This window comes from Carcharodon carcharias, chromosome 6 (genome assembly GCF_017639515.1).
Source record: "Carcharodon carcharias isolate sCarCar2 chromosome 6, sCarCar2.pri, whole genome shotgun sequence".
Lineage (NCBI taxonomy): Eukaryota > Metazoa > Chordata > Chondrichthyes > Lamniformes > Lamnidae > Carcharodon > Carcharodon carcharias.
Window position 1 is genome coordinate 17,854,661 of NC_054472.1, and position 72,089 is coordinate 17,926,749.

The 72,089-nt window shown below is 43.5% G+C and overlaps 1 protein-coding gene and 1 non-coding gene across 3 annotated transcripts; both read right to left on the reverse strand.

The window, feature by feature from the left end:
- Positions 1-17,241: 17,241 nt before the first annotated feature.
- trnag-gcc lies at positions 17,242-17,312 on the reverse strand. The gene has a single exon. It is a non-coding gene; the product is annotated as a tRNA-Gly (tRNA).
- A 13,832-nt stretch (positions 17,313-31,144) lies between these two features.
- Positions 31,145-56,092, reverse strand: sqlea (squalene epoxidase a). Of its 2 annotated transcripts, none has more exons than XM_041189030.1 (12): positions 55,950-56,092; positions 55,129-55,642; positions 50,246-50,501; positions 48,301-48,481; positions 47,901-47,997; positions 45,566-45,679; positions 43,842-44,013; positions 43,000-43,095; positions 41,220-41,362; positions 35,559-35,655; positions 34,743-34,830; positions 31,145-32,980 (listed from the first exon to the last, which is right to left on the reverse strand). In XM_041189030.1, the coding sequence occupies exons 2-12, from the start codon at positions 55,402-55,404 to the stop codon at positions 32,788-32,790; spliced, it is 1,713 nt and encodes a 570-aa protein (XP_041044964.1). In that variant the 5' UTR covers positions 55,405-55,642; positions 55,950-56,092; the 3' UTR covers positions 31,145-32,787. The 2 variants fall into 2 exon arrangements, with proteins under 2 accessions (XP_041044964.1, XP_041044963.1); XM_041189029.1 differs by having other exon boundaries at positions 55,828-55,984.
- Positions 56,093-72,089: the final 15,997 nt, after the last annotated feature.

A 72,089-nucleotide genomic window follows, 5' to 3' on the forward strand; every position in this document is an offset into this window, starting at 1 on the left:
GTTGATCAATAACTCAACGCCAAGAAACTGTTCTTGTTTTGAAGCGAGTTTTTTTTTTGTCTCATCAAATTCACAAATGGAAAGAACAGGTTTATATTCAACCCATCTTTCTACAGAACCAACAACGACTCCTCACAGCATCCAATTGTCTTTTGAATGATTCCAGAGAGTTTTGCCTCCACTACTGTTCCTGGAAGTTCATTCCATTAATTATGTGAAGAAATGCTTCTGGGTATCAGTCCTGAACTTGTCATTTACCAATATGAATTATATCCTTTTGTCTTGCATTTGTGGTTTTAACTTGAAATAATGCTCAGGAGAGCTGCCCATATGCCAATATTGTTGGGAACCATCTGTAATTTCTCAGCTGTGATGTGGGTTTTGTTGCTCCCTCCTACCCTCCAATTAAATATCATCACAATTGATCTAGTTACACTGCATTTTTTAATCTAGATTGTTTATGTAGATCTGAAGAAAAAAGGGAACACAGAGTTAAGCCCTCAGCAAATCAACTCCACAAACTAACATCACTCCCCTTACTCCTCATTGCTTCTTGTTCATCAGCCAATTTCTAAAATGGGCACCCACTACACATTCATATGCAAACCATCTGAACAGGTGGGCTCTGTCATCTTTGGTTAGGAGAAGAAATGGTGGCCACTGCTGGCACTCCAAGAGGCCTGACGCAGCAGCAGTAGCAACAATGGAGGCCCCAGAAGAGAGTTGAATGGGGTGGGCTGCTCGAGGCCATTCAGGCAGGTCCTGGCAAGAGGGGAATGGGGCGTCAATGTAGAGGGTAGAGGTGTCTTCCAGCAGGGTTGGTCCTTGTCACTGGGGTAGCACTGCGTGAGGCACAAGAAAGCCCACCCCCTTCCCTGATTCTGCAGGGTAGCCACCAGGGTATACCCTCTTTCTGTGGCTGGTATCCTACCAGATGTGATGAGGCCCTTAATTAGCTACTTAAGAGCCTTAACTGGTCTAGAGGTGGGAAGACTGACTTCACTCTTCCCCGTCCTGACTTAATAGAGAGGTGTTGGAAAGGGGATGGGTTCTCCAACTGGGGCTTTCCCACCTGATTTTACGGGCCATCCTCCACCTCCCAGCTTGCTCCCGGGTTTGTGGAGAAGCAGCAAATTCTGTCCTTTGAATGCACACCATCTCATTTACTCCAGGTGAAGAGTGTTAAGAAAAGCAGGCGCCACCTTCGTACACATTTACCGAGAACTGAATGATGCATTATAGTTTGAGCCTGCAGCTGTTGTGGCAGTATAGCATTAAGACACTAATCCAGTTAGCCTGAATTGAATTTTCCTTGGGAATGTTGTAAATCTTAGCCTGGGGCATGAGAGACTGCACTTAGTAGAAGAAGGCCAATCTATCTACAGGAAATGGAAGACCAATAGGACTCATGAAGGGCTGAAAATCCTTGGCCTGGCTGAACTGGTTTGTGCAGCATATTAGTCACTGGGGGTCTCTGCACCTGACTGGGGTCTCTGCACCTGATGGCATCAAAGTATCCAGGTCAGGAAGGTGGTCAACTGATTTAAGTATCTTCAGTGACTGCAACAATCAATAAAAGTGCTCTTGGACACCAAATTCATGAGGGAAGCTGATAAATGTTTATTGCCTGGACGCCACCTACAGAACTGTGGCTCGTACCTTCAGGTGAACTCCACTTTTGCTAGTTCCACAACCCATATATTGGGTTCATCGAGCACTCAGATTAATGGGTGGTAACTGGGGACAAGAGCACTCCTGACATGAGAAATCCGCCCCTTCAGCCGGCCTTTCTTCAAAGTCGTGTGTCTTATCTGGGAAGGGATAGCCAACAGTTTTGCCTCCTCTTCCCCAATCTCCCCCCTCCAGCCCTGCAGACCCTGTTGTAAACTGACAGCCAGTGGGATCCTAAGCAGATAACAGGCACTGGACATCAGCTGGTCCCATTCGAAGTCCTGTCTCAGCCTGGTCTCTCGTGTAAACCTGCATCCCAGATCCAGCGCTTATTTGAAGATTTCCGACTCAGTGCTGTCAGTTGACCATGGAGCAGCATTCACTGGAGCCAGAGAACATAATAGTTCAGCTTGGCTAAGTGCTTTGGCTGTAAAACAAAACATAGTAGTGGGAGGCCTCTAAAAAGGGAGAAGAGAGGGGAGGGAAATTAAGTACAAAGGAGAAAGTACCTTTCAAAATAACTTTTCTTTTATCTGGCATATAACCCTCATCTCCATTATGACGCTTGGGTCTTTCTATTTCCTTCTTCTTTAATGATTAAGTGTTCAAGTCTCTGCATTTATCCACTGACCAGGAGAGGGGAATGCAACACTGTGGCCTGGGCTCCGTGTTTTAAACAGAGTTTCTTGTGGTCCAGACTGAGCAGCCAGTGCTGTATACTGGCTTTAAGAAGTACAGGACTGGAGAGTTCCAATCTTTTTAAAGCAGGTCTGTCAGCGTCAGAGTTAATTTCACTGAGTTGCTGGGCTGCTGCTTCTGACCTTCGGGCCACTTCATTGGTCCAATTTTCGAAAAGCCCACCATTTTGTTGGTAATGAAAGTTTACTGTGAGTGTGCTTTGTAGGATGAGATTGCCAGAATAGGAGTGCGTAATGAGCTCATAGTGAATCAGTAGCTTGTTTTATCCTGCACATGATTCTCAAGAGTCTTTTCCATTGACTTCAATCTTGTCCTTTTGTCTACTTGCCTATTATCCCACTTATGAGTTGAGGTATTTAAATATCGTGATAAAATTGAGTTGCATAGTAGATTTTGAAAATATATTGTAGTGAGAAGCAGCAATCAGCAGTCTTCAGTCTTGCTGATCAAGAAAACCCATTCAGCCTTTGTCCTCTGGTCTCTTAAAAGTTGTTTTGAAGGTTCCAATGCTTCTCACTGACAGTGAGGATCTATGCTGTTGAATCATCCCATTTGCATGCTCTGGTGTTATTTCATCCGTCCATCTTGTGAGATTACTGAAAGAATAGAATCCAATTATACCCCTTGTATGAAATAATTATATTAAATAATATTCTGCACCCAGGCAGAAGAAAGTTGTCTTTTACTTCTACAGAATGGAAAGATTCTTGTGCAGTTTATATTTCTTGCAAGTATTGAATCTTTCCCCCAAATATGAATTTGCTGTCACTGTGTCCATATGGTACAATGTGCAGAACATGTTAATGAGGGTTGAGGCAGCCACCAAAATCAGTGTTATCATCTACATAATGTTATAAATAACTAATAGAATATTTTCCTGTCAAATTAACAATATTGCACGATGCAAGTAAAATTTGTACTTTCTGGTTTGTTTACTGATCATGATGGGATCACTTATAGGGCGCACAAATTAATACATTATATCACTGCTGCTGTTAATATTATTGACCCATGCTGCATATACATTGGATGATATTTGTAATCAGATGCCAACAATGGGCGTCATCATTTTACTAGGAACTATGTGATTGCTTGGTGAATTGATTGGTGAATCTTGAAAGGGGAAAACTATCATGTATGATTGAGGGGAGGGGTTAAAGTTGGCAGTGGGTGGTGGGGTGGGGGTGGAAGAAGAGGCCCGCAAACAGGAGAAGCACTGGGGCAGATGATTTCTCTGCTTGGCCCTGCATTTATCCCCCTTCTAATTGTTATTTTTTCCACTTTCATGGTTTTCTAATTGCATTAGGGAAAAGGTTTCTCCCTAATCTTAATTTTTTCATGAATTATCTTGGCAAGAAAAATTCTACCCAGTAATGATGAAGCAACAGCAACCTGCATGGTGGGTGAAGAAATGTTCTCACCAAGATGCTTACAATTCCTTCCTGTGCTCAGACTGAGACAGAAGCTTTGGATAACAGTACTGCTTTAAATGGTGTACAATCTGATTGGAGTTATTTATCATATAGCCCTATGAAGACAATGCAAAGAGTGTACTGTCACAAACCCAGCTTTCCTTTTACTCGATTTAGGAAACCATGACTTCCAGTTCACCATTCCAAGCGGGTCACTTTTTTTGAATTTGCATCTACTATAAATCAACCCACATCTCCAATCCACAGCCCCAGTCTCTCCCCAGACCCACACTTCAATCCAGCAGCATCCACTTTCATGGTACTTCCACCTTGCACTCAAGCAGACCCCAAACCAACCTGACCCCACTGTCAGCTAGAAAGCCAGCTGATAAACCGTGTGATCAGCTGATCTTGCTGATAAGTGCTTATTCCACTGGAACAAGCAGAGTTGTGACTTCCAACAGAACAAGCTTCTACTGGCAAAAATACTCCTGTTGAAATGTTGACCTCGCTATCTGATTGGCCAGCATTTCCAAGCTACTGTTGGGTTCTATCAAGAGCAGGATCAGCTATTGAATTGGAGAGAAATTGTGTGTAAAAGGCAACATCTCAAAAGATAAATGTAGATTATTGATTTTCTTCCCCCTCCCCATAATTTCTGGTTGGAAAGTAATGGCTCCTCATAAGGGCTTATATTCACAGGGTACAAAAACTACAGCACCAGCAAATAATACATGTTGTAACAACAGCAGCATCAGCAAACTAGGCACAGGACGTACATATTTATCAAAAGAGACAAGACAGGACACATGTTAGAGCTGTTTTGGCTTTGCTTTCTAGCTTTGCTGGAAATGGGGCGGAGTAGGCTTTGACTGATTAGGTGAATGGTGAGATTCCAGTTGCCAGATGGTGAATCATATTAATTTGCATCTAACAACATGATCTATCGGGAGGGTGTTGTTTGCAGGACTGTTTCACTTAAAGAAGTCTCTGTAGTCTTCAGTAGGTTAACTGTGAGTCTTTATGAACAAATAGAATTATTTACACATGTACAGGCTAGGAGCTATCTCCAAGCTTTGGCCTTTACCAGTCTCTGCTCAACACCACACTGACCCCTGGGTCTGGGTTATGTGTCTTCCTGCATCACTCTGTGGGTGTTACTGTATGCGGTCCCACATTAACCCTATATATGCCAGACCCTTACACTGCATGATAGACATTTAAAATTAGTTCCTGTAGTGTAGCACATGGGGGCGGGGCGGGGGCTGGGTGTGGTCAAAATCAAGTGTGTTCTTCAGGCAAAGTGGAGTTTAAGGGTTGGGAAAATTGGGATGAAGATACAGAGACATAGACTTGTAGTTACATAAATAGGTAGACTATGTATAATCAATTTGCACTGCAAAGTCACACATCCTGTGCTTATTTTTATGTAATACTTTAATTTGATATTATTTGGTATGACATAGCAAGGGATAGGGGGTGGGAACATGGGTAGAGCGGTGGCAAGGAGATAAGTAATTTCCACATCTGGAATTTCCTTGGCTGCACCCCGGGATTTTGTTGGCAACTGCAAGGTGTTTAGAGTCCAGTCTAGGATCCCAATATAATGATATGTCAGGAACTAGAAATAGTTTAAATAAGTTAATTTGTATTTGTGGGTGTTGGAAATGAGTTTTAGCTTTAAGTTTAAGTTTTATTTGCGTTTCTGTATTGGTGTGTTAAGAAAGGGGGAGACTTGAATTCTAGTTTCACTTTAAAAGAGACCTGTATTTTAATGAGGTTTTATGACTCTTGAAGGGAAGTTAAAACAAACGCAAGGTAGAAAAAACTGTGCTGTTGCCTCACAACAGAGGTACAGAGAGAGGGACCCACAGACACAGAGAAAAACAGAGAAGTTGTTTTTCTCATTCAGTTGAAGCCAGGAGAGGCTGGGCACAGCAGAGGCAACTGCAGAGAGAGCCAATTCCCATAAGAACAGGAGATAGTCCCAGAAACCAGGGAGGAGGTCCTAAAGGAAAAAATGTCCCAAGAAGACCCTCCAGTCAAAGGAAGAACAGGATCTGGAAAAGGTCCTGTTTAGTGAAGTTAAGAGTAAGGAACAGAGAAGAAGGGTCCAAGCTTAAAGGGAGAAAGCTGCAGGATGCAGACTAAAAGCAAAATAGTCTTGTGACAAGCCAAAAGATCCAAGGAGACAGCCAAAAGTCTATAACTCTTTACTATGGACCTGTGAAGCAGTGGTGTTCTTTTGGTATGGCTGAGCATTTAAGAGAGTACTTGGAAAGAAAAACTTCATGTGGTTGATCCAGGGGAAAAGGACATCAGAAGGAGAGTTTGAAACTCTGGAGGTGAGCCCTTGTGGAAGGCATCCGAGAGAAAGCGTAATTGGGAAAAAGATTCCAAAGCGGGTTCTTTGAGATTGGAGACTGGAAGCCCTCATGTGAAAGATGGAATTCAGTGAGACCGGTTGGCTCACAGTGAGCAAGGGTCTGGAGGGACAGTTGATGAGGAATCCATATCATCTGTTTATGGTGGCATCAGTCAGTTGGTTTCAGTGTGTGGTGTGCCTGACCATATGTCGCCTATTGGTTTACATGGACTGTGTACTTACTATGAATGTTAGAGTATAAGACAGTTTTTGTAACTTGTGTTATCCTTACAAGCCTGTATATATCTGTAAAGGTGTAGCTGTGGGTGAAGGAGTATTGTAATATAGATCTTTTCTTGTTTAATAAATGTTTCGTTCTTTTGCTAAAAGTTCATCGGCTGACTCCTGTGACTCTGTTCAGTAGCCGCCATCCATGTTCCTAAACAAAACGTAAGAGTTAAGATCTATCAAGCCAGGTTCCACTCTGGGATCTGGCATGCCCAATAGTAACATCAGCTGGGATTCCATCATAACAGATGGAGTCTCTCAGGTGAATCAGCTCCCTAGGCAATGGTATCAAATGTGCCTCCCTTAAAAATGCCCTTATACTCTTGGAACCAGCATAGCAAAGAGTAGCTGGCCATTGTTGTCTTTCCTTTCCCCTCTGCTCTGGCTGGGTACTTGGAATCTGCCTTTACAGTGGCAGCTGGCACTCAACAGCAATACGGATGCAATCTCTTCAAGTCAATCATGGCGGGATTGACTGCAAGCAGATTTTTATGCCACTTGTATTCATAGTGTACAAGTATATTAAGTGTGCATTGAAACAGTGCACCTTCAAATCAATTCTAAGATTACAATTGAATAAACATAAGCATTAATAACATTTGTCATTGCCAACCTCCATTTCCCTACTAACTCTTAAACAAACCCTCGCAGGATTCCAGCAGCTTTGTTGAAATAACTGCTCACTTCACATGGACAAGGGTGTTTAAAGATTTAAACAGTCTTTCTCAATCAGTAGGACAGAGGCATATTTGAAGATGGCGCTCTTGAAATATTGATGCATGCAGTGAGACACAGAAGGCTGACCCTCATTGACACTTCTCTCCTTGGAGAAAATAATTGCTGGAGTGATTGTGATCCTCAATACCCAGACAATCTAGTAGCAAATGAGGAAGAAAATGGCAGAGCTGAGTAAAGGTGCTAATGTTGTTGTAACTAGTGCCATAAATTTCTGTAACACGTTTCTTTTCTTTATTCATTCACGGGATGTTGGCTTTGCTGGCTGGGCCAGTATTTATTGCCCATCCCTAGTTGCCCTTGAGAAGATGGTGCTGAGCTGCCTTTTTGAACTGCTGCTGTCCATGTGGTGTAGGTACACCCACAGTGCTGTTAGGAAGGGAGTTCCAGGATTTTGACCCAGTGATAGTGAAGGAACGGTGATATATTTCCAAGTCAGGATGGTGAGTGACTTGGAGGGGAACTTCCAGGTGGTGGTGTTCCCATCTATCTGCAGTCCCTACCCTTGCCCTCCTAGATGGTAGTGGTCATGGGTTTCGAAGGTGTTGTCTAAGGAGCCTTGGTGAATTCCTGCAGTGCATCTTGTAGATGGTACACACTGCTGCTACTGTGCATTGGTGGTGGAGGGAGTGAATGTTTGTGGATGTGGTGTCAATCAAGCGGTCTGCTTTGTCCTGGACGGTGTCAAGCTTCTTGAGTGTTGGGTGAGCTGCACTTATCTGGGCAAGTGGGGAGTATTCTATCACACTCTTGACTTGTGCCTTGTAGTTGGTGGACTGGCTTTGGGGAGTCAGGTGGTGAGTTACTCATCACACGATTCCTAGCCTCTGACCTGCTCTTGTAGCCACAGTATTTATACGGCTAGTCCAGTTCAGTTTCTGGCCAATGGTAACCCCAAGGATGTTGATAGTGGAGGATTCAGTAATGGTAATGTCATTGAACATCAAGGGACAATGGTTAGATTCTCTCTTGTTGGAGATAGTCATTGCCTGGCACATATGGAATGCGAATGTTACTTGCCGCTCGTCAGCCCAAGCCCAGATATTGTCCAGGTCTTGCTGCATTTGGACATAGACTGCTTCAGTGCTTTCTGTGCCAAATATGCCTGTCACAATTAACAGGAATTACTATGTCACTTAAAGGCTGATATTTGCTGTTGTCGTTTATTTGACATATCAGCAATCCCATGATGTGGATTTCAGTTTGCAGCGATCACTTCTTTTGATTACCATTAATGGCCAACATTCATAATGCACCCGTCATCATAACAGTGTCCAGTATAGGAACATCTTCCAGTTACCGTGTGGCAGCTACTGACCATTTTTGGAACTATTGCAAGCAGCTTTTATCACAATTGAAGTGTTTGACGCTGGCTAAAATCCATTGTTTTGTTAGAATGTAGGATAAACAATAGCAGAACTCCCCCTTGGTTAAAATGTGCAGCCTCCATTGGTGTATTGTCAAAATAGCATGAGTGGAAGTGCTGCTATCACATAAATGGAGACTCATCACAAGACCAAAACTGGAAGCATGTAAGGAATAAATTAGTTTAGTCAGTTCCCTTGTTTCCCCTTTGTTTATTTAGTAGAAGTATTTTTTTTTAAAACCTGGAATGGGTTTCCTAACCAGCATTGTGACATATTCTAGTAACAAAGGTCTTTAAAAGGGGCCCTGGAGGGTGTGTTGCCTACCTTCCAGGATTGTCCAGGGATTGGAGATTAGTCTCCTGGATACTCTACGAGCAACCCAGTAGAAAAATCATGGGCCCTTTTCCTGGGTTTTGAATTTGAATCCCACTTCTAACATTAGCTTTTGCTGCCATGGACTGGTAGGGCTGAATGGCCTGTTTCTGTGCTGTGTAACATATGATTTGGGAAAGTTCAAATGCAAACGGCTGATGTATAATATGTTACATGGCCAGGTTTTCCAGAAGGATTCTAAAAGACTTCTGTTAACAACAAAAAATTAACTGCAAAGCAAAAACAGTTCAATGAAATAATTCACCTTTACGAACTTTATGAAAAACTAATTTAAAAGTGCTCTATGCGAAAAGTGAAAAGCAATCTGACATAACTATGGTGTCCAGTGCAATTTTAAGAAATACTTAAAGACAAATCACAGAATTTGCTCTTGTGTACCAAAGGAATTTAGTCAGTCCCTAAATGGGTGAGGCCCATCACCACAAGGAAGTCTTGTAAAAAAGCATCAGTGGGTGAAAACGATACCTAATTTGCAGGGAGGCTGATTTTCTGGTAGGCAATTTTAGGGTGAATAATAAAGCTGCTTTTGGGAATGGTGGCCTTGTTTCAGTATTAAAATAGTTTTAAAGATTTGCTTCTCCAACTCTTCCTTTATTGGGTTCTTAGGATGTGTGCCTAACCCATAAAACTGGGTGCATGAAACACTTAGGACTGTGTTAAAAGGAGAACATAGATTTTCATTTGTTTACTGATGTCCTCCATTTTTGGGGGTGTTTTTCCTCACCAGGTGTCAGCTGTGGTTCAGTTGGAAGCCTTCCTGCCTCTGAATCATAAGGTTCTGGGCTCAAATCCCACTTCAAGGCTTGAGCACAAAAATGCTTGACACTCAAGCACAGTATTGAGGGAGTGTTGCACTTTTTGAGCTGCTGTCTCATGAGATGTTAACCTGAGGCCCTAACTGCCTGCTTGTGTGAATGTGAATGATCTCATGATAACAGGGGATCTAACCCTGGTATCTTGGCCAATGTGCAAACATCAGGGAACACACAATGTTCAGTATACAATGTTTAATTTGTGACTCCTCAGATACTGAAACAGTCTGTATCCACATGCAGCAGGACCTGCCAATATTCAGGCTTGGGCTGATAAGTGGTAAGTGGCAAGTAACATTCGCACCACACAAGCTCCAGCCAATGGCCTCCTCCAACAAGAGAGAATCTAACTATCTACGCTTGACATTTAGTGACATTACCATGAATCCTCCACTATCAACATCCTTGGGGTTACCATTGACCAGAAACTTAAAATACTGTGGATGCAAGAGCAAGTCAGAGACTGGGAATTCTGAGGCAAGTTACCTCCTGACTCCCCAAGGTCTGTCCACCATCTACAAGGCACAAGTCAGGTATGTGATGTTCTTCAAGGATGTCCTTGCTATAGAGGGAGTGCAGCAAAGGTTTACCAGACTGATTCCTGGGATGGAGGGACTGGCACATAAGGAGAGATTGAGTCGGTTAGGATTATATTCGCTGGAGTTCAGAAGAATGAGGGGGGACCTTAAAGAAACCTATAAAATTCTAACAGGACTAGACAGGGTAGATGCAGGAAGGATGTTCCCAATGGTGGGGGAGTCTAGAACCAGGGGTCACAGTCTGAGGATATTGGGTAGATCATTTAGGACTGAGAAGAGGAGAAATTTCTTCACCCAGAGAGTGGTGAGCCTGTGGAATTCGCTACCACAGAAAGTAGTTGAGGCCAAAACATTGTATTTTTTTGAAGAAGGAGTTATATATAGCTCTTGGGACAAAAGGGATCAAAGGGTATGGGGAGAAAGTGGGAGCAGGCTACGAGCTGGATGATCAGCCATGATCATGATGAATGGCAGAGCAGGCTCAAAGGGCTGAATGGCCTACTCCTGCTCCTATTTTCTATGTTTCTATGTGTTGGAATACTTCCCACTTGCCTGGATGAGTGCAGCTCCAACAACACTCAAGAAGCTCAACACCATCCAGGACAAAGCAACCTGCTTGATTAGCACCCCATCTACAAACATTTACTCCCTCCACCACCGATGCGTAATGGCAGCAGTGTGTATCATCTACAAGACACGGTGCAGAAACTCACCAAGGCTCCCTGGGCAGCACCTTCCAAATCCATGGCCGTTACCATTTAGAAGGACAAGGACAGTAGGTGCATGTCCTTGCACAACCACCTGCAAGTATCCTCCAAGCCATACTTCATCCTGACTTGGAACTATATCTCCATACCTTCACTGTTGCTTTGTCAAAATCCTGGAATGCCTTTCCTAACCGCACTGTGGGTGTACCTGCACCACATGGGCTGCAGCAGTTCAGGAAGGCAGCTCACCACCACCTTCTCAAGGGCAATTAGGCTTGGGCAATAAATGCTGGCCTAACTAATGATACCTATATCCCACAAAAAAGTAAATTAAAAAATAATCACAAAAAACAGATTATCTGGCTATTGTCACATTGCTGTTTGTGCGAGTTTTCTGTGTGCAAATTGGTAGCTGTGTTTATCAAATTAGAACAGTAACTGCTCTTCAAAGGTGTTCATTGGCTGTATTGGGTCTGGTGGTCATGTAAAGTGCTATATAATTGCAAGACTTCCTTTCTTAATACATTTCTTCCTTAATCTGCTTGTTATTGCCAATGGATGTAGCAGCCTGCAAAGAGGTAACAATGGATGGGCATTCCTTCATAGGGTCCAAACACGATGCATTAGAGGAAATTGTGAGCTACCAACAAAAGCAGTGCAATGGCTCCTGAAACATTTAGTCTGCACCCTATTACTACCCAGGAACCCACACTTGGACATGTCAGAGGATGACCTGTATATGCCTTGTCAGTGTCCCAACAATGCCCTCTGCTGCAAGATGGTTTACAGCATTTGAACTGGGGATGATTCCTCCTGTGGAGTCCGCCACAGTACAAATCTACCAAGCCAACCCAGAAGATGTCAGTAATATTCGGCAGTCTGCAATGAGGCATCAACTGTTTTGTTTGCAAGGGGCGACACTTACATTACAAAAGTACACACACAGGCATCAGACTTCATGAAGTCTTGAAGCTAACAGCTTCAGCAACAGGGAAAGGGTTCAGGTGAAGGGAGACTTAGAAATTCAAAGAGAGAGGTCGACATATCAGAACAGTATAGTAACGCTGGTAAAGACAAGCAGGAAGGGACAGAGAATTAATTAAAAATGTACATCAGTGAATAAGGTCATTTGCAGGGGATAGAAGTAAAGAAATGAAATTAAACATTCTTATTGCAGATGCTTCATGCATTTAGATAAAGATAAATGAATTAATGGCACAAATAGAGGTAAACGATTTAGATCTAATCGCCATTACAGAAAAATGGTTACAAGAGGATCAAAACTGGGAAATAAATATTTCAGGGAACACAATATTTCAGAAAGGCAGACAAAATGGCAAAAGAGATGGGATAACTCTTATAGTAAATGATGATATAAGGACATTAATGAGAAAGGACCTGGCCTCTGAAGATCATGAGGTAGAATCAGTATGGGTGGAAATTAGGAATAGCAAGAGTCAGAAAACACTGATAGGAGTAGTTTATAGGCACCCTAACAGTAGTTATACCATTGGGAAGAGGATTAAATAATAAATTACTACAGCCTGTAACAAAGGATGGGTAATAATTGTGGGGAATGTTAATCTTCATATAGGCTGAAACAATCAAATTAGCAAGAATGGTCCAGAAGATGAGTTCATAGAATATTTTCATGACAGCTTCTTGGACCCGTACGTAGTGGAACCAGCTAGGGTTAAAGCTATCTTAGATCTAGTATTGTGAAACGAAGCAGGGTTAATTGGTAATGTCATAGTAAAAGATCCACTGGGAAATAGTGACCGTAATACCATTCAATTCCATGTTAAGTTTGAAAATGCCATGTTCAAATTGCAAACAAAAATCTTAAACTTAAACCAAAGCCAACTGCATAGATATGAGGGGAGAACTGGCTGAGGTTAATTGGGTAAATAGATTAAAAGGTATGGAGGGAAATGAACAGTGGAAAACATTTAAAGGAACAATTCAAAACATTCAACAAAAATACATTCCATTGAAGAACAAAAAAATCAGCAAGGCGGACTCATCCATGGCTCACTCAAGAAGTTAAGGATAGTATTAGATTAAAAGAAGATGCTTACAATGTTGCAAAAACAGTAGCAAATCCAAGAATTGGGAATGTTTTAGAAACAGCAAAGGGCCACCAAAAAGTTGATGAACATCTTGAGAGTAAACGAGTGCAGAATAGTAAAACAGATTGTAACACTTTTTATAATTATATAAAAAGGAAGAGAGTAGCTCAAGTAAATGTTGGTCCCTTGGAAGCAGAGGCATGAGAAATTATCATGAGGAACGAGGAAATGGCTGAGGCTTTGAATAAATATGTTATGCCTGTCTTCACAGTAGAAATAGACGATAACCTAGGGGCTAAAAAGAGTGAGGAAATTGGAGAAATTGGTAAAGTATTGGAGAAACTTTAAGGGACTACGATCTAACAAATCTCCTGGACCCGATGGCCTATGCCCTGGGGTTCTAAAAGAGATTGTTAGCACTTCAACTATCTCTGCAGCTATGATTTTCCAAAATTCCTTAGGTTCAGGAATGATCCCATTAGATTGGAAGTTGGAACTGTTTTGGAAGAAAGGAGGGACAGAGAAAACAGTGAACTACAGGCCAGTTAGCCCAGGATCAGTCATTGGGAAAATGCTGGGATCTATTATCAAGGAAATTTTAACAATACACTTAGAAGAACGTAGTATGATTAGAACACGTCAACATGGTTTACTAAAGGGAAATCCTATTTGACAAATTTATTAGAGCTTTTTGAGGATGTAACTAGTAGGGTAGATAAAAGGGAGCCAGGAGATGTAATATACCTAGATTTCCTAAAGAGATTCAATAAGGTGCTGCACAAAAGGTTAATATGCAAAATAAGGGCTCATGGAGTCGGGGGGTAATATATTAGCATAGATAGAGGATTGGTTAATTGGCAAGAGAATGGGCATAAATGGGAATTTTTTTCAAGTTGGCAGTCAGTGAATAGTGGAGTGCTGCAAGGATCAGCACTGGCCCCTCAGCTATTTACAATCTAGATAAATGACGTTGATGAAGAGACAGAGTAATGTTTCCTAAGTTTGCTGATGATACCAAACTAGGTGGAAAGGTAAGCTGTGGGGAGGACACAGAAACACTGCAGAGATGTAGACAGGTTAGGTGAGTGGGCAACAAGATGCCAGGTGGAGTTTGATACAGGGAGGTGTGAAGTTATTCGCTTTGATCGTAAGAATAAAAAAACTGAATATTTTTTCAAAAGGTGAGAAACTTGTAAGTATCAATGTTCAAACAGAGTTGAGTGTGTTTGTACAAAGAACGCAGAAAGTCAGCATGCAGGTGCAGCAAATGCCATGTTGGCCTTTATTCTTGTACACCAATCCCCTTGCAATAAAGAAGTTGCTACAGTTGCACAAGGTTTTTCATGAGATCGCATCTGGAGTACTGTGCAGTTTTGGTCTCTGCATTTAAGAAAGGGTATATTTGCATTGGAGATGTTACAGCAAAGATTCACTAAATTGGTTACTGGGATGAGGGGGTTGTCCTATGATGAGATGCTAAATAAATTTGGCTTCTATTCCCTGAGGTTAGAAGGATGAGAGGTGATATCAGTGAAGCCAACAAGATTCTGAAGGGGCTTGATAGGGTGGGTGCTGAGAGATTGTTTCCATTTCAACTGATTTCAACTTTCCCAACATTAATTGGGATAGACATAGTGTTAAGGGCTTGGATGGAGTGGATTTCTTGAAATGTGTACAGGAGAACTTTTTAGGTCAATATGTAGAGGGCCCAACAAGGGACGGTGTAGTGCTGGACCTAATTCTGGGGAATGAAGCCGGACAGGTGGCTGAGGTGGTGGTAGGCGAGCATTTTAGCAATAGCGACCACAACATGGTACAGGTTAAGTTTGTTATGGACAAAGAAATCAACAAGTTGCAAAAAAATGTTTTGGATTGGGGGAGGGTGGATTTTAGTAAAATAAGGCAGGATCTGGCCAAGGTAGACTGGGAACAGCTACTTGTGGGGAAATCTACAGAGGGACAGTGGGGGCTGTTCAAAAAGGTAACGGGGAGGGTACAGGCTCAACATGTTCCCTCTAGGGTGATAGGAAGGAGTAACAAGCCCAGAGAACCATAGATGACCAGAGATATTCAGGATCTGATGCGAAGGAAAAAAGAGGCTTTTAGCAGGTACAAAGGGAGCAAATCAGCAGAGGCATTAGTGGAGTACAGGCATTGCAGGATGGAGCTTAAGAAAGCAATTAGGAGAGCATAGAGCGGATATGAGAAAGCTCTGGCTGGTAAAAGTAGGGAAAATCCCAAGATATTCTATAAGTATATCAATGGGAAGAGGATAACCAAGGAAAGAGTAGGGCCCATAAGGGACCAAGGGGGCAATCTATGGGTGGAGCCAGAGGACATCGCTATAGTGTTGAATGAATACTTCACATCCGTCTCCACCCAAGAGAATGAGGATGAAGGTATCAAACTCGAGGAGAGAGACTGCGAGGTTCTTAAGCAAATTGATATAGGGAATGACAAGGTTTTGGAGGTGTTGGCAGGCTTAAAAGTGGACAAATCTCCAGGTCCGGATGATTTGTGTCCCAGACTGGTGATGGAGGCAAGGGGGAGATCGGAGGGGCTTTGACCCGAATTTTTAATTCCTCTCTGGTCAAGGGGGAGGTGCCAGAGGACTGGAGGACAGCTAATGCGGTTCCTCTATTTAAGAAGGGTTGTAGAGATAAGCCAGGGAAACACAGGCCAGTGAGTCTCACATCAGTGGTAGGGTAACTATTGGAGAAAGTTCAGAAGGAGAGTATCTATCGCCACTTGGAGAGGCAAGGTTTGATCAGGGATAGTCAGCATGGCTTTGTCAGAGGGAGGTCATGCCTAACAAATTTGATTGAATTTTTTGAGGAGGTGACCAGGGGTGTAGATGAGTAGTGCAATTGATATAATTAATATGGATTTCAGCAAAGCCTTTGACAAGATCCCACATGGGAACTTATAAAGAAGGCAAAGGCACATGGGATACAGGGTAATTTGATAAGGTGGATTCAAAATTGGCTTAGTTGTAGGAGGCAGAGGGTGGTGACAGAAGGATGCTCTAGTGACTGGAAATACATTTTAAAATAATGGAAATAGGTGGGAAAAGAAAAATCTATTTAAGTTATTGGAAAAAAGGGGGGGGTCAGAAAGGGGTTGGGGATGGAGGAGAGAGTTCATGGTCTAAAATTGTTGAACTCAATATTCAGTCCGGAAGGCTGTAAAGTGCCTAGTCGGAAGATGAGGTACTGTTCCTCCAGTTTCCAACGCAAATTGAGTTCAACAATTTTAGATCATGAACTCTCTCCTCCATCCCTACCCCCTTTCCGATCCCCCCTTTTTTACCAATAATTTATATAGATTTTTCTTTTCCCATCTATTTCCATTATTTTTAAATGTATTTCTTTCTATTGTTTTATCTCTACCTTTTAGCCTATTTCGATCCCTTCCCTTCACCCCACCCCCACTAGGGCTATCTGTACCTTGCTTGTCCTGCTTTCTACCCTTAATTAGCACATTCCTTAAATAATATCACCACCTTCAACACCTCTTTGTCCTTTTGTCTATGACATCTTTTGGCTATCTCCATCTATCACTGGCCCTCTATCCAGCTCTACCTGTTCCCCCCCCCACCCTTAAATCAGCTTATATTTCACCTCTTTTCTATTTTTACTTAGTTCTGTTGAAGAGTCATACGGACTCAAAACGTTAACTGTGTTCCTCTCCGCAAATGCTGCCAGACCTGCTGAGTTTTTCCAGGTGTTTTTATTTTTGTTTCCCCAGATTTTAATTTGTGTTGACACGTGTGCTATAGACCAGGTTCTCCTGTGCATCCAGCCTCTTCAATTTTAGGCCATTGGTACCACCAAGGCGCAGTATTACAGTTCTGCTTGGGATCGTGAAAGCAGGCCTTTTATATTTGCCTGCAAAATGCACCCCTGATACATGTTAAGGATCCACGGCCAAAGGATGCATCAGCGTGCCAAGCATTGTGCTAGCAAGAATTAAATGTAGATGAATATCTTTTATGCATGATCCGAGTCTAAAAAATAAATAAAAAATAAAATAAATAAAATAAAATAAATAAATAAAAAATAAAATAAATAAATAAATAAATAAAAATAAAAAAAATAAATATCATTTCTGTGGCATACAGTGGTGGTTCTAAAAAAATTTACAACAATCCAAAAAATTGTTTTTGCAAGAAAAACGTGTTCAGTTGCATTGGCCGGGAATCGAACCCGGGCCTCCCGCGTGGCAGGCGAGAATTCTACCACTGAACCACCAATGCAAGAGATATGTAGATATTCCCCTTCTTCATCCTTATCCAGAACTTTACAGGAAATTAAGTTACCACCACAAAAGTTCTTAATTCAATATGCTAATTCTTTGAATTTTAACGCAAAACTTCAAAGGAAGCAAATTTTGCTTTTCTCTACAGTGCAGTGCCATATTGGTTTTCGTCTATGTGTTGTTCTAATAAGGGTTGTTGCATGAGCTTCTTCCTATTTATCACAGCAGGAGCTGGACTGCATGCAGCTGTAACCTGAGTCTGCAGGCTTCGTACACCCGTGATGACGTGACAAGCGCTCAGCATCAATCAGCTTGCAAAGCGCACAACAGGAACCCCACTGCATCACCAAACTGATAACAGCAAATGGTTGTTTATATATATATATATATAGAGCCACTGGGCCGTCTTGAAACTGGCCAGACTTATCAGCACATTTCCCCGAGAATAATGGCCTAATGGATAGTCTGCCGTGTGCATATTAACAGTGATTCACAATGCACTAGGGAATGCGTTGATTTTTTTTAAAAAACGCTTTTAGGATTTGAACTGAGCTTCGAGGCAATATGCATCGAAGCAGGCTTTAGAATTACAAATACGTACCTTGGAATTTTTTGTCTGTGGAGTAGAATCCTGAAGGATCTTAAACCCAGAATGCAGAAAAACAGCTGTTAACAGCGGCTAGTTAAAGAAACATGTCTACATGAATTAACATGCTAATAAAGCTAGGGAATAATTAACCATAATATGTATAGCCTAAAAACTTATCTATATAGCTTTCCTATTATAATGCTTAGAAATATACAATTACCTTGATTAAATTTATGTAAGCCTATCGTTCAGTGAGGGCTCTGGCCTCACTGAATGTTTGACCCTGTGAAATTATCAGACAATGGAGTTGAATAATACAAGCCAGGTCCATCCATTGCAAATGCGTCTTATTATGATCCTTGGCCAGACCCTGAGAATTAACTTAAGAGAATCTATTCTTCTCCCCTGTCTCCATCCCTTACTTTGGACAACCTTTTGGGTCCTTTCCAGCAACCCCCCCCCACCCCACCCTGATTTAGGACCTTCTCCCTGTCTCCCAACCATGTCTTGCTCCCTGGGATAATGGCGCTCTATCTCAAGTCATCAGACCTGCCTTTTCGTGCCGTTTTCTCTTTTCCCTTCTGTGCAGGTGCTCAGGGCCAGTCCCTGGCCTGAAGAACGTAAAAAAAAAACCTAAGTGCACATGTGCGGCCATTTCCTGGCCAGAGCATACGCAAGAGGCTCAGGTTTCATCGGGAACCGGAATTCCAGACCTACGGACTAAAGAGCTTCATCACACTCTGGGTCGTAGTACCTCCCCTTTTTGGAGGTGTAAAATCAGAGGCTTTAGCTGACTGCAGCAGTTTCAAGGGGTGAACATCCTCAAAGTTAGTGAAGTGAAACAGAAACGGTCTGAAAAGTTAAGTTCAGAATTATTTCCGTGAGGCCAAGAACAGCAGGAACACTCCTCTGGACACCACAAGAAGACACTGATGCTTCAGGCTCACCCCACTCTGTAATTTTCCCCCTTCCCCCCACTTGAACCCACCTGCCTGCCCACCAGCACAGCTTCCAGACCACCCAATATGGTACCAGCCCAGAGCTGAACAAACTTCCTGTCCAGGAGCAGCATGCAAATAAAACCAGGCCTTCGAAATGGACCAGGCCTCCTGAGGTCTTATCAACACTCAAGGATCACCCCCAAGTCTCCAGGAATTGAAGATTAATCTCCCATACACTGCTACAGATAGATAAATCCATAGACTATAACCTGCCCTCTCCTGATCATCTCTCGATCCCCCAATTGCCACTCATCCCCTGATTGCGGGCCCCTTCCCTGATCTCCGCCCCTCTCCCTATTGCCTCCTATCTCCTGATTGCCACATCTTCTCTCCCTCCTGATCTCTTCCCATCTCTCCTCCCCATCTCCTTTTCTCCTCCACCCTGTCCCCGCAACCCCCCCCCCCCCCGTTCCTGTCATCTCCTTTCTACCTGTCGCCTCGTCCTCTCCCTGTCACTCCACCCCCCTCTCTCTAGGTACCCTCTCTCTCTCTCTCTCTCTCTCCTGTCAGCATTAAACTTGTTTTCACCTTCAGGTCCAGTAACCTTGGATACAGGTTTCATTCTGGTGTGATAAACACTCAGAGTAAATGAGTGGAAATGGAGCATTTGAATCCACCATGCCATTTACATGGTCCCACCATAAAAGGGGCAGAAGCTTGGGATGTCGTATGAACAGGGCAGTGGGAAATCTGGCTGGTGTGAAAATGGCTAGGGATTCAGAATAATGAAGGCTCGGTATTTTTCCCTCGATGTCTCGTCAATTATCTCATCTCCCATCCAAAATTGGGCGCACAATGGCAAATAATCCAGTGCATTCTTTCCATAGATTCCATTTTCAAAGATCCATGATTTAAAGCTTCACCATCTTAAGATGCGTGTTTGGCAAACTTGTTCCCATTTGTAAATGGGTGCAAAATGCAATGAGGCAAATTGTGTCCATACCTGCTGTTGCTTCACCTGCACATAACATCACCTGATAAAAATAACGTAGGATCCTATCTTACATTTTCCTCCCTCAACAAGAAACTTTTTTTTTCCCTTTATTCATTGCGTGTGGGTAACTCTGGCTCAACCTTAAGGTTGGCAAGCAGGCCAGGTTCCTTGGCTCGAATTAGAAAAAGCACGAAACCTCATCCACAGGTGGGATGAGGTTTCATGTAGGTTTTTAAAAAATTTTAATAAAGGTTTTAAAAAAATTACGGACATGTCCCAACTCACATGACGTCATTGTCACATGAGGTGACATGTTAGGGAAATTTTATTTTTCTATTTTTAGGTTTTTAACATTTAGAGCCGATCTCCCTGAGGCTGCAAAATGGCGCCGTGCCCCCCGATCGGGGTCACTGATCAGAAGCACACCTGTGTGTGCCCGCCATTCAATTTCGCCCCCGATGGGGGGAAAATTCAGCCGTATATGTGCACAAACATTCGCCCTATCAGTGACAGGCAAAGGAGACAAAGAAAAAAGGGGGGGGGATAGATTTTGGAAGAAATAGTCTGAAACATAGTGGCATACGCAAGAAAGCAAGGGTGTATTTAACCCTTTCTGACTGGCAGATGTAGGGCAACAAAAACCAAAGAGATTATTTACCCACTCTAGAAGTCACCCAATTGCTGTCAGCTGTCCTAATCTGTGGGCTAACTTGCCTTCCTAAAACAAGAGCAAATTGAGGTCCTATTACATCAATTGCACCTTGATTGTATTTTAACGTGATCTTGCGCAAGGCAAAGCTGTGAAATAGAAAGAGTAGTCCCAAAATGTTAAGTGGAAAACTTCCCTTCGGTGTCCCGAAAGGGAATGATCCCCACTGCCATGACTCAGCCTCTTCACCTCTCCAGATCTCCCCCAGGCAATGATGTATGTGTAATGCTTCCCACATTAGTATATAATAAAGTCTTACTCTTCAGTACAGCACTAAAGTGTCAGCCTGGATTATGCACGCAAATCCCTGGCACGGTGCATGAATTGGGATTTATCTCCCAACTGATCTGAATTAACTGATCGTAGTTGAGATTGGATTGGGACCCATAATTAACCTTCTGATACAGAAACAGAATTACCTGGAAAAACTCAGCAGGTCTGGCAGCATCAGCGGAGAAGAAAAGAGTTGACGTTTCGAGTCCTCATGACCCTTCGACAGAATTTGAGTTTGAGTCCCTTCTGATGTCTGGTGGAATGGGGGTGGGAATTGGAACTGAAGCAACAGCTTGGGTTATTGGTCATGACCGCCATCTAGTGATCGTTGTCAGAAAGTGCACGTGTGTGGAAATTGTGTGAAGACAGGGTCAAACCTAGCTGTGATGCCTGATTCTCATTCTATCACACATTCTCATTCTATCAAGTAGTTTGCCAACACTGAGAGAAAAATTGGATAGCCCCTGAAAATGGGCACAGGGTTGTGCTACCTACTCATTGACATAACTGCAGCATTGTGCCAAGTTGGGGACAGAATTTCCCATTCTCCTTGACAATGACAGCGTGTTCTCTGACAGACCTGCCAATGGACCAAGCATTTCTGTGTGTATACCCATTAGTTTCTTTTTGTATGTCGCCCAGTCCTCTGCAGCAGAACTTGTGTATAAAATTGCCCTTCAGGAAACGAGCATTCACGCTACCCTTTTCCCCTGCCTGGCTGCTGCTCACTCATGCCTGGTGACTCACCACATGCAGATCTCACCTCTGTCATACCCTTTAAAGATTGTGCAGTGCCAGTATTGCAGCCAGTGGCTGCGAGTGTCAGATTGAGTGACTGTGTTTCTTCCTCCTCTGTCTCCTCCCTCAAGGCCTTCAACCTCCCTCATCACTGGCTGGCCAAGCAGCAGCTCTTTGGTGTCTGAGACCATAAAGGCACAAGGGCAGGTTTGGGGTGAGGGAAAAGGGGGAAAGCAACAGGTCCAAGGTTACACCATCTGGATGGGGAACGGCCGTTGTGGCCAATTATTGGTCGCTTAAAGGCCTCAGTTGGGGCAAGGACAGGCTTCCAGTCCGAGGCCCTGCCCGTCCCAGCGTAAAATCGCTGTGTGGTTGGGGCAGGTGGGAACGAGGAAGGAATCCAATCCCTTCAATTTCACACTCCAATGCTGCCTAAAAATCCACTGGTGGACACTAGCTGCCTGAGGGAAATCTCTTAAGGCATGACCTTCCTTTCAAAGACATTTTTAAAATATCCTAACACTTGAAGGCATGCCCACAAGTTCTTCACTAACCTAAGTGGTGCGTTGTTAACTTTTAGCCCCCCTGGAACTCAGATTGTTGGCACCAAAGACAACGCAGAATGAGGAAATGAAACATATCAAATATTCCCCACAACAACCAGGAGAAAAAAAAAGCGTCTGAAAGATGCTGAGTTACTTGAAGAATGAATAATGGATCCAATTACAAAGGAGCCAATCTTCATTCCTCTCAGTACAGACACCTGGGACGGTTTGGAAGGTGGGACTTCCTCCCAAGTGAAATGGCTGCGGGACACTCAGATTTGGTGGGGATGTGTCCCCCGTCGACTCTTCGCATGGCGGGAAGCGAAACATTGCCATCCGAAAAATTTGGGCTATGTTTTTATTCAGGTAGGCCTGGAGCTTGCTGATTCTGGTATGCTCTTCCTCATTGAACTAGTGTTGGTCATCTGGCTTGATGGTAGTGACAGAGTGGGGAATATGTCTAATCGTGAAGTTACAAATGTGGTGATTTAATTCTGCTGCTAATGGCCCACAGTGCCTCATAGATGCCTATTTTTGAGCTTCTACATCTGCTCTGACTCTATCCCACTTAGCACGATGGTTGTGCCACATAACACAATGGAGGGTCTCCAGACTGTGAAGATGAGGCTTTGTCTCTATGAGGACTATGTGTTGTTCACTGTGACCAGTACTGTCATGAATCTGCCACAGGTAGATTATGGGGATAAGGTCAAGCACGTTTTTCCCTCATGTTTGTTCTTTCACCACTTCCCACCAAACCAGTCTGGTCACTATGTTCTTTGGGACTCAGCCAGCTCAGTCAGTCGTGGTGACACTGATGTACACTCAAGGTCCCTGTTTCCATAGTATATTATATGCCTTTGCTTAGTGCTTCTTCCAAGTGGTGTTTGACATGGAGGAGTACTGATTCATCAGCTGAGGATGTTAAAGAAGCAAAGGCAGAGTAATTTGGGGTTAAGGCAAATGAAGGCACTGGCCAGAGGTGGGGAGGAGCTACCGGACTATCATTGTTTTGATCAAGTTTGAGTTAATGACCTGAGGCCTCGAGGGTTCTGAAGTTCTTCCTTCCTGACTGTGTACCACTGTGCTGTGCTGCTCCCCCCAGGAGACACCCAGGGATGGCAGTGAAGAATTTCTGGAACACTGGGTACTAGGTGTTATTCTGAGAGTATGACTATATCAGTGTGTTGCTTGACTAATTTGTGCAACAGCTCTCCCAGGTTTGGCACAAGTGCCTAGATATTTGTGAGGAGGACCTCTCAGAGTGGAATGGACTGCATTTGCCTTTGTCGTTTTCAAATTCAATACCTGGGTCAATGTCAAGCAATCCAGCTGATACTATTGCTCTTGGACTTTTTTGGAGATAATTGTTTGGGCTTGCTAGGCCATTCAGAATGGATCCAGAGTCACATATAGATAAAATTGGGTAAGAATGGCAGGTTTCCTTCCCTAAAGGACACTAGTGAACCAGTTGTGTTTTTACAACAAACTGATAGGAGTCCTTTTTTATTTAAATATGTATTTAATTAACTGAATTCAAATCCACTAAATACCCTGGTAGGATTTGAACTCATTTCTCCTGATGACAATTCCAGTTCTACTAGATTCATAAATCCTGTAGCATAACCACTATACCACCATGCCTGAGATTAAGGCAATGGGATCATATCCCAGTGAATTAAAGGAGGTTACAGCTGGCACTTTTAAATGAGAAATATTGAAACAGTTTTTGTTCAAACTACAACGACACAGAAGTGGGAGCTCTGGACAACCCATCAACAGTTTTCAAGTCATCAATGAATGTTTGGGAAGTGGCTGCTGGCACTGATCTGGACTGGAGATTGTTGGAACCCAGGATCTGAGGCCTTGAGTTCAGATGGCATCTGCAAAATAGGAATGGAAAATCAATCACTTTGTAATGCATGACCTTATCGGGACCGGAGTGATCTCCTGGACTAGTTTTCAATCACTTAGGAGGGTCAAAGAGGAATTTCCCAGGAAATGTTTTCTACAAAATTGAATTTGGATTTTAAGCTGTTTTTTCACCTTCCCCCAGGGGATAACACAGTCACAGTTGGACTGGAGAAGACAACATATTTTGCTGAACAAGGCTTTGCAATTGTGTGGGACAGCCTGGATAGACCAGAGGATCTTTTTCTGTCTGTCATTTTTTATATGTTCTTATGTTTTATTTCAATAAATAAAATGTGACTTAAATCTGAGAAGTTTCACACCTGGAAATAAATGTGGAAGGAATATTAAGTCAGTGTGTGTGGTCTGATTTGTGTACAGATCCCCGGGAGGAGCAGATAGGGGAAGGGCTGAATTCTCTAATCGGAGATTGTCACTGGGCTCCTGGTTCACTGACTGGGTGAATTCCCTGAGCCACACACCACAGAGGGCCCAGATACAAGGCATAGCCTGCACATAGTCTTTACTTGCACATCATTTTGTACATTTCTGTCCGACCCATCAAGCTTGTCCCATCCAGCAGGCAGCATCAATGTGCACAACACTGTCCCACCACCTAGGAATATTATCTCTTGGAACATGGCCATTTCAGGGATACTCTTGGCAATTTCTCCCCTACTCCCTGAGGCTCCAGAAGGGCCACAGGACAATTTGAACCTAATCTCTAACTCTCTGTCCTCTCAGGAAATGGTCGAATTTTCATTTAAGGGATTATAGCGACTCCACATTTACCACATGTTGCCTCCATTTCTTCCAGAACATGCTGACTCTGTGGCAAGTCGTATCACCTTGTATCTATCAGTATGGCTGTTGGAACTCAGATAACCTGGTGGTGAATAACAGAACACTGAAGTCAAATCTTTATTCATTTATCAGCTTTTATTTGCTGATTACACACCAAGAGCAACAGCACACTTTCAGCCTACTCCTGTATATAACCTTTTGAGTATATCAATAAAAATAAAACTAAACAAGTTGATAACCTCTTAAAGGGCACTGTAACAAAAACGCATAATTTTAAAGGTACCGTTTTGAATTAAATTTTGAATTAGAATTGTATGTTAGTTTGTTCTTTCTAAAACATGGAATGACAATGGTGAGGTGTTCAGTGAAATACGACACTCTTCCAGTGTTTATTCCCAATGTTGTCATTCATTTAGTAGTTGCATTCAGAGTGGAGGAGGGTGAATTTCTGTGGACTTTCCCTGATCTCCCACTGCAACTTGGCTGAATGATTGGCTGAAACCCTTGAAAACCTCGAGGGAGAACCTCGAAAGAAACAACTAGCACTGGTTAATGCTGGAACTGGGAACGAGGCTGATGCAGTGTGTTTTGTCCTCTGAATTGTTTGGAGGCCATTAGCCACACTATTCCTGATTTAGGGAAGGGGGAAGATGGAAAAGTGGGTAGGATTCCTGCTACTGATTGCATTACAGTGCTCTCTAGTGGAAGTGCACATGTGTAGCAAGTGAGACAGAGAGGGGCTTTTGGCTATTATACCTTCTATTCTCAGAGGTCACATGTGAATGATAGCCTCATGGATGAGGTATGGGAAGACACTTGCTGTGTTTGGAACATCAATACAATAAGGGGATTAGTGCCTTCCGGAAAGAGAAGAGAAAAATGAAAGTAACTGTACAAAGTTCAAACTTCAGCATTCAGTCCAGTTCATTGAATCATAGAAAATAGGAACAGGAATAGGTCATTCAGTCCTTTGAGCCTGCTGCACCATTCAATATGATCATGACTGATTCTCTGTATTAACACTGTACTCCTGCTCATTCCCCATACCCCTTGATGCTTTTAGAATCCGAAAATCTGTTTCTTTCTTAAATATATTGTGACTTGGCCTCCACAGCCTTCTGTGGTAGAGAATTCACCACCCTCTGAGTGAAGAAGTTTCTCCTCATCCCAGTCCTAAATGGCCTACCCCATATCCTGAGACTGTGACCCCTTGTTCTAGACCTCCCCAGCCAGAGGAAATATCATCCCTGAATCCAGTCTATCCACCCCTGTCAGAATTTTATATGTTTTAATAAGATCCCCTCTCATTCTCCTAAACTCCAGTGAGTACAAGTCTAGTTGGCTCAATCTCTCCTCATACAACAACCCCGCCATCTCAGGAATCAATTTGGTGAGCCTTTGTTGCACTCCCTCTATAGCAAGTATATCCTTTCTTAGGTAAAGAGACTAAAACTGCACATAATACTCCTGGTCTCACCAAAGCCCTGTACAGCTGCAGTAAGACATCCTTGCTCCTGTACTCAAGTCCTCTCGCAATGAAGGCCAACATACCATTTGCCTTCTTAACTGTTTGCTGTATCTGTATGCTTGCTTTCAGTGATTGGTGTACAAGGACACCCAGTTCTCTTTGTACATCAACATTTCCCAATCTATCACCATTTAAATAATACTCTGCCATTTTGTTTTTCCTACCAAAGTGGATAACTTCACACTTATCCATGTTATACTCCAACTGTCATGTATTTGCCCACTCACTCAACCTGTCTAAATCACCTTGAAGCCTCTTAAAACCCTCCTCATCGCTCACATTCTCACCAAGTTTCATGTCATCAGCAAACTTGGAAATACTACATTTGGTTCCCTCATCCACATCATTGACATATATTGTGAATAGCTGGGGCCCAAGCACAGATCCCTGCAGTACCCCACTAGTCACCGCCTGCCACTCCAGAAAAGACCCATTTATTCCTACTCTCTGTTTCCTGTTTGCTAACCAATTCTCAATCTATGCCAATATTTTATCCCCAATGTCATGTGCTTTAACTTTACACACTAACCTCTTATGTGGAATTTTATCAAAAGCTTTCTGAAAATCCAAATACACCACTTCCACTGGTTCTCCCTTATCTATTCTGCTAGTTATATCCTCGAAAACTCCAGTAGGTTTGTCAAACATGATTTCCCTTTCATAATGTCTAATCCCATTAATATTTTCTAAGTGTCCTGTTATCACATCCTTTATAATAGACTCTAGTATTTTCCCTGCTACTGATGTTAGGCTAACCGGTGTGTAATTCGCTGTTTTCTCCCTCCCTCCTTTTTGAAATGGTGGGGTTACATTTGCCGCCCTCCAATCTGCCAGGACTGTTCCAGAATCTACAGAATTTTGGAAGAGGACAACCAATGCATTCACCATCTCCACAGCCACCTCCTTTAGTACCCTAGAATGTAGATTATCGGGCCCTGGGGATTTATCGACTTGCAGTCCCATTAACTGGTCCAGCATTATTGTTTTAAGTAATCCTAATTTCCTTCGATTCCTCCTTCTCACTAGACCCTTGGATCCCTAGTATTTCTGGGAATTTATTTGTGTCTTCCTCTGTGAAGACAGAGCTAAAGTAGTTGTTTAATTGCTCTACTATTTCCTTGTTCTCTGTTAAAAATTCTCCATCCCGTTTCAGACTGTAAGGGGCCTACATTTGAAAAGCCCGGCCTGATGCTATGTGTGATGTGGGGGAGGGCACATATCAAGACAGGACAGGAAAAATTGCACCATTACCAGCACCATTCACACAGCCAGACGAAATGGCAGTTCATAATTTCCTGTACAACTAAAACCAAACATAGACAGGTATCACTGTGGGGGGAAGCACACCTCCTGACTGTATATAAGTGAAGTTAACTTTATCACCACACTGTTATTTAAAAATATGTCCTAGGATGAGATAAGGGAAAAAAAGCTTGATGGGCTGCAATCATTAACAAAAAAAAAAGTGAAGGGCCCCTTTATGAGGCTGCTGGTTAAAACAGCAGAGCATTAGTGTATAATAAGGTCCTGGGTTCAATCCTTGGTAGGTGTTGACTGATCTCAAGGGGGATGGGGTTAGAGCATGGGAATAGGTGGGGAGAACCAGAGGCTCTGGTTTGCTATCACTATCCAGTAAACCTTATTGGAAACGCATGTATATCGGTGGCTGGTGGGGACAGAGTGAGATCTGTTCTGATGCTGCTCATTGTTCGTCTGGCCTACCCACTTCCTGGCTGTCATATGAAGAGTGGTCCTTTGGTAGTTTACAGAACACCAGCAAAGGGTTAATCACCTGGTGTTCCCCGATGGTTCACCCAGTATCCTGGCACAAGGATGGTGGGCGAAAGTAAAATGCCTTTTATGCCGTTCCTCTTGGGCTCCCTGTGGAATTACACTTAAGCAGCGATGGGAGGCTGAAACCCCCACCCGCCTGTGGAATCTCTTCTCCTAATGCCTTCGGGGAAGGAGAAATGGTGAGCGGGAGTTAAAAGCTGGTGGAACAAGGGAAAAACAATGGTAGTCAGCCATACACAGCTTTTCAACAGTGTATCACGAGTATAATCACAGCTGTTAAATTGTGTTAGAAACACATCCACATCTGTTATGTAAATGGGAGAGGTTGCACCTTCAGCTTAGTCAGGCGTTGTGAATGTTCTTGGCATCTATTTTTACACCAAGCAGGAATTTTTTTTCTAGATCTAAAAACAGAAGAAAAGTAAATTACAATAATTTTTTTGATTTCAATTCTCCTTGCAGGCTTTTGTAAGCAGAGTAGTTCATTGTGTGGCTCTGAACCAGTGAAATTTATGTTGGCCCTGAAATCCCAGTGGGGCTTTCCCAGACCTCCTGCTGCAATTCTGTCAGGAGACTGGTAGAAATGCAGCTTCTCTCGCATCCCCCCACCCCCCACACCCCACCCCCCAGTGAAATGCTGAAAATGGAAGTTCAGGGACCTACACAGTGTGTGGCATTTGCCTCCTGGGTTACATTCATTTCCTGTTGTTACTGTCAGGAAGCCAGCCACCATAATCAGGGTATTCGGATCTGATCGAACAAGCCGCCAGCCTTCCGTTACAGGTGTTCGGCGGTCTGGACTATTTTGGAGGAGCTCTGCATGATAGCCATGTCAGGAGAGTCTCCAGGCTTGTAGGATGGTCTGCTGCAAACTCCATAACTTCACCCTGCAAAGGGGCCAACTCTTGGATTCAGCTGCCAAGGGGGAAATTCAGGGAAAGGACAATGAGGGTGGTCAGGAAGAGCAAAGCAAACAATCTTAACCGACTGTAAGAGTCTTCAAAGCATACATCTCCCTGGGTCTTATTTTACCGTCACTACAAAAGATTTTGGTCATTAATTTTCAGCATGTGGCTGGGTGGTGTTTGTCAAGGCTGGCATTTATTGCCCATCCCAATTGCCTTTGCGAAGGTGGCGGTGGGCCTTCTTCTTGAACTGCTGCAGTCTGTATGGTGAGGGTGCTGTTAAATAGGGGTTCCAAAATTTTGACTGAGTGACAAAGAATCAACGGCATGTCAATGATTTTTTATTTATAAATTTCATAAACATTTTTAAAACCGTCATCCCACCCGTGGATGAGGTTTCATGTGTTTTCAGAAGCCCGCCTGGGCTCCCAGCCTGCCCGCCAACCTTAAGGTTGGACGGGCAGATCCACTGATTACTTCAATTACTTTATTAATGGCCTTAAGTGGCCGTTGACAGGTCGATGGGCGTGCAGCCGACTTGGTTCTGCACCCGCCGACCTGAAAAGGTAAATGATGCGGAGTGACATCGGGACACCCGACCGACATCACCCTGCGTCGTTTTACGCGTTGGCGAGTGGGCCCTGTCCCCGCTCGCTGACCTAAAAATTCACCCCATGAGGCTATTTTCTTAAATGTCTGCCATTGTTCATCAACCATCTTTTCTGCTAAACTCCCTTCCCAGTCCATTCCAGCCAACTCTGGCCTCATTCCTTCGTAATTACCCTTATTTAAGTTTAGCACAGTTGTTTCTGACCCAAGTTTCTCACTTTCATACTGAATGCTAAATTCTTCCAAGTTATGGTCACTGTTTCCTAGGGGATCTTTTACTCTGAGATGGACCTGATAATGCTGGGGCTCCTCCCTGAAGATCATTGCAAGGGAATTCTTGTCGGGAATGCTCAGAAGTCCCATCCACCCTCTGGAGGTCATGTTTGTGGAAAAGAGACAAAGGAAGAGGGCTGCTGTCAACTATTTGGCTTCCTTCCCAATAACCCAATGTACTGCATACTAGAAAAATATATGCTTTTGATACTTGTGAATGGTGAATTGGTTCCAGACCAGGGTTATGGCCTGTGACATTCCAGTAGATTGTTGCATGAAGACTTTGAATTCACATTCTTAAAAAGGAGACATTCCAGCCAATCATGGTGGATTTATATTAATGCAACAACACATCTTTGCATCTTAAATTTCTTCCATCTAGCAGGAACCTGGGTTGCACCAAACTCATGTTCGCATCTAATGTCTTTATATAAATGCTTAACTCCAGAAACTCCAGCAGGGTCAGGTTCTCTCTACACAGGTGGTTTGTGATTCCTGCTCAGTTCTAGGAAGAGGAAGGTATTCAGACCCTCTGAGTTTACAGATCCATTGGGCTTGATTTTCTATTTGGGATCAGGAATCCAACACCTACATAATTTCCAGGTCCCAATGTCCAGCGCCCAATTAGTACCAGCAAGAATTACCAGAAGATGTGAGCTGCCTGCAGAGTACCAGGAGCAAAGGCAGATGGAAGCCATGATGGGGCTTGCTGCCATCCTGCAGAAGAGAGGAAGCAGCACATCAGAGGGCCAGGAGACTCGTTGTGCACAAAAGTGGCTAAATGAGAGGTAATCCGTATGATCCAGAGCGAGATTCCCCAGGCCCCAAAATTTCTCAGCTTAAGAAAAGGACCTTTAACTTCTGCTCGTTTTGAATCCGACAGCTGTGTACTAATGCATACCAGGCTGTTCAGGGTTGGCGATTTACAAATTATAGATCATCTTGTCCTCCCTGGCCCACTTTCAAGCTCCTTGAAATTTTAAAAAGGCCCTCAATTGGAGCCCAGGGAATTTCCCCGTCCAACGCCCCCACAATCCCTTTGAAAATTGTGTCATGTTCCAGAGTTGGCGGGGTGCAGTGCCAACCTCTGGCAATGCAATTTTCAAATCACATCCACAACAGGATCAAAAATGTGATAACTCATGTAAGATACGGAATGCACCTGGGAAGTGCAAAGACAGAAGAGACACATTTTCAGTACAACCTTGGACAAATTATAAACCTTTTAATAAAGTGTTGAATATTAATATAGAACATTCAGGGATTCAATGATAGAATAACTAAAGATAATGAACAAATATAGCTGGGAAAATTCATTACTGATTTTACAATTGTACATTATATACACTTTTAATATAGTACACAAATTTCAGATGCAAACATACGATCAAGAGGGTGTGATTAAAGGAAGATATGTGGCCCGTTTGGCACAAATTCAGTTTTGTTTAGTTAAACCAGGAATGAAAGAATATAATTAAAAACCAAAACTAAATGTATTGAATCCTGCCGACTGGGAAATGCACCAAGTTTGTTTAACCAGCTCTCGATATGGCTGCAGTATTTTGTAAATTTGGATACAAGTAACACCAAGTGGTTACAAATCAGTACTGCAAATAATTTTCCACTCAAAAATATATGTACATAAAATTAAGAAAAATATAGGCACATGGGCAATCATTTTATAGAGGGAACTTGGAAAGCCACCAAACCACTAAAGATTTTGGTCCTCTTCTCCCCTTATATTAGATCACTGCTAGTTTCTGCCTTGTTAGCTTCTTGCTTCAGCCCTGTGGCAGTAACAGTTTGTCACTGTTGACCTAATTTTGTTCCTTGCTGCTGGAACCCATTTCCATTGGTTTTATGGTCCCGTTGGAGACCAATCACTGTAATCTGAAGAGCCATGCTGAGCAAACTAGTTGTGAACTAGTGAAACTCACCTACAATATTAAGATCGAATGGCATCGGCAAATCAAATTCTGGCTCCTGTGTGTGGGGAACACCAGTGATGCACCATTAATGTGGCCTTACTCTTGTCCCTCTTTTCAAAAAAAAAAATTACTAGTCTACGTTGTCTCCAAGAAATGACCTGTTTCAGAGATAAATGGTTTAATGATGTTGGAATGTTTTTGCAGTAATGAAATCATCAGGAAAATCCAAATCTGAGTTATAATAAATAACATGTTACTTAAATGCAGTCAGGTAAATAATAATCGAATCTCCCATTCACTTTAACAGAGAAAAGCGGGCTTTTAAAAGAATGCTGTGGTTGAATTTCCGCAGAAGTTCTTTAATCACAGGGTCATTGCGACTCTTCCACCCAAGTCGCAGTGAACGATTAGGAGAACCCCTGTGGAAACGCACCCATGAAATGTTGAAGGCAACAGTGGGAATGAATTGACTATAAATGCCTCTGCTTCTCCCTGCCACCCACTTGGGGAGCAATTTTGGTTTAGGAACACGCCTTTTTCAAATGTTTTAGATAGAAGTTTGAGTTTGAACAATTAGAACGAACAACAAAAGTGCTCCATTAACAGCAATGTGACAAGCCCATTGCCACAAGCCATAATCAACACTGTTTAAAACGTGTGTCCAATTTGCACTGCATGACACAAGCCATTTTACATGTACACCATTAAAATGTGCTTGTTAAGTATGTTGCAGTTACATAGTTGGAGCACAAGTCTACAAGTGTGAGATTGATAAATGGTCATTCTGCTACTCAATTGGCCATAGGACGGGTCTTGACTCTTTCAACAACAGTATCCAATTTTTAGACACAACAATGAGGTAAATAGTCCAACTATTGCAAAGGCTCGGTGTGATTTTCTGATCTTGCTCATCTTTATCATTTTCACGTTATTCAGTAAACAAGATATTTAATTTCAGAATAAATGAGAGGAAAAATAACTGAGCATGCCCGATAGACAATGACACTACCATTCACCAAGGCCCGTGGTTTCATATACCATGGTTCTGTCTTGAACGAGAAATAGATCGCGTAGAGTGCCACAGCAAAGAAGTGCCCAATCAGAGTCATTGGTTCAGGAGAAAGTCTAACAGAAAGAAAGGCAGCAATTAGTCACAGGTAAGCATTGTAACTGGTAATGTTGCAAGTGTCTCTCCCAGCAAGGAGTGGAGGTTTCAGTATTGTCCCTATAGTGTTACAATATTCTGAGTCACAGTTCCAACTCACGATGCTTCATGTCTGGTAAAATTACCCTTATTTGTTAAATGCATTCATAGCATCCATACTAATAACTAATTACATAATCTTGGAGATGAAAGTGATGTACATTAGTATTTCTTTTTATCTTCTCCAATCTGTGTCTGACATCTGTCTTTAATCCTAATGATAATCTTACTAGTTGGTCTCATGGAGCCCCAGCATGCAGGTTCATGTTAAGGTGATGCAGTTTTGATTCCCCCAGTGTTCTGTGAAGACACTAAATGGAGACCAGGTAGCTCCTCATGGGAGACAGTAAAAGTCATCACCTTTTCACTCCTGGACTGGGTTGCTCATCTGCTGACTCAGTGGTGTGAGGTGCATAGGGAATGGGGGAATTAAAAGCTTTACTAATTCAGAATAATTTCTACCTTCAGGTTTCACTTCTTCTCTGAAGCTGGAGTTCCACAGGGGCCAGGGGTGGCCAGTACCATGGCCACTGGGTTTGAGATTAGATAGTGATCTTCACCAGGTTATTCAACTGGTTGGCGCAGAGTGGGTGGGGGAAGGGCCGCAGTGGCGCAGGGAGAGAAGGTCACAGGTGAGCCTAAACCAGCACCGATAACTCAACAATGCAGCAGGAGTGACTGAATACTAAAGAGCTGCAGGGACCCTGGCAGATTTTATTCCTCTGCTACCTTGCAAACACTGAAGCCAACTGTAGTGCTCACATTTCTACAACCTGTTCTAGAGAATGGTAATCCCTCAATACCTCTGAACGCAGAATTCCTGAAGCTAGATGAGGTAATTTCCGCTATTGATACCAACAGTTTTGCTTGGTTAAACATATATGAAATTGAGGGAAGAATTAATGCCCCCCACCTTCCCCCCCAGCCCGAGATGAAGGGAGGTGCCCCGCCCCCCCCACCACCCCACCCCCGGAGGTGAGTGTGGAGGTGGTGGTGGGGGGGGGGTTGCTGGGGTCAGAGAGGGAGTGCCTCTCTGTGAGAGGATGCGGGGTATCCAATCATCAGCAGGCAGGGGGACTCGCCTGCCAGTAAACCCCGTTGGATTTGTCCACCGGCTTCAGGAGGCTGGGGGTGTCCCTCATTCAGAAGCACTCGGTGCCCGATCGAGAGACCTGGCATTGGAAAAGTGGGGGGGGTACCGCAGAAAGCAGCCCCCTCTCGACTCCCTCTGCCCCACCTTTGGCGCCCCCTCTCACTCCATTTACCTGTCTCCAGAGGATCCAATGCTGATCCTCTTGGTGGGCCCCCAAGTGCAGTACCAGCAGCGGTCACCGCTCCCAGCGGCCCTGCCGGTACTGCAGAGCTGCCAGCCTCTGATTGGTCAGAAGCTCTTGGGGCAGTGCAGCGAGTTAATGTCACCAGTGAAGTCGGGAGCCCTCATGGCTGGGTTCCCACTGCCAATTAGGGGCATCTTTCTGTTGGAGCTTTGGGGCTCCCAGGGATCCGGTCAGCGGGTCCGCCGCTAGATTTAGTTGCAGGTGACAGGCCCACAGCCGACCACATTAAATCCCACCCTGCCTTAGAATAACGGTGACCTTTCAGCATTTCTCCATTCACGGTTAAGAGAAAGCTGTCTCCACAGATTTTTCCAGACGGCAGATAATTGGCAGCATTCAGGCTTACACAGATAACAGCCCCACTGGTCCCGTCATGCATTGTCCACCCAGTTTGAAGTAATGAAAGCAGGCCTTCCGGAGTTGATGCAGGGAATCTGGAATTAAATGGAAAATAATGAAAATTTTTGTTTATATCATTAATGTGCAGTATTTTGTATACAAGTATTGAGCCCAATCGCTATTAGAAAAATAAAATAGACTTCTAAACATAATGTGATATTATTAGTGTGACCAAACTAAATTCTTGATGAATTCAATAAAAGTGCAATGCCTTAATTTCTGTCTTAATTCTGGTTTCAATTTAAAATTAGAAGGCATATGGGGTTAACAACAACAACTTGTATTTATATTGCACCTTTCATGTAATAAAATGCCCCAAGGGGCTTCACTGGAGCATTACAAAACAAACATTGACATCAAGCTGCATACGATGATATTAAGGCAGCTGGGCCAATGTTTGGTCAAAGAAGGTTTTGAGAAGGGTCTGAAAGGAGGAAAGAGAGGCAGAGAAATGGAGAGGTTTAGGGTGAAGGAATTCCAGAGCTCGAGGCCTAGGCAGCTTAAAGCACAGCCACAAGTGGTGGAGCAATTAAAATCGAGGATGCTCAAGAAGCCAGAATTAGAGGAGTGTCAAGATTCAGATGGTGGATATTACAGATATAGGGATGGGGAAGGCCATGGAGGGATTTGAAAACGAGGATGAGAATTGTAAAAGCGAGGCCACATAACACAGTACGGCACTGAAAACTCAAACCCGATGATGACCTGTTGGGAGAATGCGCACGTTTGAGAGAGTGTCCTGCTCCCAGGATTCTGAGCTTACCATCTGTCGGAGCAAATAGTTCATACAGAGCTTGAGCCAGGACATTCACCACAAAGGAATGGGACTTCTTCCTTGTCCAGTGAAATTTCTTCTTAGCCTGCAGAAAGTCACAACAGATTGCATAAAATTTGGTCCCAAACTGCTTTCCCGAAGTATGCGCTCATTATAAACTTGGTGTCCAAGGGTTGCACACTCAATGTACTTGTTAATTGTATGTTTAGGCATGTATGTCATGATGGATATATCATACACAATATGTATGAACAGTTGTCTTCATTACATTAGAACAGTGACTACACTGGCCATAACGAGCTTTAGGATGTCCAGTGGTCGTGAAAGGTGCTACATAAATGCAAATCTCTCTTTTCTTCAGTGAGTAGGTTTTTCCATGATTACATCCAGTTTTGAAAAATGTCACTCGTTTTAATGAAAATAGCACCGACAATAGCACAAAAAAGGGGAAAGAAGGGACACTTTGAGCCACAAATACCCAAATCCAAAAAATTCACATCCTAATTTTCAGCCGTGTGTTTTCAGATTAGCAATGCCTTGTGTTGTTTGGTTTGCATGGTTCAGATTAGCAATGCCTTGTGTTGTTTGGTTTGCATGGTTCAGATTAGCAATGCCTTGTGTTGTTTGGTTTGCATGGTTTTTTTTAAAACCTTGAAACGTACTGATCAAGTTACCTTTTCAATATAGGGGTGGGATGTAATGCATTCTGCCATGGAATAATGGACCATGGGGTATCCATCTGTGATCCCCCCTTGGGCTAGGTTGTCTGGTGCTAGTGAGAGATGCCAAGTGCATTCTCAAACAAGGAAATATGCAGGATGAGTCACCCAGGCAACTCTGAGCCGGCCAAGCAATTTCGGCTGGCAGCGTGGAGACTCAGGCTGGGATTTTCGAGTGGGACCCGTCGCGGGCGGGACAGAAAATTTGACCACCCAGAAAAACGTCCATCGATTTTCGGCAGGAACGGCAGGACTGGAAGATCCCAGCCTCAGAAACAGGTAGGACTTTAAACTAATTAGTCGGGGGAAGAGGGTTCAATTGAAGGAAAGTTTAAAAAAAATCAAAAAGAAATGAGAGAGCAGGAGGTGCAGGGTAGTGAAGAGGCGAACGGTTATCAAAGTGTGACAGGAAGGGACAGAAAAGTGCAGCAGAAATCAGAACTGGAATGAGCAATAATGGTAAAAAGTCGAAGCTTAAAGCTCTTTATCTGAATGCACACAGCATTTTTAACAAGATAGATGAGTTGTCAGTGAAAATAGAAATAAATGAATATGACTTGATAGCTATTACAGAGATGTGGTTGCAGGGTGACCAAGACTGGGAACTCAACATTCAAGGATATTCGACGTTCCAAACAAAAGTAGGAAAAACGAAAAGGAGGTGAGGTAGCTTTGTTAATAAATGAAGGTATCAATGTAGTGGTGAGTAGTGATATAAGTGCAATAGATTATAATTGGAATCAGTTTGGGTGGAAATAAGGAATAACAAGGGGAAGAAGTCACAGGTGGGAGTTGTCTATAGGCCACTGAAGAGTTGCCTCACTGCAGAGCAAAGTATAAATTGGGAAATAATGGAGCATGTAAGAAGGGGGCTACAATTGTCTTGGGTGATTTTAATCTGCATATTGACTGGACAAATCAGATTGGCAGGGGTAACATGGAAGACGAATTTGTAAAGTGCATCAGGGACTGCTTAGAGCAATATGTTGCAGAACCTACCCGGGAACAGGCTATATTAGATCTAGTAATGTGTATGAGGTGGGATTAATAAGAGATATCGTAGTTAAGGATCCTCTAGTGGGTAGCGATCACAACATGGTAGAACTTCAAATTCAGTCTGAGGTCAAGCAACTAAGGTCTCAAACAGTGTTCTCAACTTAAATAAGGGCAATTACAGAGGTATGAAGAAAGAGTTGTCTAAAGCGGACTGGGAAAATAGGCTAAGGGGAGGTCAGTGGATGAGCAGAGCAGACATTTAAGCAGATATTTTATAACACTCAGCAAAACTTTATCCCAGTCAAAGATGAGTAGGATGAACCATCCGTGGTTAACAAAGGTAGTCAAGGAGAGGATCCATTCAAAAACTAAGGCATACAAAGTAGTGAAAACAAGTGGCAGGCCAGAGGATTGGGAGTTTTTTTTTTTAGGAACCAGCAGCGGATGACTAAAAAAGCCAATAAAGAGGGAGAAAATAGATTACAAAAGTAAATTGGCAAGAAATATAAAAATAAACAGCAAGAGCTTCTACAGGTATGAAAAAGGATTTTTTTTTGGCTAAAATGAGCATGGGACCCTTGGAGGACATGACTGAAGAATTGATAACGAGGAACAGGGATATGGCAGATAATTTAAACCAATATTTTGCATCGGTCTTCACAGTGGAGGACGCTATAAACATCCCAAAGATATCAGATAAGCAAGGAGCTAATGGGAGGTAAGATCTTGTAACAGTCTCTATCATGAGGGACAAAGCATTTGACAAACTAATGGGACAAAAGACAGACAAGTCACCAGGACCTGATGGCCTGCACCCAAGGGTTTTAAAGGTAACAGTTGCAGAGATAGTGGAGGCTTTGGTTGAAATATTCCAGAACTCACTGGATTCTGGGAGGGTCCCAGTGGATTGGAAAGTCGCTAATGTGACACCCCTGTTCAAGAAGGGAGGGAGACAAAAGGCAGGAAACTATAGGCCAGTCAGCCTAACATCGGTCCTTGGGAAAATGTTACAGTCCATTATTAAAGGAAGAAATAGCAGGACATTTAGAAAAGCTTAACGCAATCAAACAAAGTCAACTTGGTTTTGTGAAAGGGAAATCATGTTTGACGAATTTGCTAGAGTTCTTTGAGGATATAACCGGTAGAGTTGATAAAAGGGATGTAGTGAATTTGGATTTCCAAAAGGTATTCGATAAGGTGCCACATAGAAGGTTATTACACAAGATAGGAGCTCACTGTACTGGCGGAATATATTAGCATGGATTGAGGATTGGTTAACACAGAAGACAGAGAGTCGGGATTAATGGGTATTTTTCAGGTTGGAAATATGTAACTAGTGGAGTGCCACAAGGATCAGTCTTAGGGTCTCAATTATTTACTATCTATATTGATGAGTTGGAGGAGGGTGCAGAGTGTAATGTATCCAAGTTTGCTGATGATACAAAAATAGGTGAGAGGGCATGTTGTGATGAGGACATAAGGAATGTGCAAGGGGATATAGACAGGTTGAGTGAGTGGGCTAAAACTTGGCAGATGGAGCTTAATGTAGGAAAATGTGGGATCATGCACTTTGGTAGGAAGAATCAAAAGGCAGACTATTATTTAAATGAAGAGAGACTCCAAAAAAGTGCAACACAGAGGGATCTTGGTGTTCTTGTGCATGAAACACAAAAAATTAGCATGCAGGTGCAGCAAGTAATTAAGATGACAAATAGAATTTTGGCCTGTATTGCTAGGGGGTTGGAGTTTAAAAATAGGAAAGTCTTGTTACAACTGTACAGGGTGTTGGAGTTCTGAGTACAGTTTCAGTCCCCATGTTTAAGAAAGGATATACGGACATTGGAGGCAGTTCAAAAGAGATTCACTAGGCTGATTCCTGGGATGAAGGGGTTGACCTATCAAGAATGGCAAAACATAGGCCTTTATTCATTAGAGTTTAGAAGAATGAGGGGTCTTCTTATTGAAATGTACAAGATTCTGAGGGGGCTTAACAGGGTAAATGTTGAGAAGATGTTTCCACCAGTGCGGAAATCTTGAACTAGGGAACGTAGTTACAGAATAAAGGTACACTAATTTAAAACTGAGATGCGAAGGAATTTCTTCTCTGAGAGTGTAGGGAATGTCTGGAATTCTCCAACCCAGAGAGTTGTGGAGACTAGATCACAAAGTATTTAAAGAGGAGGTAGATAGATTTTTGAAATAATCAGGGAGTTGAGGGCTATGAGGAGCTGGCACGAAAAAGAGGAGTTGAGGCCTGGGGCAGTTCACTCATGATCTTATTGAATGGCGGGGCAGACTTGAGGGGCTGAATGGCCTACTCCTGCCCCTATTTCTTATGTTCTTATGCACTCATTTACTGACCCTCAAGGTGATCCAAGAAGAAAACAAAGTAAATTAACAATTAAAATAGCTTTTGTAGTTTGCCAACCGTAGTCATAGAAAATATAATCTGGTCTCTTGTTTACTGAATATACCTTTTGTCATGTTTCAAAGTGTTAAAAGCCTGACACATTGTGAAACAGCTAATCTAAACATGCTGTAAAAAAATCTAAATGCAATAGCTCAGAAATACCGATTGCAAAAAAAAAAAATCAATGTGTGGTCTTTGTTTTAGACCTCAACAATATTCCAGTGGTTTTCATGTTTCAAACCATACGTTTTTGCTTTTATGTTATAATATCTCAGTTTGGCATTGTGGCGTCAAGAGTCCTTGGAATTCTCCTGACCCATTTGGGCTTCAGGTTGGCTGGAGATCAGCTTGAAAACACTCAAAACGCTTGCTGCTTTGAAACTCACTGAAACATTGGAAGATAGGGCAGTGCTGTCAACACAGCGCCTTGATTAGCTGACAATCAGAGATCGCTATTCCTCTTTGGGACAGTAAGAGATAGTTTGGAAATGAGGCAGCTTATTGGAGTTGAAAATCATTACTGCACGCATAGCTGCTGGTTGTGACTGTGAGTCACCAGTAAAATTGGACATTCTGATTACACAAGTACAGTCACATGGCTAAGCTGGAAATCCAACCTCAGTGGTGAATTTCCTGCCATAATTTTGGTTGGGGGCTGGGCGGGTAGGGGCAGTGGGTAAGTGGAAGCAAACACTGACAAAATGGCATAGATGGGCTTTTTCTAGCTGGGGTTCTGCCAGTGTCCCACCAGAGTCACAGCAGATCAGAAGAACCCCCCTGGGAAAATTCATGGGTGGAATTTTCCGCTGGGCGTGCGCCCGACACGCGCAGGCGTAAAATAGCGCTCGATGATGTTGAGTGAGCGTCCCAACCTCATCGCGCACTCACGTGATATTTTGGTCGGCGGCACCGCTAAACTCTGGAGCACGCTCACTGACAATTAAAGAGGGCTATTAAGCCCATTAACGGCGCAATTAAATGGGGTTTTTCGCTGCCCGTCCAATGTTACGGTGGGTGGGCAGGCAAATTGGGCAGGCAGCTTTTGCATTTTTCAGGGAACCTCATTCAAGGGCAGGATGAGGTTTCTGCTCTTAAATTTAAAAAAAAACGTTTGCAACAGAATTTTCATATTGTGTGTGTTCAGGTGACTGTTTCTGATGAGTGAGCGTCTTTTTCCGGGTTTTAAAATCTGTTTTTACTGGATTTGAATTCTTCAGCTCCCTGGGTCAGCTCTCTGCCTTCAGGGAGCTTTCCGTGAGCACTGGTCTGCACCTGCGCTGACCTCAGCCCTCCTCCTAGCGCCACCTCGGCAGCGCTGAGCATTTCAGCGCGCCTTTCACGCTGGCTGGCTGTTAATCGGCCAACCGGTGTGAAATCGCAGTCGGGGTGGGGGGGTGCCGGTTGCGGGCAGCGGGCTGTTTCTTGGCCGCTCCCGGGCCCGCTGACCGCACCAGCCCGCCGACCTCAAAATTCTGGCCCACGTCTCAACTTCCTGAACTGTGTGTTATAGATAACATGTCTCACCTTTAGCACTGCTTCATTATCATGGAGGTCCGGAATTTCGCACAGGAGACTTTTCCATATCCTTACATCGTTCAGTACAACGCTCATCCCGCCCCCTGTGAGAGGGTGACGCATGTTATACGCATCACCCAAAAGGAGCACACCTGGATAAAAGATGCAACAAGCTGTATTGTAGCGAGCTTAAAAGTCACTGAAATGTGTCTTGTTTATTCCCCCCACTGGTCATTATGCTAGAATACCTGGAGGCAGGTCACACTACCAGGATGTTGCCTGGGCTGGAGAGTTTTAGTTATGAGGAGATGTTGGGTGGACTGGGGTTATTTTTCCCTGGAGCAGAGGAGATTGAGGCAGGATATGATTGAGGTGTATAAAATTATGAGGGGCATAGATAGGGTTGACAGGAAGGAACTTTTCCCCTTGGCGGAGGGATCAATAACCAGGGGGCATAGATTTAAAGTAAGGGGCAGGAGGTTTAGAGGGGATGTGAGGAAGGATTTTTTTCACCCAGAAGGTGGTAGGAATCTGGATTCACTGCCTGAAAGGGTGGTAGAGGCAGAAACCCTCATAACATTTAAGAAGTATTTGGTTGTATGCCATGGCATTGCAAGTGCACAAGGCTATGGGCCTAGTGCTGGAAAATGGGATTAAGATAGTGAGGTAATTGTTTGACTGACGCAGACTCGATGGGCCAAAGGGCCTTTTTCTGGGCTGTAGACCTCTATGATTCTATTTCCATAGTCAAATGCAGGTTTCATTAACTTTGCTTAAGCAAGTGATGGTTAGCTCTGTATCCTGTACATCAAATGGTGAGTTTTGCAGCAACCTTTTAAGAGAGCAAGGAGAGGGATTTCCAGTGAAACCTAAGATCCTGAGAGATGTCTCCATGGACTGACACTGTCCATCCCCCAACCCCTCCCCACACAACTGGAATTTAAAGGTCCGGTTTAAATGAGGTTCTCCCTGTAGTCCAGGGAACCCTGGATGAAAATCAAACTCACAACAATTTCTAACCCAACGATTTCACAGCCTTTATGTCTGTTGTGAGTGCCTGGTGGGAATATTTATGATAACGTTGCTTAGCAGATGTCACCATTTGGTAAGGGTGCCTTTGCTTTCAGTGCTGTTATGACATGAAACATATTTAATGATAATCTGCAGAAAATAAATATTGCTAAATATTAGATTGAAATTGTACCTATTTTTTCGAAGCGATCAAAGTGACTGAAAAACTCCTGACTGCTTTTATATTGAATGGCGATTTGATGAACAAGGTTATCACTGAGACACAAAAACATTTTTTTTAAATATAAAATTGTGCTTGGAGCAACACCTTTGTGATACAGTTTAAGGCTTTTGCTTTGCAAATATGGCTGCTGAAAAAATATTGGGGTAGACTGCATCTTAACTACTTAAGGTCACCTTATTCAAGAATATCTTAAATACTTAACATCTGCACAGAGCATAGAGAAAAACAGGACAGAGAAAATTACACACAACTTAACAGAGGATACCCGAGTTTACTTCAGTTTAAATGAAGAAAAGCAAAACTAGGTGACATCTGTTAGGGATTGGTGTGATCCTCCCAGTCCAATCTTCTTCCTACACTGCCCTATGCTCAAGCCACGATTAATGCCCGGCTGGTAAAGATAAAAATCTACCTCAATGATTCAAGATTAAGACAAAAGTGTCCTATTTGGGTTTAAATAAATTTATAAATTCTATGGATGCATACATGACACGCCAAACAGAATGTTAATTGGTCTAAGTTGCACTTATTTACCTGGTTTATTCACTGGTGATGGTGGGAGGAAACTTGCCGGCATAGTGCGTAGGCGGTCGTTCTGGACTGCAAGTAGGAATGGTTCTTTTATGTGCTCTGTTGAAAAGACATTTGCATCTACTTTTAGTGAAGATAGAGCCCACATTACAAGTAATTTCAGGAATTTCAGCTAAACTCCCGTTTCACTCGTATTCATTGGCCTGTTACTTCGATCATGGCTATTAGTACACCAGCATGGATTCACTGCAACAGAAGCATTGGTAAATTAAGATAAAACATAACCACACTATCAAGTACATAGTACTGTTTATATGTAAGGTTTTGAGGAAAGTTTAATGAAATTTGAAGCTGGCTTATTGGGGTAATTTTCTGACATTGCACGTTGAGGGCCTTATCCACTTGGAGCACACTTTCCTTTCCAACAGTGACAATAATTCAAAAGCACTTCGTCGGCTGTGAAAAACGTTGCAATGTCCAGAGGTTGTGTAAGGGGCTATATAAATGCAGACTCCTTCTCTGTATCAAGAATTTGGATGCATGCTCTCCATAATTTTCTATGCATTCACTTTATGGAGGAGGTATAATTGTGTGGAGGGCATGCTAACTTCCTGCTAAGCGCTCCCAATGGTCAAGTTTGCTGTTAAACGTGAGAATTTGGAAGAATTCCCCTATTCTGCTTTGATAGCCCCAGGATATCCTGGTGGTGATAGAGGCCTGGGATGGAGTCATCAATTCACACCCTCAGTCACGGGTAACGTAAGGCCTAAGGAGGCCTGGAGAACCGGGGGGGGGAAAAATCAAAAGATTCAAACTCTCAGAAGGAAAAAGACATGCATTTGTACCTGGAAGCTGTGGATAGATTTTTTCGATCATGAAGTCTTTAAGATGTCTTGGCATTTCCCCTCTGATGTCCACTAATACTCGTGTTTCATTAGATGAAATTTGATAGATAAGAATAGGACTAGGGTTCGTAAGAACAAGTTCTGCATGGTTCGGTTTGAATTGTGGAGAGTCCTACAATCACAAACAGAGACATCAAATAGCAGTTATTTCTATTTTAGCATTATTTTCCCTTGAAATTAGTTCTTTTTTTAAAAGAGTACCATTGATAGTGGAATTGAATGTTTTATTTCATCATCTGTACCTTTTAAGAAAATTAAACAGCTGCAAGGGGTTATCATTGACTTTAATACATGAGCCTCCTTAAAGTTGAGTGCAGCTATTAGAAAATAACATACCAAACACTATTTATTCCAACAACAATTTTGTTGTCAATAGGCAAGCACAGTCAATTGAATACAGCCATTCAAGATTCTAAACGTTAGTTAAGTATCTCTTGTTTAAATTAAGTCCTAACGACATTGTTGCAGGTAATTCCCACCAGCAATATGTGGGGTGTGATTTCACACCAGGAGAGGTATAGCAACGAACTTGGTACTTTGGTTTCTCTACGTTAGCAGATTGAATAACCCAGTACCTGCCACGATCTAATTTGCAATCAATGTTGTTTCAAAAAAACTAAATGATCTTCAGAGGAATAAAAAATGCAGTGTGAGATTTCTTGGATCCCTTTGCCATCGGGATACAGCAGGGTGGGTCCTGTGGCTGCAGATCCTTCAGCCTGTTGGAGATGAAGGATAGAGGGTTTTTTTTCTTTACCATCTGGGCGGAATGCCACAAGAAAATCTGATGAGCAAGGTCCTGTCTCTTTGGCATAACTTGCCTGATTTTCCATCCATTGAAATGAATAGAAGGGGCCTTCTGCGTGAAGCATTCAAAGCTCTATGCCAGATTATCAGTTCTACACTCCAGTGATGCCACACATAAGGCCATGCAGCAAGATAAAAATCTCACCCGCGGTCATTTTACTGTTTGAGACAGGTGGCCCATGTCCAAGGAGATGCAACAGAGATAACCACCCGGGTATCCGGCAGAAAATGGGGGGGGGGGGGTGGCGCGACACCTTGTCATTCCAATTTGGGAAGCCAGAGGCCCTTGTCAGGCTGACGGTCATTATTATTTTCTATTTGCCCAAGGGAAACTACAGCCTGCATGTGGAGGTGGCTGATTCCTTTTCTGCACTGCAAGGCCCAGCGCTGAACCCATGTCTGCACCCAGCTGGATTGAAAGATGATGGAACTCCAAGGGAAGCCAGAAAATACACCTTGCCTTGACCTCAAAGCCAGCTGCCGGAAGTGATGGGCAGGCAGAAAACTCACCCACCCCAGTAACTGGTCAGAATTTGAGATGTGATGTTCCTGGTCAGAAACTTGGAGGATTAGACAAAATATTGCTGGCTAGTTATGTTAAAAGTGTGAATCTTCCAAAGGGATGAAGAGTCAAAGCTACAGGCTTTGCCTTTAATGGATGATTGGAGAAATGGCTTCTTACATATAATTTCTCCAGTTTGCACTGATCTTCCACTGAACCTAGGGAGGACACTGAGGAGCAATTTTACAGCAGTTCTTTTACTAAACTATAAATAATTCAAGCTAGATTATTTTTTAGTTTGGATGTCAGGGTATGCAAAAAAAATACACTACAATGTATGTTTGAATAGGCTTACCTTCATAATGCACCCAACAAAATGTGATGAAACATCGACTTTGCTCTTCACCAAGCTTTTCCTGAACTTAGAGAAGTGCCCATCAGCTACCACAGTCAGTGGGCAATGGAGTTCCTGCGATTAAAAATATACTTTAGGTTGGTTATGTTTCAATGTGTGAAGCTACTAACAGAGTGAGATACCATGTTTCAGGTCTACAGCCTTACTATACTTTTTGCACCACACTGATGCTCTGTGCAAATCCAGGACCCTTCAGGAATCAAATCTGAGGTCTTCCTGGCTTGAATGAATGAGTCTCACAAGATGCGCTTCATTCAGTCATTAAAATATAGGGGGAGCTCGTTTCCACATTTTGAACTAGCCAGATGTCTATATATATATATATATATATATATATATATTGTATCAGTTGCAGGAAAGTTAAAATCAGATAGATGGAAATGCTTAATTGCATTCCAGACTGCTTGAGGTAATTTCTTGATTGACATTCCAAAGACATTTGATCAGCATCAAAGGTTTTTTCTTGAAATTAAATGTCTCAATCTATCAATCAGGGATTTAACTCAGCACATATTTTATACACCATTAACAACTCAGAATACTACTTTCAGTGAAAGGCCATCAGACAGAAAGGGTAACTCTGTTTCTGCCTCCACAGATGCTCAGCTCATTGATTACATTTCAATATAATAATTACCACTTAAGGTAGATTCAAAACCAATTCAGAACAAACTGACTAACTGGGCAGAATTTTAACTTAAAAAAGGGTGGGGTTGCATTGGGTCAGGGGTTAAAGCTGGAAAATCTGTTTCTGGACCCAAATTCACCCATTTCCAGTTCTAACTGAGGCTGCAAGTTGGGTGAACAACTAACCCAATCCAAGGAGGAGGGTTGGAATGTTAAAAATGATAATGAGGCTGCGAGCCTCATTGTCATGCAGATTTTAAACTTTTAAAAGCTATTGGTTGGGTTTCCCCCGAGTGTTGAGGAACCTGGCAGCTTCAAGGTGAGGGCTTGGTGGATTCGGAAATTAAGTGGCTTCCCACCCACTACTTGGATCCAGGTGCTCGCTTGAGGATCCTTCATGATCACCCGCCCTCCAATGACCTTCTCTCCGAGGTCTCCTGCCAGGCTGTGATCCCTCCACCACCAGGCCATGTTTCCAAACATCACCAAGCCCCAATACCCCAATCGCCAGACCCCAATCCCGCCCATCATCAGGACTCAATCCCCCTACCATCGCCAGGCCCTGATCCCTCCACCCGCACCTCCAAAGCCTTCGATTCCCCCCCAACCCAGGCCCCAATTTCACCATTTTTGCACCCACCTGCACACACCAACCTGAAGCAGCCAATTTCTCACACTCCTGTCCTCAATAACCACCGAGGCCACCTAACCACCCTCTCCCATCACACCCACCAACCCCTTCTGTCTCAGGCATCTGATCTCCCCAGCATCACTAGACGCTGACCTTCCCTTCCAGTTCAGCGGCCCTCCCCACTGACCGCCCTAGTCAAACACCCCTCACCCCGAATAGCCCACAGTCAACACTCCCCCCCCCCCCCCCCCCCCCCCCCCCACCATCCCCGGCACAGACATACCTACTACTGTGGCCGTCAGTGACTAACTCCCTGACTGTGGAGGCCCAGCCTTCAGTCAATCAGGTTGGGCCACTGGGTGGGGAAGCCATCGCTGAAGTCAGAAGCTCCACAGCATGTTGGGGAATCCTGTGGGTCAATTAAGTAAACTTATGCCCACTGAGTCTGCGGATCTGGTCTATTTGAGGTAGAAATTTATTTTCAGGCTCAGCTCTAGCACTGCCCAAGGCCAGTCCAAAATTGGCCCTCATTACGATTTTGTGCAGCAGTTGCCAGTGCCTGTTTTGCCTCCACAGGTGCAAGCAACCAGGGGGGTAGGGCAGGGTGGTGGGACTTGTGACAACTTCAGCGTAAAGAGAGCACCTCTGCTCCTTCTGGCTCCAGAGGACGTAGCTTTCACTGGCAACCAAAGCAACTTGATCAGGCCTGATTTCAACCAATTGGCAATATTTCTTAAAATGAGATTCATGAATTTAGCATTATCCTGAACATGTGCGCAGATTGGACATGAGCAATTGCATCACTAAATTTGTCAGCACTGCGCCCAATATGGCGCCCAAAAAAAACGCACGGATGCAATGCACACCACTTTCTACTCCATTGAATTAGCATTCTTCTCTAGAACTGTAAAAACAAATGTGACTCCTGTGTTTAGCACTTCTGCCCACTACTTATCGTACACATCCAGGCTGCAGGCTTAACTGTGCAGGGTCGCTTCAGATGAATAGCTTACAAACCTTTATATCTCCACTTTCCTTTTCTTTGTACTGAACTCCTGTAACTTCACCATCTTCTTCCAGTAAGTGTAACACTGTTCCTTCGATGAATCTTACACTAGAACAAGAATGGAGAAATCAGCTTATTCTTCTGCTTTAATCAAGCTTCACCAAGATAAATTAGAATCATTATATTCCTACATTAAGTCGAGTAAAATTTTGAAGTTGCTACAGATCAACTTCAGGATTTCTCAGTTACTGCTTAATATTGTATCCAGTCATGGGTGTTGTAATGGCAAGCTCAAAGCTCAGCTTATAAAGTGTGTATGTTTTTTTTTAAAAAAACTGGTTGTCTTAATGATCAACAGAACAAAATTTGTGGACATTCTATACGAATGATGGGTAGACAAGGAACACTTACTTGGGTTCTGCCCTGGCTGCATTTCTGAGACCCATGATGAAACGTCCATGGTGAAACGCTGTCCCATATTGCACTTGACTGTTTTCATCCAGAGGATAAGGGATTTCCACCTCTGTCTTACTTTCCATGTCATGTATGACGTAACCATTTATGATGTGGGCATCAAGACCTTCAACCGTACCTTGTCGAGGAGAAAGTGGATCAATGTACAGAAGGTGTAGATCGTTAGAAGGGAGAATGGCTAGGATAATTACAAAACTTAAAACTTTTGTATAGGTAAGCTGAAGAAACCATTTACTTTTCTACAGGAGAGAGGAGAATTGAGAAGCAGCATGATTCAAGTTATTAAAATGGTACAGTCACAAGAGACAACATAGGTTTTTTTGGTTAAAGTTGCACTTTTGGAACTGGAGGACATAGATTCAAGATGGTCATGTCTCAAGGGAGGTTAGATCTTTTGTACATTTGTGTGTGACATCAACTGTGGCAGGCAATGAATTGAAGGTACAAGGTACTGATTCAGGCATTGGTTAGTTAATGGAACATTCGCCAAAGTTATTCATCATATAACAAGAGTAGATGGAATCTGTTGTTTTTTGATTTTTCAATCACCTTTCTCCGGAGTACTGGATTTGAGTTAGATCGAATCTGTGACAGTGTAGGGGAGCCCGGTGTAATGATAGGGGGTATGGGCTGACTGGATTTCTTTATGCATGCTTTAAGTTCTTATATTTCAACATCTTTGTATTTTCTGAATATATTTACATTTTTAAAAATTGCTTTATGTTATTTCAAGTGAAAATACCAAGAGATTGTAGGATAGCAATTCACTGAGCCCACATTTTTATTTAGTTGCCCTGTCCTTCAGAGTCTAACTACTTTATCTTTTTGTATAAATATTAAAGCCCCAGATCGCTGTGGGAGGGAGGACAGGTGTTGACTTAAGTGCTAAGGTGCACCCACTCAGGAGCTCTGACGCAGTCACTGCCAAAGTTTGTGGTGGGCTTCCCTGACAATGGCCCCCACCCACACCATCAGGGGTACTTCTAGGGTGTGCACTAGCCACTAGCTGTGGTAGTGAGGGTAAAGAGTCATGTAAGAGTTTTCAGGAGGGTGGGGGGAGGCAGTTGCGGGTGGTGGATCTCTATTCCAGAGCTAGAAAAAGACGGAAACGCAGAGCAGATTAATCAGCATCTAAGAAAAAGATGGGTTGTTTTGTTTCTAACGTGTTGCAAGAATTAATGTTAACCATCCCCGACACCACCCCCCTACCAACATGCTGATCAACCCACTCTGCACTTCCAGCATTTTATTTAACTTAAAATTTTATTAGCATCTCAAATGTGTTGACTTTAAAAGAGGCAAAGAACATTGTGTTCAAAGCATTATTCTTTTGAGGGTGAAATGGTAAACGGTCTATGAGTTTGGTTTTATTTTATTTGTTCATTCACTGGATGCATGCATCATTGCCAAGGCCAGCATTCATTGCCCATTCCTAACTGCCCTCGAGAAGATAGTGTTAAGACACCTGCTTGAACCATTGTAGCAGTCTTTGATACAACTAATTGGCTTACTGGGCCATTTCAGAGGGGACTTAATGGTCAACCACATAGCTGTGGGTTTGGAGACACAAATAGACCATACAGGTGAAGGGCATCAAGTTTCCTTCCCTCAACACCATGAATGAACTATTTTTACAATAATCTAGTAGGTTCATGGACACCAATACAGATGCTGGCTTTTTTATTCCAGATCTATTTAGTTGATGAATTGAAATTCCCCAACAACTGAGATAAGATTTGAACTCATGTTTCTGGATTATCAGTCTAAACCTCTGGATTAGTCATTCACCAGCATGACCACTTTGCTACCACACCCGGGATTTCATTACTGATTACCATTCCACGTTAATATGACATTAGTCCCGAGTGCCTTTTTTTTGTACCTTCAAGACCAAGTTCTTTCAATGCACGATATCCCCCGGGCTGTAACAACTCTCCGACAATTCTGTCAGGTTCCTTCAAGTCTCTCTCGATCACTGTCACGTTCCTTCCATCCCTTGCAAGGACTGCAGCCATCGCGGAGCCAAGGACCCCAGAGCCCACAATGATGATCTCTGGATCGGATTGCGAAGAAATCCTGGTGCTGAAAGAGTTCTCTGTCTGAGCAGATTCTGAGAAACTGATCGTCCGTTTCTTGGGCTATACCAAGATAGAAGGAAAAATAAATCTTCAATCTGGTGTACTGTTCTTGAAATTCCTGAGTTTTTTTTTTGCTGTACATTTAGCTGTAAGCTTGGTGGAAACCCCAGAGAAATGGCATAAAGGCTGATAACGGCCAGTTACCCCATTTCTTTTGGAATTTCGCCAAAGTTAGGGCAGGAATCTAGGAGAAACCTCGTGAAGTATTTCACAACTGCTCCATTCACAGAAATTGCAACAATAACTTGCATTTATATAGTGCCTTTAACAAAGTGTTATGATCCCAGCTGATGTTACTACTAGACAAGCCAAAGCCCAGGATGGAACCCGGCTTGATAGATCCTAACTTCTATTTTTTTTATTTAGATACATGTGACTCTGAACAGAGTCACAGGAGTCAGCTGATGAACTTTTAACAAAAGAATAAAACATTTATTAAACAAGAGAAGATTAACTATATTACAATACTCCTTCACCCACAACGATGCCTTTACAGATATATACAGATTTGTAAGAATAACACAAGTTACAAAAGCTATCTTGTGCTCTAATGTTCACAATAAGTATGCAGTCCATGTAAACCAATAGGCAACCTGTGGTCAGACACACCACACTCTGAAACCAATTGACAGATGCTATGGATCTCTCATCAATGTCCCTCAGACACTTGTCACACAGTGAGCCAACCAGTCTCACTGAACTCCATCTTTCACATGAGGGTTTCCAATCTCCACTCTCCAAGAGCCTGCTCTGGAATCTTCTCCCAAACGATGCTTTCTCTCAGACACCTTCTGCTAGGGTCCACCTCCATGATTTCGAACTCTCCTTCCGATGTTCCTCTCCCTTGGATCGCTATGTGCATTCAAGCTTTCTTCCACGCACTCTGACTCAGTCGACAACAGTGCATCACTGCTTCGCATCCCCATAGTAAAGAGCTACAAACATTCAGCTGTCTCCTTGGACCTTCCGACTTCTCAAACATCTATATTGCTTTAAATCTGCGTCCTGCAGCTCTTGTCTCTTTACGCTTGAAGCCTTCTTCTCTCTTCCACAGAACAGGACCTTTTCCAGACCCCTGTACTTCCTTTGACTGGAAGGTCATCTTGAGACCCCTTCTTTCTGTCTCACTCCTTGGCCTTGGGACCTTCCAGTTCTTTTAGGAAATCTATTGTCTCTGCAGTTCTCTCTCCCAGTATCCAGCCTCTCTGGAATCCTGGCTTCAACTTCAATTAGGGACTTGCTATCTGTCTCTCTGCTGTCCAGGTCTCTCTGGCAGCTGCTTCCAACTGAAATCAAACAACCGTTTTTTACTTCTCTGTCTCCCTCGCTGGACCCCTGTTGCTAGGCAGCAGCACAGTTTTTTTCTCTACCTTGTTTGCTTTACACCCTTCAAGAGTTGTAAAAACCTCATTACAATGCAGGCACCTTTTAAAGTGAAGTTGAAACTCAACTTTTCCTTTCCTTAGCACACAAAAGCAGAAATGCAAATCAAACCTAACTTAAAGATATACCTTATTTTTAACACACCCAAATACACATATAAGTTACTTAAGCTATCTCTACGTCCTAACAATAGTGAAATATCCCATGAAGTAAAATGTTACTGATGCCTTCTCCAATACCATTGCTATCAAAGTTATGGCCAAAATTTGAGACTATCCATGTGGGGAATTATAAGTTATGCCTATCGCTTTGTACTACAGTGCATTGGTAAAACAATCTACTATCCCATCACTCAATGTTGTCCCTTATACACTGTTTCCTACAACAATGGTATTGTATCTAGTTATAGCTATATTTCTTAAGTTTATATGGAGCATTTTCCACTCTTTGGTAGATGCCAGTGTCCAGGTCAGATTGCAGTGGGGATCAAAAACTTACTGGCCTTTCTGCAACCCTATGCACTGCTACTTCAACTGGCTATTCCATTCTAATTATTTTTGATACCTTTAAAAAATAAATGGGGCTCCGCCAACAATTCAATTTATAAATACACTGCACGGTGTTGAACTGAAATCTAAGGAGCAGGAAGATTCCAGACTCAAACTACAGTCTGCGCTGAATTAACTGAGCTCAAGTGAACTGAAACTAGGGAAAGGCAAAATCTATACTTATTGTTCCTCATCACTATCCGGTGACTCCTGATAGTGAGTGCAAGTGTACATAAATCACTTGAGGATAGGATGCGGTTCAACTGTGATTTCTCGCCATAATTAAATAAGCTGGGTCTCATTTTCTTGACCCACATCCTAATGAATGGCTGCCTGGGCAAGATCTGGTAGAAAGGGCTGACATTTGTGGTGTCAGCCATAGCCAGTGGTCTCTGCGCCAGAAGATTATGGGTTCATTCTCCACCCCAGCAACTTTAGTGCAAAAAAAAATCTAGGCTGATACTTCAGTACAGTACTGGGGAAGTGCTGCACTGTCAGAGGTGCCTGCCGTCTTTTGGATGATACGTTAAACCAAAGCCTTATGTGCTCTCTCAGGTGGATGTAAGAGATCCCATGGCACAATTCTGAAGAAGAGCAGGGGAAGTTCTCCCGGGTGTCTATACCAATAATTATCCCTCAACCAACATCACTAAAGCAGTTAACAGTATCCAGTTTAATGTTGTGCCATTTGCAGAAACTTGCTGTGCGCAAATTGGTCACCATGTTTCCTATAACAGTAGCTACACTTCAAAAGTACTTCATTGGCTGTGCGGAATTCTGACGTTTGGAAAGATAGTACATAAAAATAAATCTTTATGTGTTTTTTATCCAGTGCTAGTGAACAACTTGAGAAGAGGAAGAGAGAAATTTAAGAGAGAGGACAAAAAAAATTCAGTATTTAATGTTGACAACTTTCAACAAATATTTAAAATATTCGTTAGATTTCAGAGGTGACAGCATAAAAGCTGGGGCTGAAGGAGCTTGGGTTAAACTCTGCATTGCAGCCTATCGATTTCACACATGTAAGCTGGAATATGAACAGAAATATATTGTTGCATACCATGCTGCTGATTCCCATCACCATGCAAGAAGCATTCAGGCCTGTGCTACACTCCATTTTGTGTATATTGAAATGTGAATTAAGATGTGCAGTTGTCACATTCCACATCACACTGTGATCTTTTCATTCCCATGAGCTGTGCACAGCATAAAATGACAAAATGCTTCAGTGATGTTCATCACCCTCATAATGGATTCTAATGGACAGATCTCAGTCCACACGAGCATTATCTAAACTTTATCCCCTTCCAGATAGATCGTTCATTTGCCCATTATTTTAAGGCTTCACCACCATGTTTTTGAGCACAGTCAAAATCCTTGTTAGCAGTTTCCAATTAGGAAAAGCTAGTGTCAGGTTCCATTTCCTCCACCTCACCAGCGATGACCAGATCTTTCTGCTGATAGAATCACAAAATAGCAAAATAGAAACAGCATAGAATGAAGCCATTCAGCCCATTCTCTCCTTGCTGGCTGTCTTCCAGAGCAGCTCGCCTAGTCACTCTCTCCCTCCCCTTTTTCTCTGCAAATTTATTCTCTTCAGATAATCAAGAACTCTCACTCTAAAATATTTCACCTGTTTCAAAACCTTTTTTTAAAAAAAATCTTCTCCAAACCCAGCTCTTTAACCAACCTTTCTGACAATTCAAATAATTACTTCCTTCTTTCTCCCCATTTCCCCTCATTTATTTATTTGTAAAGCACTTTGGGGCATATTTTAGTTTAAAAAGTTACATAAATGCAAGTTGTGTTACAAAATGGATTAAACAATATGTCATAATTCAGTGTAAACATGAAATTAAATATATACAATATTGCATATAAAAATGTGTTCATGTTTATCTCAGCACCACTGCATGCCCTTATTCTACACTGAACTGTCAATGTATAAATTATTTCAGTTACTAATCAACTGCTGCCTCTGACTGACAATTAATAATTAACAAGGCAGCAGTAAATTTAGATATTATGTTTGAGTCTGTGTTTGTTACCAGTTTTATTATGGATTAAGAAAATCAGGATTCTGGTTATTATAAGAAAATCTTATGCCAAGTCTAATTTAAGCATTTGTATCTTTAGCCAGATCAACGCAAAACGTTTCAGAATATCTAGATAAATAATCTAAGCCTCATTTCCCACTTGCTATGATAATGGGTGGGGAACACGATTTTTTTCTAATGATGATTTTATATTTCAAACGGTATTCTATTTTTAAACTGTTCATCGAATTTTGCCAATCCACTACCATTCTTTCAAGTCATTTTGGTCTTCAAAGATCACACCAGAGAGTGGACACCAAAATTAATTTCCCAACTATTGGAAACGCATTCACGTAGAACCAGAGAGTGGACACCAGAATTAATTTCCCAACTATTGGAAAAGCATTCACGTAGAACCAATCTGTCAATTTTACAATTATTGTGAGAAATTTGGTTTCAAAACAAGATTAAAATGTTTTACTGGACCGACGTATTGTACAGTAATTTGTTATTAAATTAAAAGCTGCAATAGTTTTAGTCGAAGTTTTACAACGTATTTAGTAGTGTTCGATACATCGTGACACAACCACATTAATAATGATGTGTCCCTCTCACTCTCTCTCTCCTTGTAATAACGACCACTGGTCATTCTGCGCCTACCTTGCCTTGCTCAGTATTGCTGGAGTCTGTGGGCCCACTGAAGAGAGAGCTTGCCAGGGGCAGGGCTGAGAGGAGCTGGGAGATGAACCCGAGGTTTGAAGGTTGCTTTCTGCCGTTGCCATGCCCGTATCTGTATCGATAGGACAGGATCAACCCTAGGGAGAAAAATATCAGGAATGCCCCGAGCACCTCCTTGTTAGCGTAGCTCACGCTCAGTAAATCATCGCATTTCTTATAGACATAAGTAAAAGTCGCAATTCCCAGGAAAGTCCACATTTTATTTAGAACAGGTTCGCCCCCTCAAATTTAACTGAACTTCAGCAAATGTTCCAGAAAAGTCCAAACGGTATTTTTCTCAAAGCCAGCCTACAACATAAACATAGAATTAAATTACGTTTTGACTAATTTTTTGGTACATTCCCTCGCTCAGGTCTTCCAAAAGAAATGTTCACTTTGATTTTTCTCTCAGATAGCCTGTAAATTGATCTTCTCTCAGCTTATCCTCGACTGATCACTGTGGAAGGAAAAGAGAAACATAATCCAAAATAGACAGAGAAATGCAATTCTCTCACAGCTCAACAATAATATAAATACAAAAATATACCTGAACTTCCAAGTCAGTTAACAATCTCTCACGTATAATTTATTATAAAACTACCCTTCTTTAAAATAAAAATCCTCTCCATTTTCAATAATTACCTTTTTAAAAAATGTAATTTAAGCTGCCTGCTGGTGATTGAAATGGTACAGGCCATTTGGCCCATTGTTCCCGTGACTTCAGGATGAATATTTTAAAGCAGAAGTCATTTGCAGTAACCTACTTTTATGTTCGCTGTATTGTATTTTATGTCTTTCCCCGAGCGAGGAAGGCAAGTTTGCCGATGCTGCACCGACTGATTCAGGAATGAGTCTTGGTCCCTCTCCCACTAGATCAGCTGGAGCCGGCTAGGGATGTAACAAGATGTGAATGAAGTAGCGGAGCGATTGCCCCCGCCCCCCTCGCCCCGGACCAATCAGGGGCCCGGCGTGCGGGTGAGCAGAGCTCACGCTATCAGGAGGTTGGCCAATAGGAGGCGGCGAGCGGGAGACGGGCTTCTCCCGTCTCCTAGCACGATGTGATGTCACAAAGAGGGAGCGGCAACATCACCCCCAGCAGCACCCCCCAGCAACAGCAGCAGCATCCTCAGCTTCAACTAGCTTCCCAGTTGCATTGTGAGAGAACCTGCTTCCAATATACAATCACGCACGAATTAATTAGGAGCAGGGATATAAGTCATTCTGCCCTTTCGAGTTGAACAGTAACTGAGATCATTTCTACATTGACAGTTCAGTAAGAGCAAACCAATTGTGCCACATGAACACATTAATTTTATGCAATATTGTACGCTGTGCCATTCAATAGGGTCAGGGCTGATCTGATTATGACCTTAACTCCATTTTCCTGCCTACCTCCACCCCTCCCATAAACCTTGACTCCCTCATCGATCAAAAGTCTGTCTAACGCAGCCTTGAATATATTCATCACCCACCCTCCACAGCTCTCTGGGGAACAGAATTCCACAGGCTCAACCATTCTCTTAGAGAAAAAATATTCTCTTTAGCTCAGTCTTAAATGAGAGACTTCCAAATTTTAAGCTGTGTCCCCCTATTTCTAGACTCCCCCACAAGGGAAACATCCTTTCAGCATCCACCCTTGTCAAGCCCTCTCAGGAGCTTATATGTTCATGAATTGTCCCGCCTCTCTATGTTACAAAACTCTCTACCGTGAAAATAGCAACAGGCATGTACATGACACTTTAGGATTGTGTTCCCTGTTTTCTCATTTATAACCCACCCACCCGCCAAGTATTGTGAGGGAGTTATTGTAGAGGCCAATGTGTCATCCACTCCTTCCTACATTGTTTGCAATGTGTGCGTGCCACACTCCTGCACCCAATGTGTGACATTCTCTCCTCCACACTTAGAAGAAAGATTTTATGCTGGAGGTGGGGTTTCTGACCCTCTTTGGTGTAAATATTGGGGGGTAAGCCTGCCCCGCTTTGTCAACTTGCCCCACAGCTATTTAATGGCCATTGGCCATTAATCAGCTTGAGCTGAGCCAGGCTGGCAGGCCCCGGCCAGGGGACTGAAGAGCCAGTGTAGACAAGGAGGGGTGGGAGGAGAAACAAGGGAGTGGTAAGACCTTGGGGAGCCTCCAATGGGCACAGGGGACCCCCCTCTGCCTATCATCAGCCTAAGCAGTGAAAACAGCCAGGCTGCACATTTGGTGCCCGCCTCCCCATGCTGGGATTTTACCCACGGCAGCAGAAGAAGGCCCTTAAAGTGGTGGCGAGGGCTGGCAGATAGACATTAGGAACAGTGCCCAAGGCATGCACCCAATTTTATGCCCCCCACCTGCTAAACCACTCTTAGGTGGCCGTAAAATCCCCGCCAATGTCTTTCATCCTGTCCTCTGCACCCAATGTGACACCCTCCACTCTGCACCTAGTGGGTGCCACAATCCCCTCTGCACCCACTGTGTGCTGCAATCATCTCTGCACCCAGTGTCTGCTACCCAGTCCTGTGCACCCAATGTGTCCCAATGTCTTCTATGCACCCAATGTGTGACACCCTCCTCTCTGCACCTGATGCCCCTGCCACTGACTGTTCTCCTGACATTGCTGTACATTTAACAGTTGCTGTATGGTGTCCCAGGGTCTGAGAGACCCAAGACCAGAGCTGCTGGATCAAGAGAATAAGTGGTTTTTATAGCCCTTCTTATGGGCCAGACAGAACAAGAGTGCTCCCCCAACCTTGGCTCTTCAAGGAAGCCTTTAGCCTATCTCCCATATCCCCCCACACACCCCCTACCTGCCAATAGCATCTTCTCTCCCCACTGCCGCAATTACAGACTTCCCCTCCCCCAAGCACCGATATCTACCCCATATCATAATTGGTGTTGGAGCACCCCCTTACCCCAGCCAGCATTGATGTCTAACCTCTCCTCCAATACTGCCTCTCACCTTGGACATCACCAAGGGTCACAAGCTGCCACCTGTTGCCACTGATTTCCCCCCCCAGGCATCTGGCCTGCCTTCCAATTTGTCCAGTTGTCCAGTGGGAAATGGAAGTGTAAAAATTCTAACAAGGTCCTGCCTTTGGATTCAGCTGGACCTCCACATCCTTGGCCTCACGTGTCTCCTGGTCATTCTCATGCTCTCCCTGGCCCTCTGTGCCTGCCATAAATATTGGGGTTATCAAGTGTAGAGTGTATGGTGGCACAGGCAACAACAACAACTTGCATTTATATATCACCTTTAAATTTGTAACATATCCTCATGTGCTTCAAAGAAGCATCATTAAACAGAATTTGATACTGAACCACTTAAGTTGATATTATAACAAATGACCAAAAGCTTCAACAAAGAAGCAGGTTTTAAGGAGAAGGGGTGAAAGAGAGGTAGAGAGACTTAGGAAGGGAATTCCAGAGCTTAGGCTTTGGCAGCCAAAGGCTTGGCCACCAGTGGTACAGTGATGAAAATTGGGATGCACAAGAAGCTAAAATTGGAGGCAGTTCAGAGGAGGTTTTCTAGATTGATACCTGGAATGAGCGGGTTGTCTTATGAGGAAAGGTTGGGCAGACTGGGCTTGTTTCCACTGGAGTTTAGAAGACTGAGGGGTGACTTGACTCAAGTATATAAAGCCCTGAATGGTCTTGAAAATGTGGATGTGGAAAGGATGTTTCCCCTTGTGGGTGAGTCCAGAACAAGGGGGCACTGTTTTAAAATTAGGAGTTGCCCTTTTAGGACAGGGATGAGAAGAATTTTTTCTCTCAGCAGATTGTGCGACTTTGGAACTCTCTGCCTAAGAAGGTGGGGAGGGCGGGGTCTCTGAATATTTTTAAGGCAGAGGTAGATTGATTCTGGTTAGGCAAGTGAATCAAAGGTTATTGGGGGGTAGATGGGAATGTGGAATTCAAAACACAAGCAGATCAACCATGGTATTATTGAAAGGCGGAGCAGGCTTGAGGGGCCAAAAGGCCTACTCCTGTTTCTATCTCTTATGTTTCTAATATTCTCAGAGAGTTGTGGAACTGGAGGAGGTTACAAAGATAGAGAAGGACCAGGCCATGGAGAGATTTGAAAGCAAGGATGAGAAATTTAAAATCAACGTGTTCCTTAACCTGGAGCCAATGTAGGTCAATGAGCACAGGCTGAAGGGTGAATAGGAGTTGGTGTGAATGAGGACATGGGCTGCAGAGTTTTAGATGACCTCAAGTTTACAGAGGGTAGAATGTGGGAGACCAGATTGGAATCATCAAATTTAGAGGTAACAAAGTAATGGATGAGGATTTCAATAGCAGAAGAGCTGAGGCAGGACAGATTTGGGTGAAATTACAGAGGTAGAAATAGTGGTGTTAGCACACACATGTGGCCAGAAGCTCATCTCAGGATCAAATACAACACCAATGTTGCAAACAGCCTGGTTAACATCAGAATAGTTTTCAGGGAGTGAGTTGGAGTTGGTGGTTAGAGAACGGAGCTTGTACTGGGGACAGAAAACAATGATTCTGGTCTTCCCAATATTTAACTGCAGGAAAACTCTGCTCATCCAGTTTTGGATGTTGGACAAACAGTACGACTATCTAGAGACAGCTGAGGAGTTAAGAGAAGTGATGGTGAGTTATAGAGTTTTGTATCATCAGTGTACATGTGAAAAATGACCAAAAATTTGGGCCGGGATTTTCCGGCCCCACCAGTGGCGAGCATCGCCTTAGGTGGGACGGGAAAATTTGGAGAGTGGCCGAAAGTCAATCCTGCCTGCAACAATGCCTGCTGCTGGCGGGAATGGAAAATCCCGGCCTTGATCGAAGCCATTGATTTCAAGGAGTGACGTAGAAGAAGAGAAGGAGATGGAGAGGTTTAGGGAAAGAATTCCAAAACTTAGAGCCCAGGCAGCTGAAGGCACAGCTGCCAGTGGTGAAGTAATTAAAATTGGGCATGTGTCAATCGGAGGCCAGAATTGGATGGGTGCAGGGATGTTGGCTTGGCCATGGGTGGATTTGGAAATAAGGTTGAGAATTTTAAAATTGAACCATTTTCAAATACAACAATAACCAACAGCAAAATATAAGCTTAATTAGCTAAGCCTAATTCTCTTATTTGTAGGCCTGTGCAATCAGTCTCTGTACATCTAGAGGCCTGTTGGAAAATTCACTTTGTAGTTTCACTTACCTTTGCTTGCTTGCTTAGGTTGGAAGTTGTGCTCAGGACATTTGGACACTGGGAAGCCCACAAAATCACATTTAAAAAATTTTAACTGATGCAATCTACTTATTTTCCTGAATGAAATACAGACAGGCAGACCTCCCAAAAACAAATCGAACACTTGAAAATACATGCTGGATTAGGGAACACCAAGATATCATTCAATTGGCTTGACATGCTCCAAATTCAGTTGTGAAGGTTGCAGATGCTGTTTAATCTCTTTCATCTCTCTTTTTCTAGTAAACCCTTCAAAAATTCTTGAGAAGACTCAGGAAGTTCGCGATTTCTTCTACTCTCAGTCCACCCCTCTCCACGTAGGATCAAATATACTGGTAAGAATTCATGACAGAGGGGGTTTATGTGTGGGAGTAAGGGATTTTTACTTTCATCTTCACAAGTGGGCTGACTGAATAATTCACAAGGCACAGACGGTGAGATATGGTTAGCATTACAAATTTCCCCCTGTCCTCTGACTTCCCTTTCTCTTCAATCTCTTATCGAGTTACACATGTTTATGTCGGTTATGTTGATACACATTCTCTTAAATGATGCAAATGAGACAGAAGGGAACTATGAATATATTTAGAATAACATAGTGCATATGTTAATAATTGGTCTTGACATGGAAATATAATTAATACAACTAAAATAACATGGAGGGGTAATATTTCCTAAACCAGTTCCAATTTTATACATAAATACAAATATATAGGAAATATTTAGAGTAATTGGGGTTGTTGCACTACAAATACGTAAAATAAAGTGACGAACAGTACTATAAACTGCTCAAACCACGGAATTACACATGGCAGAAACAATGGCCCTTATCCGAAGTTTGTGACAAGCTGGGAGTGGGTGTTTGATGGTGCATGGGAAAATTGGAAGTATGTTCTGTGCATCTGTTAGTGGCTTTTGAACTCAATCACTTCATTATTATTTTATTTACAGGTTTCCTGTCCAATCAGCATTAGTGGACATGATGAAAATCCACATGATGCGATCCGGGGACAATCCAAAGAAGCAAGTGGAAGGAGTTTGGAGTTGGGAAGAAGAAGCAAGTGTCAGAATGGAGGCCAGGAAAGCAAACGCTGCACCACATTTTACTACTGCCTCCCTGGATATGCTACAGGGACCTGTGTGAAGTAGAAGAGAGATACTGTTCCCTAGCATGAGAGGACAAAGCCTGCAGTGGAGACCATGAAGGCCTGCTTGGAGGTTTTGGAGGAGGTCAGTGCCAGGAGTGTGGTGCCACCATCCTGGATTCAGTGTAGGAAGATGTTTAATGATCCAATTAGATGAGAAAGTGTGAGAACAATGATACATTCATCTACATCCTGATGTGTGCATCACCCCACCCATTCACTCTGATTTGTCAAACCTACGTCATCACTCCTCACAACCAATTACCTTGAAGACACACCCATCCCTTTCAATCGAGGCACTTCTTCACTTCTCCATCTTCCATCCACTACTCCCACTTATCCTTATGTGAGAATGGATTTTTTTTAATACCTTTGGAGAATATTGTGTTATTCTGTGAAGAAGGCTGTGTTCTGTGTGTGTGGAAATGATTTAATTAAGCTGCGGGAAGGTTATTAGAAAACAGAATCTCTGGGGGGTTTGAGGCATGACAGGATTGAGGCTTGCGCATTTGTAATAAGATCATATGGGGGGGGGGTTGAGGTACAAATGAATAGGTTGGATCTAACATTAGCATTTTTAGATAATTTGAGAGTTCATTTGAATATCAAAGGGAAGTCAGGGATATCAAAAAAACATGATTGCATCTTGCAGGAGTTCCACAGGTAAACAGAAGAGGGTACATCACATTTTATTGGTCCAAAAGCAGAGACAAAATAGAAACATGAAAGATTTTATGTTTGGAAAGATTTGAGTTTCAAAGAAGTGTGAGAACAATGGAACCTGAGATGAAAGGGGGGGGGGGGAAAGGTATTTTAGAGTTACTGTGGAAAGCTTAAGGAGCTGAAGTTGATAGCTGTTAGCTATAGCTGTGGAGCTGTTATCTCTAGGCTGGGAGAAGATACAGTTTGAATCAACCATCCAGTCAATCCAGAAAAATCTTTGGCCGCAAAAAGTAGTCTCGTTCTGAAGTCTTGGACTTCCACAGCAGGGTGGGAGAGAGTTTAAATGGTCACATGGCATACCTTTATTAAAGCTACAACAGTTTGCCTTGGGTAATATTACTGGAGTTTTATAGTTAAAAATCTAAAAGGGAGTGTTGCCTGGAAGGTGTTTGCTTGTGGGCTTGACCAAGTAGGGAGTAATTTGGGGGAATGTTTTGTAAGACTAATTGTAACTGTGCAACTCTAATCTTGTGTGCTTAAGTTTTCTTTTATTCTTGTTAATAAAACTTTTACTTAAATTTTTTAAATCTCAAAAGTGTTACTGGATTGCTTGCTGTTGAGATCAACATATTTTCTTCTTGTTTTCAAAATATAAAAAAATGGAATGGCCTGTTAGCCAAGTTTCCCTTTGGGATTTGGTTGGCACAGCAATTAACATCTCCTGTGATCATAACATTCATCCTTATGCAATGTCATGCTTCTCCATCATAGTTATGCTCCTCAAATGCACTCTTTCCTTTTAATGGACACATGCTATTACAGTCACTCATTGCTCTGTCCTTTCCTTCCTTGCAGAAAAGAACACAGAACACCTTGGAGAGGCAGAGAGCTGGAGGGGGCCCTTCATAGATCACAAGGCTCACAACCGCAGAGGAGGAAACACTGGGGGAAAGTGGAGTTTCAGAATCCCTGGCCATTTGATATGGGGAGACAATAAACTCCCGGCTACTTGGTGACACTGTTAAATTAAAGGCACCCACATGTCTAATCGCACTAGGTCATGTTGACTTGGTTTCAAAAACATATCTGGTTGTGTATGCCAATCATATTGTACTCTTGGACTTCCGTGGTCGGGTTTCTGATGGGTGTCACAAGCTAAGTTTGCAGTAAATATCCCTTGTCACCTAGCAGTCACCCCTTAAGTCTGCTTCTGGGCCCAAAAAGATCAGGGATCTTGGGAATGTTGCAGAACAAAACCACCGTGGCAGCAACCCAACCTGGGAATCTTGCCAAAACCTACATTCAGATATTTTTGTGGTTGCACACCAACTGCACATTGATAGAATGTAAGCCCTTGCTGTTGGCAAATGCTCCTGGTTATTCTGGGATGTCTGCATTGTCATCTACATGCCATTGGTGGTGCCCTGCGCCTGAGGGAAACCAGCCAGAACTGCAAAACCGAGTGCCTGCTCATTCTGACTGACATCGGCATAGTTGACATAATTGTCGACTCTCACAAACAACCTGCCAGCGCATGTCTTACGCATTTGTGGCTTCCGTGGTCAGGTTTCTGATGGGTGTCACAAGCTAAGTTTGCAGTAAATATCCCTTATGCAAGACTGGGAGATCCTGGAAATGCCTGCAGCAGAGCCCTGGAAGGATCCTGAGGCAAAAACATTGAGGCACATAGTGGCTTTGGCAGTGACCGGTTGAGCATGGCTACCAGGTGCAGGAGGCAGCACATCTTCTTCTCGGAGGCTGTGGATGTCTGGCGCCATCTGATGTGACATCCTGAGAGTCCTGGGACATTGGTGTTCAGACATGTCAAGGAAACTGAGCCTTTGCTTGTAAGCCCTGTTTTTCATAAGCTGCTCTGCTGATCCCCACTCTCCTGTGCATCTACAGGTCTGTGACCAGCAGGCTGCTGATGCTACTGCTCCTGCTATTGCTGGTCACCATGGTCCTCTTCTGAAATCCAATCTAAGGCAGCTTATGCCACATACATCCAGGTATGATAGAGCAAGCCTCCAAAGTGTAGAAATTGATCTCTTAGTGAAAGTACTGTGAACAAACCCTTTCCCACTGCAACTAAGAAAGCAGCTATGAGTACTGAGAATTTATGAGCATATTTGCATGAGATTGATTCAGTCCCCTCAATTGCCTCCTTGTACTCGCCTAGGATTCACCAGCGGGTTTCAGGAAGTCCAGGAAACCAATGTTAGACTGAAAATTGTGTTGAAATATAATTTTCACAGAATCACACAGTGCAGAAGAGGCCCTTCGGCCCATCGAGTCTGCACCGACATGTGAGAAACACCTGACCTACCCACCTAATCACATTTACCAGCACTTGGCCCATAGCCTGGAATGTTATGACGTGCCAAGTGCTCATCCAGGTACTTTTTAAAAGATGTGAGGCAACCCACCTCCATCACCCTCCCAGGCAGTGCATTCCAGACCGTCACTGCCCTCTGGGTAAAAAAGTTTTTCCTCACATCCCCCCTAAACCTCCTGCCCCCTCACCTTGAACTTATGTCCTCTTGTGACTGACCCTTCAACTAAGGGGAACAGCTGCTCCCAATCCACCCTGTCCATGCCCCTCATAATCTTGTACACCTCGATCAGGTCACATTTAATTGAACAATCAATGTATGTTAATTGGAAATCCTGAGGGGATTGCACACATGCAGCCTAATGCACTGGAGTGAAATGTGAAATTGGATTGGAGAGAACTTCCCTTAGCCCTTTCAATTTCACCCACTCCCAAACACATCGCTCTGCAGATTAAAATTCAGCACAATGTCTTTTCAAAAAATATTATCCATGGCACAATGAAGGAAACTACTCACTGGGGTCTTGCTGTTGTTCATTCTCCTGAAGGGCTTTTTTTTTCTATTCGGTCATGGGATGTGGGTGTCATTGGTATGGCCAACATTTATTGCCCATCCCTAGTTGCCCTTGAGAAGGTGGTGGTGAGCTGACAACTTCAACCGCTGCAGTCCCTGTGTAGGTATACCCACAGTGCTGGAAGGGGGGGAGTTTTAGGATTTTGACCCACTGACAGTGAAGGAACGGCGATATATTTCCAAGACAGGATGGTAAGTGTCTTGGAGGGGAACTTCCAGATGGCGGTGTCTCCATCTATTTGCTGCCCTTGTCCTTCTAGATGGTAGCAGTCGTGGGTTTGGAAGGTGCTGTCCAAGGAGTCCTGGTGAGTTCCTGCAGTGTATCTTGTAGATGGTACACTATCGTTGGTGATGGAGGGAGTGAATGTTTGTGGATGTGGTGCCAATCAAGCGGGCTGCTTTGTTCTGGATGGCGTAGGTTATTAATGTGGGAACATGGTCTGACTCATTTGTTCAAACTTCAACTTACTCTCATACTGCTTGGGACTTTCAAATCAAATGACTTTATTATTTTTAATCACAGTTTTTGCTTTCTTGAAGTGTTCTAAAGGAAAACATTTTCTGGATCAATGTCAATTTTTCTTCAGAAAACACCCAGTATTTGCATAATGTGTATTACTTTTTGCACTGATGTCACAAAGTGATTATCAAAGGAGCATGGTATATCAATGTTCAGAATTTTCAAGGATCCTTTGATGGAGATATGTATAAAACTGGAAGACAATTTAAAGAGTCTAAACTCTACTGATATCCTAATGTGCAAAGACAGCACCCAGTCTAGCTCTAAGTGTGCTAAAAACAAAAAACTGTGGATGCTGGAAATCCAAAACAAAAACAGAATTACCTGGAAAAACTCAACAGATCTGGCAGCATCGGCGGAGAAGAAAAGAGTTGACGTTTCGAGTCCTCGTGACCCTTCAACAGAACTAGGTGAAACCAAGGAGAGGGGTGAAATATAAGCTGGTTTAAGGTGGGGGGTGGGGGGAGAGAAGTGGAGGGGGAAGGTGTGGTTGGAGGGACAAGCAAGCAGTGATAGGAGCAGATAATCAAAAGATGTCACAGACAAAAGAACAAAAGAACAAAGAGGTGTTGAAGTTGGTGATATTATCTAAACCAATGTGCTAATTAAGAACAGATGGTAGGGCACTCAAGGTATAGCTCTAGTGGGGGTGGGGGGCATAAAAGATTTAAAACTAATGGAAATAGATGGGAAAAGAAAAATCTATATAAATTATTGGAAAAAACAAAAGGAAGGGGGAAGAAACAGAAAGGGGGTGGGAATGGAGGAGGGAGTTCAAGATCTAAAGTTGTTGAATTCAATATTCAGTCAGGAAGGCTGTAAAGTGCCTAGTCGGAAGATGAGGTGCTGTTCCTCCAATTTGCGTTGGGCTTCACTGGAACAATGCAGCAAGCCAAGGATAGGCATGTGGGCAAGAGAGCAGGGTGGAATGTTAAAATGGCAAGCGACAGGGAGGTTTGGGTCATTCTTGCGGATAGACCGCAGGTGTTCTGCAAAGCGGTCGCCCAGTTTACGTTTGGTCTCTCCAATGTAGAGGAGACCACATTGGGAGCAATGAATACAGTAGACTAAGTTGGGGGAAATGCAAATGAAATGCTGCTTCACTTGAAAGGAGTGTTTGGGCCCTTGGACAGTGAGGAGAGAGTAAGTGAAGGGGCAGATGTTACATCTTTTGCGTGGGCATGGGGTGGTGCCAAAGGTGGGGGTTGAGGAGTAGGGGGTGATGGAGGTGTGGACCAGGGTGTCCCGGAGGGAACGATCCCTACGGAATGCCGCCGGGGGGGTGAAGGGGAGATGTGTTCGCTGGAGTTGGCGCAAATGGCGGAGGATGATCCTTTGAATGCAGAGGCTGGTGGGGTGATAAGTGAGGACAAGGGGGACCCTATCATGTTTCTGGGAGGGAGGAGAAGGCTTGAGGGCGGATGCGTGGGAGATGGGTCAGACACGGTTGAGGGCCCTGTCAACGACTGTGGGTGGAAAACCTCGGTTAAGGAAGAAGGAGGACATGTCAGAGGAACTGTTTTTGAAGGTAGCATCATCAGAACAGATGCAACAGAGGCGAAGGAACAGAGAGAATGGGATTGAGTCCTTACAGGAAGCGGGGTGTGAGGAGCTGTAGTCGAGCTAGCTGTGGGAGTCGGTAGGCTTGTAATGGATATTGGTAGACAGTCTATCACTAGAGATTGAGATAGAGAGGTCAAGGAAGGGAAGGGAAGTGTCAGAGATGGACCACGTGAAAATGATGGAGGGTTGGAGATTGGAAGCAAAATTAACAAATTTTTCCAAGTCCCGACGAGAGCATGAAGCAGCACCCAAGTAATCACCGATGTACCGGAGAAAGAGTTGTGGAAGGGGGCCGGAGTAGGACTGGAACAAGGAATGTTCCACGTACCCCATAAAGAGACAGGCAAAGCTGGGGCCCATGCGGGCCCCACCCCCTTTCTGTTTCTTCCCCCTTCCTTTTGTTTTTTCTAATAATTTATATAGATTTTTCTTTTCCCACCTATTTCCATTATTTTAAAATCTTTTATACCCCCCCACCCCCACTAGAGCTATACCTTGAGTGCCCTACCATCCATTCTTAATTAGCACATTCGTTTAGATAATATCACCAACTTCAACACCTCTTTGTTCTTTTGTCTGTGACATCTTTTGATTATCTGCTCCTATCACTGCTTGCTTGTCCCTACAACCACACCCTCGCCCCTCCACTTCTCTTCCCCGAACCCCACCTTAAACCAGCTTATATTTCACCCCTCTCCTTGGATTCACCTAGTTCTGTTGAAGGGTCATGAGGACTTGAAACGTCAATTCTTTTCTGCTCCGCCGATGCTGCCAGACCTGCTGAGTTTTTCCAGGTAATTCTGTTTTTGTCTAATTGTGCTAATTTAGTTAGTGTCAGTTGGGTACTCAGCACCTTTGATTTGGAAAGGAGAAATATCATCCAGGGGTTTCTGCTTCTGATCATTATCCAGTGACCCCTGGACATTGGGTGCGAACAAGGTTGGGCGACAGTGTCTCTGTTATTGGTTGTTTGGCTGAGATCACTGTCTAATCTCACATATAAAGGATAGACACTTGGGCGAGGCACTGGTGGCCTGTCGCTGGCTACTCCAGCAACTGTTAACGGCTTCAGGACAGAAAAGGCAAAGTCAGGGAGATAAACAGGTATCTTCATTACTTTTACTGTGGTTATGACAATGTTCTGGATAGCGATAGTTCCAAACCATTAGGAGGTGACTTCGATGGCACTGAAACATACAGGTTTTTTTAATATTCTTTCACAGGATGTGGATGTTGCAGGCTAGGCCAACATTTATTGCCCATCCCTAATTGCCCTTGAGAAGATGGTGGTGTGCTGCCTTCTTGAACCGCTGCAGTCCGTGTATAGGAACACCCACAGTGCCATTAGGGAGTTCCAGAATTTTGACCCAGCGACAGTGAAGAAATGGCCATATAGTTCCAAGTCAGGATGGTGTGCGATTTGGAGTTGAACTTGCAGGTGGTGGTGTTCCCATGCACCTTCTTCCCTTGTTTCTCTAGGTGGCAAAGGTCATGGATTTGGAAGGTGCTCTCGAAAGAGCCTTGATGAGTTGTTGAGATGCCAACAATCAATTTGCTGGTGTACCTAACTCTAAGGACTCCCTTTCCTTTAATATTCAGATATCATATTTGGCCTCAAGAGGAGCTTCCAACCTCATGTTCTTGCCATTACTAAGCCTGCCTATTTGCACCTCCATAACATCACCTGACTTGTCCCTGCCTCAACTCAACTGCTGGTGAAACCCTAATTTGTGCCTTTGTTACCTGTAGACTTGACTATTCTAATGAAGTCCTGGCTGGTCTCCCAAATTCTATCCTCTGTAAACTTGAGGTCATCCAGCATTCTGCAGCCCATGCCTTGAGTTGCACCAAGCCCCATTCATTTATCACCCTTGTACTCATTAACCTACATTGGCTCCCATTCATTATGGGAGAGGTGAGGGCATAGTGTATTGCTGCTGGACTAGTAATCCACAGACCCAGAGTGATGCTGTGGGGACCGGGGTTCAAGGGCCACCACAGCAGATGGTGAAATTTGAATTCTTTAAAAATCTGGAATTAAAAGTCTGATGACCAGGAAACCAGTGTCGATTGTTGTAAAAGCCCATCTGGTTCACTAATGTCCTTTAGGAAGGGAAATCTGCTGTCCTTACCTGGTCTGCCCTAAATGTGACTCCAGACCCATAGCCATGTGGTTGACACTTAAATGCCCTCTGAACAAAGGCAGTTAGGGATGGGCAATAAACGCTGGCCTAGCCAGCGACGCCCACATCCCACGAACAAAATCCAAAATCTTGATTTTAAAATTCTCATCCTAGTTTTTGAATCCCTCCACGGCCTTGTCCCTCCCTATCTCTGTAATTTTTTCCATCCGCAGAACCCTCCAAGATTTCTGCGCTTATCTGATCCTGGCCTGTTGATCATTCCTGATTGTAATCGCTCCACCATAGGTGGCCGTGCCTTCAATTGCCTAGGCCCTAAGTTTTGGAATTCCTTTCCTATAGCACTCCGCCTCTCTACCTCACTTTCCTCCCTTAAGACACTTTGACCAAACATTTGGTCATCTGACTGAATATCTCCTCTTATGACTCGGTGTGACATATTGTTTTATAATGCTCCTCTGGAAGGGCCTTGATACTGTAAAGGTGCTAAATAAATGTAAGTTGCTGTTGTCTCCAGTAATTTGCCATTCAAGATGCCTGGGACTCCAGAGTTACATCCTGTCTACATCACAGAAATGGCCATGTTGCTCCATTAGTCTATGCTGTTGTTCATGCTCGAGACGAGCTGCCTCCCATTTCTTTTCTATTAACCCAGTTGAAGAAGTGTTGGATGCACTTAGAACTTAACTATCATCCCGAGCCCTCCTCATTAATAATGCATTCTCGGGAAACACGCTGTCTCGATGGCGGACAGTCTCTCATTCGCCTGCCACCCCATCATGTTGCCGCTTCATCACGCCAGGCGCCAGAGTTAAAGTGCAGCTGCACAAACATCTCTCCGTGCTTCCAGACAAGGACTGCTGTAAAGAAGACAAGGCCCCGAAAGGCAAGAAGACTGCAGCCCCCCCACCCACCGCCAACCAGGTTTAATGATGCGTCCCTCGAGCACCTTTTGGATGCCATGGACACCCGCGGTGATGTCCTCTGCCCCCGCTCTTGCCGCAGGAGGGGCAGCAACATCACTAATCCAGCGTGGGAGGTGGTGGCAGTGGCAGTCAGCACCAACGCCCTGCAAAAGAATGCAGCCACCCATTGCCACAAGAGGATGAATGATCTCCTCCATTCTATCAGGGTAAGTCACTCTTCTCATCACTCTCAACTCACACACTCTCAAACCTATCACACATTGACAGGGATCTCATTCACCGCCAGTTCAAGGGACATCATCACTCACTCTCTCGCACACACCTTCATTGTCCTCATCCTGTCCATGGCACCACTCACCACCCACACATCCCAGGCATACTAATCATCTGGCCTGGTAGGCATCCTGCTTATACTCTTTCCATCTCTATTCATGCAGGACAAGCAAGCACACAACAAGGAGAGGTCACAAAATGGTGCAGGAATGCCTGAAATCAAGGCCCTCATGGACTTTGAAAACAGAGCCATCCAGCTGACCGGCGATGATCTGGACCGTTCCTGTGCTGATGGTGAGGTCAGCGGTGCTCAGACAAGTGAGAATCCAGCAGTGCAACATCCATCAGACAACACTGTGATTGAGTTCCCCTGTTCTGCAGTCCCCTGCTATGCACTAATTATCTCTCCTTGCTCTCGCAGGCACATCTGGGAAACAGCTGACGGAGTCCACAACTCAGGGCCTCCACTCAAGCCCCAAAGAAACATCTGAAGAGAAATCTGAAGGCACCTTCATTGAAGACCTGTCACAGCACTCACCCACACCCTCCACCAGCGCAGAGACACAGACCTCAGTGAGAGCTAGCTTTAGAACAGCCTCATGATCACAATCTGGTGAGCACATCGCTTGCCTGTTCCACAACAGACGGCAGCAGGGACCTCCCAGGTCTCTGACATTCAGAGGACTGCTGGAGGCTGTAAATTTGCTGTGCCCAAGTCAGGTGATGAGCCTCTGGACTCAGTCATGTCACAGTTGCTGGAGCTGCAAAGGGAAGCTTGGGAACACCAGGAAGGGATGTTCACTGCACTCAGATTGTAAGGCACGATGGAGGAGTCCAACTACCTTCAGGCTGAGGTGACAGCACCGGCAGTCAACACTGGTAGGATGGAGGCTGCTATGGAGACTTTGGTCCCGGACATCAGTCCTGCACTGCTGTGCAGGCTGAACTCCATTGTTGACACCGTAGTTGGCCTCCAACAGTATGTATGTAAGAGGGGTGCCTGGCAGCTCGATCTCACTCCAGCTACCCCTCCTCCTCAAGGAGTCTGCTATTGGCCTTCGGGCACTCATAAAGAGGATCAGCAGGGCACACCTCGGGGCCATCCATCGAGGTGACGCAGGGAGTATCCGGCCCATCTGAATCCCATCCTCCTGTGACCCCAACAGCTCCAGTTCCGCAGGCTGAGGAGGGTGCCACTGCCACAGAGCAGGACCCCAAAAGTAGGCCGGGGCCCTCCAGGTCTCAGAGGATGCCTGTCAAGGTCATCATAGACAGGGCGTAGCAGTCAGCAGGCTGCCTCCACCTCTGCTGTGGATGTCCGGGGAGCATCAAGACAGGGTTAGGAAGGTTAAGAAGATGTAACTCTTTTGAGTTAAAACAATTAAACTAAATTAACAAAATTAGGATAAATCAAGCACAGCCCCTAATTCAGGTCGGTTGTAAAACCAAGAACAAAGTTTAAAGGAAACTTACAAACTTTAAACCAAAATGTGATTAAGGGGGTCAATAAAACACCCCAGTCCCCGTGGTGCCCACCGAGCACGGAAAGCCTTGAGAGTGCCGGCAGACACCGCGTGCTCC

Bases quoted from the DNA above. Each gene is read 5' to 3' on its own strand.
- sqlea (XM_041189030.1), bottom strand. From the start codon at position 55,404: ATGTGGACTTTCCTGGGAATTGCGACTTTTACTTATGTCTATAAGAAA. The intron at 35,656-41,219 runs GTGAGACATGTT...GACTTTCTGCAG, and splicing joins ATAATGAAGCAGTGCTAAAG to GCTAAGAAGAAATTTCACTG. The intron at 34,831-35,558 runs GTAAGCTCAGAA...ATTTAATTCCAG, and splicing joins ACTATTTGCTCCGACAGATG to ATTCCCTGCATCAACTCCGG.